This window comes from Rutidosis leptorrhynchoides, chromosome 3 (genome assembly GCF_046630445.1).
Source record: "Rutidosis leptorrhynchoides isolate AG116_Rl617_1_P2 chromosome 3, CSIRO_AGI_Rlap_v1, whole genome shotgun sequence".
NCBI classification, from domain to species: Eukaryota; Viridiplantae; Streptophyta; class Magnoliopsida; order Asterales; family Asteraceae; genus Rutidosis; species Rutidosis leptorrhynchoides.
Genome location: NC_092335.1, coordinates 374399096 through 374471184, shown reverse-complemented (window position 1 = coordinate 374471184; position 72089 = coordinate 374399096).

The window sequence follows — 72089 nt, the reverse complement described above, 5'->3', positions numbered from 1 at the left end:
AAAACGCGGGATGTTACATTACCTACACCTTAAAATAAATTTCGTCCCGAAATTTAGTTGGAAGTAGTAGTTGTTGTTTCTTCTTCGAAACCTTGCGTTACAAATTCTACGAATAAGTGAGGGTACTTCCTTGGGCATTTCAACAAACTTTGACAGTCGGGATTTTTACATTGGTTTAAAGTTTATCGTTGATATTAAGTTCGTCGAAGAGGATAATAAGTTCTTTTTTCGCAAGACATGCCTTTAAGTTTGATACACAGAATGTAGGGTGAACGGAATTTGTTTGAGTCAGAAGTTCGAAACGGTAAGCAACGGGTACAAAACGCCCCAAGATTTTAAAAGGATCAAAATATCGCGGATTTAGCTTTCTATTTTTTCGACACGGATTACACCTTTTCAAGGCGCGACTTTTAACATTTTTGTGGTTTCCCACATGGAATTCGAAAGGTTTACATCTAACATCAGCATAGCTCCTTTGGCGACTACGGGTCGTCTCGAGCCTTTCTTGGATTTGAAATGATTTTAACGGTTACTCCATGAATGAGTCCAGGTTCGGTGACTTGTGAAATGTCCCGTTCTTATTGATTAAAAACGTTCCATATTAATTGATTTCGTTGCGAGGTTTTGACCTCTATATGAGACGTTTTTCAAAGACTGCATTCATTTTAAAACAAACCATAACCTTTATTTCATCAATAAAGGTTTAAAAAGCTTTACGTAGATTATCAAATAATGATAATCTAAAATATCCTGTTTACACACGACCATTACATAATGGTTTACAATACAAATATGTTACAACAAAATAAGTTTCTTGAATGCAGTTTTTACACAATATCATACAAGCATGGACTCCAAATCTCGTCCTTATTTAAGTATGCGACAGCGGAAGCTCTTAATAATCACCTGAGAATAAACATGCTTAAAACGTCAACAAAAATGTTGGTGAGTTATAGGTTTAACCTATATATATCAAATCATAATAATAGACCACAAGATTTCATATTTCAATACACATCCCATACATAGAGGTAAAAATCATTCATATGGTGAATACCTGGTAACCGACATTAACAAGATGCATATATAAGAATATCCCCATCATTCCGGGACACCCTTCGGATATGATATAAATTTCGAAGTACTAAAGCATCCGGTACTTTGGATGGGGTTTGTTAAGCCCAATAGATCTATCTTTAGGATTCGCGTCAATTAGGGTGTCTGTTCCCTAATTCTTAGATTACCAGACTTAATAAAAAGGGGCATATTCGATTTTGATAATTCAACCATAGAATGTAGTTTCACGTACTTGTGTCTATTTTGTAAATCATTTGTAAAACCTGCATGTATTCTCATCCCAAAAATATTAGATTTTAAAAGTGGGACTATAACTCACTTTCACAGATTTTTACTTCGTCGGGAAGTAAGACTTGGCCACTGGTTGATTCACGAACCTATAACAATATATACATATATATCAAAGTATGTTCAAAATATATTTACAATACTTTTAATATATTTTGATATTTTAAGTTTATTAAGTCAGCTGTCCTCGTTAGTAACCTACAACTAGTTGTCCACAGTTAGATGCACAGAAATAAATCGATAAATATTATCTTGAATCAATCCACGACCCAGTGTATACATATCTCAGTATTGATCACAACTCAAACTATATATATTTTGGAATCAACCTCAACCCTGTATAGCTAACTCCAACATTCACATATAGAGTGTCTATGGTTGTTCCGAAATATATATAGATGTGTCGACATGATAGGTCGAAACATTGTATACGTGTCTATGGTATCTCAAGATTACATAATATACAATACAAGTTGATTAAGTTATGGTTGGAATAGATTTGTTACCAATTTTCACGTAGCTAAAATGAGAAAAATTATCCAATCTTGTTTTACCCATAACTTCTTCATTTTAAATCCGTTTTGAGTGAATCAAATTGCTATGGTTTCATATTGAACTCTATTTTATGAATCTAAACAGAAAAAGTATAGTTTTATAGTCAGAAAAATAAGTTACAAGTTGTTTTTGTAAAGGTAGTCATTTCAGTCGAAAGAACGACGTCTAGATGACCATTTTAGAAAACATACTTCCACTTTGAGTTTAACCATAATTTTTGGATAAAGTTTCATGTTCATAATAAAAATCATTTTCTCAAAATAACAACTTTTAAATCAAAGTTTATCATAGTTTTTAATTAACTAACCCAAAACAGCCCGCGGTGTTACTACGACGGCGTAAATCCGATTTTACGGTGTTTTTCGTGTTTCCAGGTTTTAAATCATTAAGTTAGCATATCATATAGATATAGAACATGTGTTTAGTTGATTTTAAAAGTCAAGTTAGAAGGATTAACTTTTGTTTGCGAACAAGTTTAGAATTAACTAAACTATGTTCTAGTGATTACAAGTTTAAACCTTCGAATAAGATAGCTTTATATGTATGAATCGAATGATGTTATGAACATCATTACTACCTTAAGTTCCTTGGATAAACCTACTGGAAAATAGAAAAATGGATCTAGCTTCAACGGATCCTTGGATGGCTCGAAGTTCTTGAAGCAGAATCATGACACGAAAACAAGTTCAAGTAAGATCATCACTTGAAATAAGATTGTTATAGTTATAGAAATTGAACCAAAGTTTGAATATGATTATTACCTTGTATTAGAATGATAACCTACTGTAAGAAACAAAGATTTCTTGAGGTTGGATGATCACCTTACAAGATTGGAAGTGAGCTAGCAAACTTGAAAGTATTCTTGATTTTATGTAACTAGAACTTGTAGAATATATGAAGAACACTTAGAACTTGAAGATAGAACTTGAGAGAGATCAATTAGATGAAGAAAATTGAAGAATGAAAGTGTTTGTAGGTGTTTTTGGTCGTTGGTGTATGGATTAGATATAAAGGATATGTAATTTTGTTTTCATGTAAATAAGTCATGAATGATTACTCATATTTTTGTAATTTTATGAGATATTTCATGCTAGTTGCCAAATGATGGTTCCCAAATGTGTTAGGTGAATCACATGGGCTGCTAAGAGCTGATCATTGGAGTGTATATACCAATAGTACATACATCTAAAAGCTGTGTATTGTACGCGTACGAATACGGGTGCATACGAGTAGAATTGTTGATGAAACTGAACGAGGATGTAATTGTAAGCATTTTTGTTAAGTAGAAGTATTTTGATAAGTGTCTTGAAGTCTTTCAAAAGTGTATAAATACATATTAAAACACTACATGTATATACATTTTAACTGAGTCGTTAAGTCATCGTTAGTCGTTACATGTAAGTGTTGTTTTGAAACCTTTAAGTTAACGATCTTGTTAAATGTTGTTAACCCAATGTTTATAATATCAAATGAGATTTTAAATTATTATATTATCATGATATTATCATGTATGAATATCTCTTAATATGATATATATACATTAAATGTCTTTACAACGATAATCGTTACATATATGTCTCGTTTAAAAATCATTAAGTTAGTAGTCTTGTTTTTACATATGTAGTTCATTGTTAATATACTTAATGATATGTTTACTTATCATAGTATCATGTTAACTATATATATATCCATATATATGTCAACATATAGTTTTTACAAGTTTTAACGTTCGTGAATCACCGGTCAACTTGGGTGGTCAATTGTCTATATGAAACATATTTCAATTAATCAAGTCTTAACAAGTTTGATTGCTTAACATGTTGAAAACATTTAATCATGTAAATATAAATCTCAATTAATATATATAAACATGGAAAAGTTCGGGTCACTACAGTACCTACCCGTTAAATAAATTTTGTCCCGAAATTTTAAGCTGTTGAAGGTATTGAAAAATCTTCTGGAAATAGATGCGGGTATTTCTTCTTCATCTGATCTTCACGCTCCCAGGTGAACTCGGGTCCTCTACGAGCATTCCATCGAACCTTAACAATTGGTATCTTGTTTTGCTTAAGTCTTTTAACCTCACGATCCATTATTTCGACGGGTTCTTCGATGAATTGAAGTTTTTCGTTGATTTGGATTTCATCTAACGGAATAGTGAGATCTTCTTTAGCAAAACATTTCTTCAAATTCGAGACGTGGAAAGTGTTATGTACAGCCGCGAGTTGTTGAGGTAACTCAAGTCGGTAAGCTACTGGTCCGACACGATCAATAATCTTGAATGGTCCAATATACCTTGGATTTAATTTCCCTCGTTTACCAAATCGAACAACGCCTTTCCAAGGTGCAACTTTAAGCATGACCATCTCTCCAATTTCAAATTCTATATCTTTTCTTTTAATGTCAGCGTAGCTCTTTTGTCGACTTTGGGCGGTTTTCAACCGTTGTTGAATTTGGATGATCTTCTCGGTAGTTTCTTGTATAATCTCCGGACCCGTAATTTGTCTATCCCCCACTTCACTCCAACAAATCGGAGACCTGCACTTTCTACCATAAAGTGCTTCAAACGGCGCCATCTCAATGCTTGAATGGTAGCTGTTGTTGTAGGAAAATTCTGCTAACGGTAGATGTCGATCCCAACTGTTTCCGAAATCAATAACACATGCTCGTAGCATGTCTTCAAGCGTTTGTATCGTCCTTTCACTCTACCCATCAGTTTGTGGATGATAGGCAGTACTCATGTCTAGACGAGTTCCTAATGCTTGCTGTAATGTCTGCCAGAATCTTGAAATAAATCTACCATCCCTATCAGAGATAATAGAGATTGGTATTCCATGTCTGGAGACGACTTCCTTCAAATACAGTCGTGCTAACTTCTCCATCTTGTCATCTTCTCTTATTGGCAGGAAGTGTGCTGATTTGGTGAGACGATCAACTATTACCCAAATAGTATCAAAACCACTTGCAGTCCTTGGCAATTTAGTGATGAAATCCATGGTAATGTTTTCCCATTTCCATTCCGGGATTTCAGGTTGTTGAAGTAGACCTAATGGTTTCTGATGCTCAGCTTTGACCTTAGAACACGTCAAACATTCTCCTACGTATTTAGCAACATCGGCTTTCATACCCGGCCACCAAAAATATTTCTTGAGATCCTTGTACATCTTCCCCGTTCCAGGATGTATTGAGTATCTGGTTTTATGAGCTTCTCTAAGTACCATTTCTCACATATCTCCAAATTTTGGTACCCAAATCCTTTCAGCCCTATACCGGGTTCCGTCTTCCCGAATATTAAGATGCTTCTCCGATCCTTTGGGTATTTCATCCTTTAAATTTCCCTCTTTTAAAACTCCTTGTTGCGCCTCCTTTATTTGAGTAGTAATGTTATTATGAATCATTATATTCATAGATTTTACTCGAATGGGTTCTCTGTCCTTCCTGCTCAAGGCATCGGCTACCACATTTGCCTTCCCCGGGTGGTATCGAATCTCAAAGTCGTAATCATTCAACAATTCAATCCACCTACGCTGCCTCATATTCAGTTGTTTCTGATTAAATATGTGTTGAAGACTTTTGTGGTCGGTATATATAATACTTTTGACCCCATATAAGTAGTGCCTCCAAGTCTTTAATGCAAAAACAACCGCGCCTAATTCCAAATCATGCGTCGTATAATTTTGCTCGTGAATCTTCAATTGTCTAGACGCATAAGCAATCACCTTCGTTCGTTGCATTAATACACAACCGAGACCTTGCTTTGATGCATCACAATAAATCACAAAATCATTATTCCCTTCAGGCAATGACAATATAGGTGCCGTAGTTAGCTTTTTCTTCAATAACTGAAACGCTTTCTCTTGTTCATCCTTCCATTCAAATTTCTTCCCTTTATGCGTTAATGCAGTCAAGGGTTTTGCTATTCTGGAAAAGTCTTGGATGAACCTTCTGTAGTAACCAGCTAGTCCTAAAAACTGGCGTATGTGTTTCGGAGTTTTCGGGGTTTCCCACTTTTCAACAGTTTCTATCTTTGCCGGATCCACCTTAATACCTTCTTTGTTCACTATGTGACCGAGGAATTGAACTTCTTCCAACCAAAATGCACACTTTGAAAACTTAGCGTACAATTCTTCCTTTCTCAATACTTCTAACACCTTTCTCAAATGTTCACCGTGTTCTTGGTCATTCTTTGAGTAAATAAGTATGTCATCAATGAAAACAATGACAAACTTGTCAAGGTATGGTCCACACACTCGGTTCATAAGGTCCATGAACACAGCTGGTGCATTAGTTAAACCAAACGGCATGACCATAAACTCATAATGACCGTAACGTGTTCTGAAAGCAGTCTTTGGAATATCATCTTCTTTCACCCGCATTTGATGATACCCGGAACGTAAGTCAATCTTTGAATAAACAGACGAGCCTTGTAGTTGATCAAATAAGTCGTCGATTCTCGGTAGTGGGTAGCGGTTCTTGATGGTAAGTTTGTTCAACTCTCGGTAGTCGATACACAACCTGAATGTACCATCTTTCTTCTTGACAAACAAAACAGGAGCTCCCCACGGTGATGTGCTTGGTCGAATGAAACCACGCTCTAAAAGTTCTTGTAATTGGCTTTGCAGTTCTTCATCTCGCTGGGTGCGAGTCTGTAAGGAGCACGAGCTATTGGTGCAGCTCCTGGTACAAGATCTATTTGAAATTCAACGGATCGATGTGGGGGTAATCCCGGTAATTCTTTCGAAAATACATCGGGAAATTCTTTTGCAATGGGAACATCATTGATGCTCTTTTCTTCAGTTTGTACTTTCTCGACGTGTGCTAGAATAGCATAGCAACCTTTTCTTATTAGTTTTTGTGCCTTCAAATTACTAATAAGATGTAGCTTCGTGTTGCCCTTTTCTCCGTACACCATTAAGGGTTTTCCTTTTTCTCGTATAATGCGAATTGCATTTTTGTAACAAACGATCTCTGCTTTCACTTCTTTCAACCAGTCCATACCGATTATCACATCAAAACTCCCTAACTCTACTGGTATCAAATCAATCTTAAATGTTTCGCTAACCAGTTTAATTTCTCGATTCCGACATATATTATCTGCTGAAATTAATTTACCATTTGCTAATTCGAGTAAAAATTTACTATCCAAAGGCGTCAATGGACAACTTAATTTAGCACAAAAATCTCTACTCATATAGCTTCTATCCGCACCCGAATCAAATAAAACGTAAGCAGATTTATTGTCAATAAGAAACGTACCCGTAACAAGCTCTGGGTCTTTCTGTGCCTCTGCCGCATTAATATTGAAAGCTCTTCCGCGGCCTTGTCCATTCGTGTTCTCCTGGTTCGGGCAATTTCTAATAATGTGGCCCGGTTTTCCACATTTATAACAAACTACATTGGCATAACTTGCTCCGACACTACTTGCTCCGCCATTACTCGTTCCGACACCATTTGTTCCTTTCGTTCTATTAACCCCTGGTCCGTAGACCTCACACTTCGCCGCGCTATGACCATTTCTTTTACACTTGTTGCAAAATTTGGTGCAGAACCCCGAGTGATACTTTTAACACCTTTGGCATAGCTGCTTCTGATTGTTGTTGTTGTTGTTGCGGTTATTATTGTTGTTGGGATGATTGTTGTAGTTGTTGTTGTTGTTGGGCCGTTTGTTGTAGTTGCGATTGATGTTGCGATTGTTGGGATAATTGTTACGATTATTGTTGTAATTGCTGTTGTTGTTGTATTGGTGATTCTTATCACCGTTTTCCTCCCACTTTCTTTTGACTTGCTTCACATTGGCCTCTTCAACAGTCTGTTCTTTAATTCTTTCTTCAATCTGGTTCACTAGTTTGTGAGCCATTCTACATGCCTGTTGTATGGAGGCGGGCTCGTGTGAACTTATATCTTCTTGGATTCTTTCCGGTAATCCTTTCACAAACGCGTCGATCTTCTCTTCCTCATCTTCGAATGCTCTCGGACATAATAGGCACAATTCTGTGAATCGTCTTTCGTACGTGGTAATATCAAATCCTTGGGTTCGTAACCCTCTAAGTTCTGTCTTGAGCTTATTGACCTCTGTTCTGGGACGGTACTTCTCGTTCATCAAGTGCTTGAATGCTGACCACGGTAGTGCGTACGCATCGTCTTGTCCCACTTGCTCTAGATAGGTATTCCACCATGTTAACGCAGAACCTGTGAAGGTATGCGTAGCGTACTTCACTTTGTCCTCTTCAGTACACTTACTTATGGCAAACACCGATTCGACCTTCTCGGTCCACCGTTTCAATCCGATCGGTCCTTCGGTTCCATCAAATTCCAAAGGTTTGCAAGCAGTGAATTCTTTGTAGGTGCATCCTACACGATTTCCTGTACTGCTAGATCCAAGGTTATTGTTGGTATGTAGCGCAGCCTGTACTGCGGCTATGTTTGAAGCTAGAAAAGTACGGAATTCCTCTTCATTCATATTCACGGTGTGTCGAGTAGTCGGTGCCATTTCCTTCAAAATAGTCAAATGGAACAAGTTAATCATACAGAATATTAAGAGTAGTTAATAGTATTTCGTAGCATAATATGAACTCATTTATAAAAGCTTTTTCTTCATATTAGCATTTTATAAGTTTAAATTCGGGTAGTACCTACCCGTTAAGTTCATACTTAGTAGCTAATATACAATTCAACTACTACAATTCTATATGAAAAACTGATTATAATAATATTTGGCGTTCAAACTTTTACACAATATTTTACAAACTTACAATACCGCTTATTTTACATATAGCATGAAATATAGCACACAATAAATTTGATACAAGATGGTTGTGAAGATAATTCTAGCTAGTACACAAGTCGTTCAGCAAAGGCTATAAAGACACGTAATTCATACGTCCAGAAACAAGTCATGCATTCTGGTTTTACTAGGATTACTTCCCATCCTTGGTCTTGTGGAACATAACCGTTATGGCCGTTGATAAGACAGCGTGTTGTAACGTCGTCAAAGGGACGAGGGTTACGTAATGTCCAACAGTCCCGTAACAATCTAAAAACCTCATTTCTTACCCCAATTACCGACTCCGTCACTTGTGGGAACGTTTTGTTTAATAGTTGTAGCCCGATGTTCTTGTTCTCACTTTGGTGAGAAGCGAACATTACTAATCCGTAAGCATAACATGCTTCTTTATGTTGCATGTTAGCCGCTTTTTCTAAATCATGAAGTCCAATATTCGGATATATTGAGTCAAAATAATTTCTTAACCCATTGCGTAAAATAGCATTTGGGTTCCCCGCAATATATGCGTCAAAGTAAACACATCGTAACTTATGGATTTCCCAATGTGATATCCCCCATCTTTCGAACGAAAGCCTTTTATAAACCAAGGCATTCTTGGAACGTTCTTCGAATGTCTTACAAACTGATCTCGCCTTAAATAGTTGTGCCGAAGAATTCTGACCGACTCTAGACAAGATTTCATCAATCATGTCTCCGGGTAGGTCTCTTAAAATATTGGGTTGTCTATCCATTTTGTGTTTTTATACTGTAAAATAGACAAGAGTTAGATTCATAAAAAAAAATACTTATTAATACAAGCAATTTTTACATATATCATAAAGCATAAGCACACTATATTACATATATTACACCACACGAATACAACTATCTTATTCCGACTCGCTTGTTTCTTCTTCTTCGGTTTTGGTTCGTTTTGCCAAGTTTCTAGGGATATATGATGTTCCCCTAATACGAGCCGTTATTTTCCACATTAGTTTAGAAAAACCTGGTGGTTTAGAGGTTCCCGGGTCATTGTTACAACTTAAGGACTTCGGGGGTTGACGATACATATAAAGTTCATCGGGGTTGGAATTAGATTTCTCTATTTTTATGCCCTTTCCCTTATTATTTTCTTTTGCCTTTTTAAATTCAGTTGGGGTAATTTCTATTACATCATCGGAATTCTCTTCGGAATCCGATTCATCGGAGAATTGATAATCCTCCCAATATTTTGCTTCCTTGGCGGAAACACCATTGACCATAATTAGCCTTGGTCGGTTGGTTGAGGATTTTCTTTTACTTAACCGTTTTATTATTTCTCCCACCGGTTCTATTTCTTCATCTGGTTCCGATTCTTCTTCCGGTTCCGATTCTTCTTCTGGTTCCGACTCTTCTTCCGGTTCCTCTTCGGGAACTTGTGAATCAGTCCACGAATCATTCCAATTTACATTTGACTCTTCATTATTATTAGGTGAGTCAATGGGACTTGTTCTAGAGGTAGACATCTATCACATAATATCAAACGCGTTAAGAGATTAATATATCACATAATATTCACATGTTAAAAATATATAGTTTCCAACAAAATTTGTTAAGCAATCATTTTTTCAAGTAAACACGGTCGAAGTCCAGACTCACTAATGCATCCTAACAAACTCGATAAGACACACTAATGCAAAATTCTGGTTCTCTAAGACCAACGCTCGGATACCAACTGAAATGTCCCGTTCTTATTGATTAAAAACGTTCCATATTAATTGATTTCCTTGCGAGGTTTTGTCCTCTATATGAGACGTTTTTCAAAGACTGCATTCATTTTAAAACAAACCATAACCTTTATTTCATCAATAAAGGTTTAAAAAGCTTTACGTAGATTATCAAATAATGATAATCTAAAATATCCTGTTTACACACGACCATTACATAATGGTTTACAATACAAATATGTTACAACAAAATAAGTTTCTTGAATGCAGTTTTTACACAATATCATACAAGCATGGACTCCAAATCTCGTCCTTATTTAAGTATGCGACAGCGGAAGCTCTTAATAATCACCTGAGAATAAACATGCTTAAAACCTCAACAAAAATGTTGGTGAGTTATAGGTTTAACCTATATATATCAAATCATAATAATAGACCACAAGATTTCATATTTCAATACACATCCCATACATAGAGGTAAAAATCATTCATATGGTGAATACCTGGTAACCGACATTAACAAGATGCATATATAAGAATATCCCCATCATTCCGGGACACCCTTCGGATATGATATAAATTTCGAAGTACTAAAGCATCCGGTACTTTGGATGGGGTTTGTTAAGCCCAATAGATCTATCTTTAGGATTCGCGTCAATTAGGGTGTCTGTTCCCTAATTCTTAGATTACCAGACTTAATAAAAAGGGGCATATTCGATTTTGATAATTCAACCATAGAATGTAGTTTCACGTACTTGTGTCTATTTTTTAAATCATTTATAAAACCTGCATGTATTCTCATCCCAAAAATATTAGATTTTAAAAGTGGGACTATAACTCACTTTCACAGATTTTTTACTTCGTCGGGAAGTAAGACTTGGCCACTGGTTGATTCACAAACCTATAACAATATATACATATATATCAAAGTATGTTCAAAATATATTTACAATACTTTTAATATATTTTGATATTTTAAGTTTATTAAGTCAGCTGTCCTCGTTAGTAACCTACAACTAGTTGTCCACAGTTAGATGCACAGAAATAAATCGATAAATATTATCTTGAATCAATCCACGACCCAGTGTATACGTATCTCAGTATTGATCACAAGTCAAACTATATATATTTTGGAATCAACCTCAACCCTGTATAGCTAACTCCAACATTCACATATAGAGTGTCTATGGTTGTTCCGAAATATATATAGATGTGTCGACATGATAGGTCAAAACATTGTATACGTGTCTATGGTATCTCAAGATTACATAATATACAATACAAGTTGATTAAGTTATGGTTGGAATAGATTTGTTACCAATTTTCACGTAGCTAAAATGAGAAAAATTATCCAATCTTGTTTTACCCATAACTTCTTCATTTTAAATCCGTTTTGAGTGAATCAAATTGCTATGGTTTCATATTGAACTCTATTTTATGAATCTAAACAGAAAAAGTATAGTTTTATAGTCGGAAAAATAAGTTACAAGTCATTTTTGTAAAGGTAGTCATTTCAGTCGAAAGAACGACGTCTAGATGACCATTTTAGAAAACATACTTCCACTTTGAGTTTAACCATAATTTTTGGATAAAGTTTCATGTTCATAATAAAAATCATTTTCTCAGAATAACAACTTTTAAATCAAATTTTATCATAGTTTTTAATTAACTAACCCAAAACAGCCCGCGGTGTTACTACGACGGCGTAAATCCGGTTTTACGGTGTTTTTCGTGTTTCCAGGTTTTAAATCATTAAGTTAGCATATCATATAGATATAGAACATGTGTTTAGTTGATTTTAAAAGTCAAGTTAGAAGGATTAACTTTTGTTTGCGAACAAGTTTAGAATTAACTAAACTATGTTCTAGTGATTACAAGTTTAAACCTTCGAATAAGATAGCTTTATATGTATGAATCGAATGATGTTATGAACATCATTACTACCTTAAGTTCCTTGGATAAACCTACTGGAAAAGAGAAAAATGGATCTAGCTTCAACGGGTCCTTGGATGGCTCGAAGTTCTTGAAGCAGAATCATGACACGAAAACAAGTTCAAGTAAGATCATCACTTGAAATAAGATTGTTATAGTTATAGAAATTGAACCAAAGTTTGAATATGATTATTACCTTGTATTAGAATGATAACCTACTGTAAGAAACAAAGATTTCTTGAGGTTGGATGATCACCTTAAAAGATTGGAAGTGAGCTAGCAAACTTGAAAGTATTCTTGATTTTATGTAACTAGAACTTGTAGAATATATGAAGAACACTTAGAACTTGAAGATAGAACTTGAGAGAGATCAATTAGATGAAGAAAATTGAAGAATGAAAGTGTTTGTAGGTGTTTTTGGTCGTTGGTGTATGGATTAGATATAAAGGATATGTAATTTTGTTTTCATGTAAATAAGTCATGAATGATTACTCATATTTTTGTAATTTTATGAGATATTTCATGCTAGTTGCCAAATGATGGTTCCCACATGTATTAGGTGACTCACATGGGCTTCTAAGAGCTGATCATTGGAGTGTATATACCAATAGTACATACATCTAAAAGCTGTGTATTATACGCGTACGAATACGGGTGCATACGAGTAGAATTGTTGATGAAACTGAACGAGGATGTAATTGTAAGCATTTTTGTTAAGTAGAAGTATTTTGATAAGTGTCTTGAAGTCTTTCAAAAGTGTATAAATACATATTAAAACACTACATGTATATACATTTTAACTGAGTCGTTAAGTCATCGTTAGTCGTTACATGTAAGTGTTGTTTTGAAACCTTTAGGTTAACGATCTTGTTAAATGTTGTTAACCCAATGTTTATAATATAAAATGAGATTTTAAATTATTATATTATCATGATATTATCATGTATGAATATCTCTTAATATGATATATACATTAAATGTCTTTACAACGATAATCGTTACATATATGTCTCGTTTAAAAATCATTAAGTTAGTAGTCTTGTTTTTACATATGTAGTTCATTGTTAATATACTTAATGATATGTTTACTTGTCATAGTATCATGTTAACTATATATATATCCATATATATGTCAACATATAGTTTTTACAAGTTTTAACGTTCGTGAATCACCGGTCAACTTGGGTGGTCAATTGTCTATATGAAACATATTTCAATTAATCAAGTCTTAACAAGTTTGATTGCTTAACATGTTGGAAACATTTAATCATGTAAATATAAATCTCAATTAATATATATAAACATGGAAAAGTTCGGGTCACTACAACTTGATTATCATTTACTTGGTTCAACAAAAGGAGAATGACGTTTCCGGTCATATAAGATTTCAAAAGGTGTGACGTTAAGACTTGAATGATAACCATCATTGTAAGAGAATTTGGTTAAAGGTAAAAACTTTTCTCAAGTAAATTTGAAATTGATAATGCAAACTCGTATTATGGTTTCCAAGGTTTGAATCATGTGTTTGCTTGGTCCGTCAGTTTGTGGATGATACGCGGTACTCATGTTTAAACGTGGTCCCGAGGCTTTTTGTAAGGCACTCCGAAATCTAGAAGTGAAATGAGAATCTCGATCTGAAACGAGGTACATTTCTTTAAGGTATATTTGAAAAAGTTTGTTAGGACTTGAAAACGTTTGTTGTAAAAAGTTTCTGTTTCTCAAGAATTTTGCGCCGCAGAAGATTTATCGGTTTCTAAAAACGTTCGTTAGGACTATTCACCCTCGAGGCGAATACTAGTATAACGTGAGGAGTCTCTCCCTCCATTGAGAATTTAGAATAAAGATTTTCTTATACGAAAGTGTGAGTGTAAGGCGAGAGAAGTTTCCGCCTCGATGTGAGCATACCAAGCATTTTGTAGTTCGTCGATAAAATTGTGCGAAAACGAGATAGTATACACGTATAGCATATGATTGAAGTCGAAGGAATTTGTCATTTATTCGGAAGCATAAGTATGTTTCGATAATAATCGACGATGTATCCCGAGTATGGTTGTTATCAGTATTCTCGGAGTTGTCAGATGTTCAAACAAGAAAAATGAAGTCATGTACATGGCACATGGTGGTGATTAGGTTGATCGAGTCCAGTCACCATCACGAGTCATTAGAACTTTGGTATGACTTACCATAATATAACCACGTTGATCGAGTGTCGTTATATTATGCTAACTCATACCTCCATTCCCACATCACCCCATAAATTCAAGTTCGTGTAATCGTGAAAATTTAAAATAAACAAAGTGTAACGACGTCTCTAACGTGACTCATATTGAATCGAAAGAATTAGTGCAACTCTAAAGAAGCGTTCCCCAAGGGAAGTGTATAAATGATTGTTCATGTCAATGCGGTTCAAGTCAAACAATAATGCATCTAGGTACTAAAAGAGTAATGCATCATGATAACGAATAGTACGCAACCGTAGTGATAAGTAGTGATGACGATACTCACCTAGAGTAGTGATGGTAGTAACACGAAAAAGTAGATAGTAAGAAACACCGGTGGGAAACTGATAGTAAGTTGAAACGGTGGCGAATAACAATCCGGGAGACAGAGTTCCCGAACTAGTGTGACTAATGAAGTCATTGTCATCCTTACGCGTATGAATCTTGAATTTACGTGTGTTACGAGAAAGCGGCAGAATACGGATTCGATAAAAGCTTGGTACCAGTAAGAAGTTTACCTAAGAATGATTCAAGTATAATGCACAAGTAGTCAAGTAAGTGCTATCTATAGCAAATGTATGTCAGAATGCAATGGCTAACTATCCGGTTGTAGTCTAGATTCACTAATGCGTCCTAACGACTCTGTCAGACACACTAATGCACATCCTAGATCCCTACAACCAACGCTCTGATACCATCTGTGGCGACTCGACAAAATCTTCATTGACGGCGCCGCTAACTTAGGTCCCGTTACGTGGTCGTAGTCCCTATATGAGACTCATTTGACCAAAATTATGTCGCGTTCTTTTGAAACGTATCATGCTTGCAAAGTTTAGTTAACAAAACCGTTCGACAACAATTTTAAGTTTGCAAAAGTATAAATTATAAATGAGATAACTTGCGACATAATTAGTTTAAAATCACGGTTGCTATAAATAGCGTAAGTATGTAAACGATATGTTTGAATCCAAAGGTGCTATCCCTAGCGTATGTATGTATGTATGCTTGACCCCAAGCAAGAAATCAGATTGTATGCATGTATGCTTGACTCCAAGCAAGTATGAGTGTACGCGGAAGCATGTATCAAATAGCCAAGTATGAACCTGAGAAACATATAGAAAACTGTCAACGAAAAATGTTGGTGAAATCATAGGTGTTTTAGTAAACGTTGTATTTGAACCACAAGATTTAGTATAAGATGATTATCAAAATCATTTGCATTCCAAAGTTGTTGTTTGTATCCCGGGCATTCAAGCATCCAAAAAGTTCGTTTTAAGTCTATCAAACCCTAACCAAAATCCACAAAAATCAATATTCATGTTTTTGAAGTTTTCTTAATCAACCTATGCATCAAAACGAAGCTAGTGATACTAGTAACACAATTAAAACATGAACTTTAACAAATTAAAAACATTAACTCATCCAAAATGCAAGATTAAGCAAACCCATTTCAAATGTTCAAACTAGTTACTCAAAATAACAAATCGAGCAAATAAATCATATATTCATGTTATACACGAGCCATACACACTAACTAACACCATTTCAAGTATATAAAACGAATTTAGAGAAATTTAGTGTTTTAGAAATGTTACCCAAACTTGATGAAATTGGTACCAAAATGTAGAGGATGAAGAGAGGATCACGAATATGTAATTTGTTTTGATGTTTGCTTCTTGATTCGGTTTTGGATGATGAATCTTTGTTGAGAGGATTTGAGAGAAATGGTGAAAGTGTTAAGGAAAAGAAAAAGAAAAATGGTGGATAATGAGTGGTGGTAAGGAAACCTTGGCTAGTTGACCTAGTCAAGAGTTTAGTCTCTTGGCAAGTTTAGTCCCTCAAGTTTGTAGTCGGGTGCGGGAATTAACTGAACGAATATTTTAAAAATGCTCGAGTAACCGAGTGATGTTATAATTAAACAGCGGGAATATTATGAACGGTAGTCAACGGAAACTACGAATTTAAATAATGAAAGATATTTATTAAAAAAAAGACAGTGTTAAAAATAAATTTAACGGAAAAACGCGGGATGTTACAGAAATTACCTCGACCCAATTTAATAAAGCGAAAGAAAATAATAAGGGAAAAGGTATAAAAATAGAGAAACTCGATTCCAACCCCGATGAACTTTATATGTATCGGCAACATCCGTATTTTCTAAAATGTAACAATGACCCGGGAACCTCTAAACCACCAGGTTTTTCTAAACCATTGTGGAAAACGACGGCTCGTATTAGAGGAACATCATATATCCCTAAAAAATTAGGAAAACGAACCAAGTCCGAAGAAGAAGAAGAAACCAGTGATTCAGATTAGAGGGTTGTAATCATGTTGTCTATTATATGTATTGTAGTGTGCTTGTACTTTTATGTTCTATGTATAAATTTCTTGTATTGTTTGTTAATTATCTTTTACGAATCTAATCCTTGTCTATTTTACAGTATAAAAACAAAATGGACGTTAAGGGTAGACAACCGAATATTTTAGAAGACCTGCCAGAGGATATGATTGAGGAAATCTTGTCTAGAGTCGGTCAGAATTCATCAGCACATTTAGTTATGGCGAAATTAACTTGTCAAACATTTGAAAGACTTTCCAGAAATGCCTTAGTTTATAAAAGGCTTTCCTTTGATAGGTGGGGTATATCACATTGGGGAGATCGTAAGTTATGCCGTGTTTTCTTTAAAGCGTTAAATGTGGGGAACCCAAATGAAATTTTACGCTACGGGTTAAGAACCTATTTTGACTCAACATATCCCAATATAGGATTTTGTGAATTAGAAAGAGCTTCTAACATGCAACATAAAGAAGTATGTTATGCTTACGGGTTAGTGATGTCCGCTTCTTACCAAAGTGAGAAAAAGAACATCGGATTGCAACTTTTAAATAAAACCTTCCCACAAGTGACGGATTCAGTAGTTGGGGTGAGAAACAAGGTTTTTAGATTATTACGGGGCTGTTGGACATTACGAAACCCTCGTCCTTTTGACGACATTACAACATGCTGCCTAGCCAATGGTCATAACGGTTACTTTCCACAAGACCAAGGATGGAAAGTCGTCTTAGTAAAACCTGAATGCATGACTTGTTTCTGGACTTATGAATTACGTGTCTTCATTTCCTTTGCTGAACAACTTGCATATTAACTAGATTTATCTTCAAAACTGTCCTGTATTAAAGTGTACTATATTTCATGTTATGTAGTGACCCAAAAAATTTCGACTAAATTAAAACCAAACTCTCAATACGATTTAATATTTTTGACACGATAAGCAAAGTCTGTTAGGTTGAGTCTCAAAAATTTTGAACTGTTACATATATTCAATTGACCTTCGACTGTCCTCGACGAATCACGAACAACTATTTGTAAATAGATACATGTATATATATATATATATATATATATATATATATATATATATATATATATATATATATATATATATATATATATATATAATTTGAAATATTAATTGAAATAATATATGAGTTAATTGTTGGAAATAAATATGTAAAATAATATGCGATATAATGAAAACTGTTATTACAAATGTATATATATATATGTATGTATGTAAATATGTATATAAATACTACTTGTAAATATATAAAATAATATTAAATCTATTTGTTTAAAATATATATAATATATATTTATGTGATAAAACTTGTTATTTAAAACTGATTATATTTAGAGAGAGAGAGAGAGAGAGAGTAAATGGAAAATGAATGATTTCGAGCTTAATTAGTAAACGTCTGTAACACTCGGTTGATGTTTTGTTAATTTTAATATAGATGTTGTACATGTTCATGAAGGATTGAAATAAAAGTTGGACTGTAAATTGATTACGAAGATTTTAGATTTGTCAAAAATATTTTTACCTTTTTAAGATTAAATATTAGCACTCCGTACATATAAATTGGAACATAAAATAAATAATTATTGAACCTTTTTGATCAGGTTTCAAACAGTTAATGAGTGAAATAATTAATTATATTTAATCTAAAAGTTTGGGATTTTTAGGAACACTTTTATATTCCAACTGTTTAGCAATGAACCACGTTATAGCACAGTCCATGAAAACTGTCGGTACATAAATACAATTAATCAGGTGGCTTCCCTATTACAAATTTGATATTTTTCTTTATTACTATTTTTGATTCCATTTTAGTGAATTCAATTCACCTTTCACTATCTATCTAATATCTATATCTATATCTATTCTACTATGTGTATATATATATATATATATATATATATATATATATATATATATATATATATATATATATATATATATATATATATATATATATATATATATATATATATGCATACTTACCACCTGCATATATTAAAACACAAGTTGATCATTTTGTTACTCGATCAAGCACAAATCACAACCCACCAACCATCCTTCCTTCTTTGCTTTGTGTGTTTCAACTTAATATATTTTTTTTTGTTGTTGTGCGACCCTCTCCACAAGATCATCTTGTATGGAACCCATATCAAACCCCAAGCACAAAAACCACTTCGGTTTGCTGCTACTATTCGAAGACCACCACCTACAAAACACCACAATCCTTTTTAATCTCCTATAATACTCGACACAACTCCGGTGACTTTATCAACTCCGGCAAAGGTAGAAACGATAATGATGAGATCAACCCTTTCACTTTTTCTTCTACTTGAATCACCATCAACCATTATAAACCCATGAAAAACCCACTTTTATTTCTTTTATGTTTTCATTGAAACCACAAAATAACTATCACAACCGGGACACATGATCAGCTTCACCTCCATCACCCACATGTTTCTGTTTCTTGTCGAGAAATACCATAACCATCACCATCTTGTTGGACACTATCATCAACCTCACATAATATGCTTCTGTTTCCTTCCTGTTTAAAAACTGAAGAACATCACCCCTTTTAAACTGATATACCGCTGTTCGACTACTACTATTACCATTATAAATTTCTGTTTCTGATTGTGTACTCACAACCACGGAAATAAGATAAAATGATAAAAAGATCACGTGTACAATTGTCGTCTTCTATTTCTATTTAAAATCAACGATGATGAGTGATGTTAAACTTTGTATATTAATAGTGTGGTCGTCGCTGTTACGCCGGTGGTGTCCCTCCTTCTTTTGTTGAACCAAAACACAAACCTCACAAGTAACGGACTAAAGCAATTACACCCAAAAACCCTCGACCGGATTATATTAAATGGGGTATTGGGCTTGCGGATCCAATTTACAAATCAGTGGGCTTCTGCTTTGGATATATTTTTTTTAAACGGACTTGCAACGTAATTGGGCTGACACAAGCACAAATGGGATAGTAAAATAGATATATGAGTTATAGATATATTATATGTGGTATTTAAGACAGAAGCGTATAGGTAGACGAATGGTTAGGTTGTGGTGTTGTTAAACGAGAGGTCGTGGGTTCGAGTCCGGGCAAGGGCAGTTTATTTTTGAAGCTTTTCCTTTAAGGTAGTATTTATATTTATTATTATTATCATTATCATTTTTTATAAAAAGTATCATTAATATTAAGAACCATCATTTTTATTAAAAATCATCATCATTATTATTATTAATTCTATCATTTTTTATTATTGTTATCATTAAATATGATTTTTTTTTATTAATATTATTGTTATCATTATTACTAGTATTTTCATTATTATAAGTATCATTATTTTCAAATTATCATTATTATTATTACTACAAATAAAATAACTAGTATTATATTTAAAAATTAATATTCTCATTATGAAACTTAAATATTATTATTATCAACACTGTTTTAGTATTATTAAAATCATTATTTTAACAAACCATAAGTTATTTATATAGAATATATCAAATATATATATATATATATATATATATATATATATATATATATATATATATATATATATATATATATATATATATATATATATGATAACTATATAAATATTACATTACTATTTTAAATAAGTAATATATATTTAATACATACAAATGGGTTTGATTATTATTACATGTTAATTATATGTGTTAATATATATACATAAATGATATAGGTTCGTGAATCCGAGGTCAACCCTACATTTGTTCAATGTCGTCATATGTATTTTTACTACAAAATACAATAGGTGAGTTCATTTGATTCCCTTTTACTCTTTACATTTTTGGGACTGAGAATACATGCGTTATTTTTATAACTGCTTTATTAAATGCTTTTGAAATATATTTTGAACTGCGAATACATGAAATTCTTTTATAAATGTTTGACGAGATAGACACAAGCAAAACATTCCTCGAATGAATTATTATACAGACAGAAGTTCTGCGGATTATTATTGAATTATGTGGACATGATAATTGCCACCATTGAATTATGTGGACATGATGATTGCCACCATTGAATTATGTGGACATGATAATTGCCACCATTGAATTATGTGGACATGATAATTTCCACCAATTGATATGAATGTTATGTATCGAAAGAATGATTTTATACACAGGTTATGTGTATGTTATTTTTGTGCACGAGATATGTGTACGGTTACTAAGATTTATGAAAAAGGATTTCGTACACGAGAAATGTGTACTGTATTTAAAAGATATCGCATGTACATTACAGGTGGGTATAGGATTCGGGATCATTTGTACCATGCAGCATTTTAATCTTGTGGTCTATCAAAATGATGAATTTTATTATTTACGATAAACTTATGAGCTCACCAACCTTTTGGTTGACACTTTAAAGCATGTTTATTCTCAGGTATGAAAGAAACCTTCCGCTGTGCATTTTCTCATATTACATGGAGTCATTTAGGGCATACAGAGGTCAGAACCTCACAATGGGACCAGCTATTGAAGACTTCGTCCAGATGGATTAGGACGGGTCACTACAGCTGGTATCAGAGCGGTGGTCTTAGCAAACCAGGTCTTGTATTAGTGTGTCTAACTGATAGTCGTTAGGATGCATTAGTGACTCTGGACTTCAACCGTGTCTGCATGTCAAAAGTTTTGTTTATCATTTTTGTCGGAAATCATCTGCTTATCATCCTTAGAAAATTACCTGCTCATTATTCTTAGTCTAGACACGTTTTACTGCATTGACTGCATGAATAGTGTATAGACAAAATTCAAATCTTAGCGTATCTGAAAATTCATATCTTAGCATATCTGTTACTGTAGACCTTGCCTGATATCTCTCGTAAACCTCTCCGTAATTTAAGGGATCCTGGTACTATATATATCTATGCATATTATGCATTGAGAATACATCCAACTATCAATTACTGTCACTAAAATCTTCATACCAAAAAATATTTTCTATGATCGCGTAAGATGGCCTCTACGAATCGACCAATTTCCTCTGACTCTGAAGACAGCGTGACAGGAGCACACCAACCAATCAACTACCATGATTACTGGAGAAAATGGGGGTGGGTTCGCGACATACTCACCCTATGGAGAAGGGAAGAAGGTACTCCATATCATGAATCGAATCTACCACCTAACCTTGGAGTACTCGACCCGCTCACCGGCGAACCTGTTCGCAACACCGTTTATACCCTTTTTGCCAGAATATTTTGTCTTGAGACTACCATTAACGGAACTAGAGAAGATATCCGATCTCTACCTCACACATATAACCAACCAGGGTTAGTAGAAGAAGTTAAAGAACTCCGAGCTCGAGTGTTAACTTTAGAGAGCACGGTACACAATTTGCAAACACCAGCAGTATCACCAACACTAGTAACATCACTAACCTTAGCACCAACAGCACTAGTACCACCAACAACAACATCTGCATCACCAGCTTCAACATCTCATTCTGTACCTCGAGTATAATCATCGTTCTACATGACGTTCTACATCATTTATCTTCGTTCGACATGATGATTATGTAATCTCTAATGTTTTAGAGATTATATATTCTTGTTCAAACGGTAAATCAAATGAGTTTAATATCATATTGACTCATTAAATCGATGATTACATCTGAATAAAATATATATGTATATATATTTTCATAAAGATTGTAATTAAAAATTCTTTCGTACAAACTGTAAATGGTGAAAATATTTTAACGGGTAGGTAATACCCGAGGAATATTTAGATCTAACATTAATAAGTTACACTGTACATTCTTCGAATCTAATTCAACGGTCATTTACTATCCTACTTACATCCACCGATATACGTATCTGTTCACCGCAGAATAACCATTTTCATTCAATTTCGTATTTGGATTTTGACTTATCAGAATCTGACAAGTGGCATAATGAAGAAAACATTTTACAAAATAAAATTTGTTAGAAACAAACAAATTAACTATGACAAAAATTTTGTTAAGAATTCACGCTAACAAAAATCCTAGCTAACTGTTCCTAGCTAACTGTTAATTCCTTATTACATTTTAATTATCGCAATTTATTTCATCACAATTTATTTCATCCCAATTTAATTCTCGCAATTTTATTTATTGTCATTTAATTTCTGTTATTTACTTTACGCACTTTATTTATCGTCATTTAATTCCTGCTATTTATTTTACGCACATTAAATATCGGGACACGTATACAAGGTTTTGACATATCATATCGATGCATCTATATATATTATTTGGAATAACCATAGACACTCTATATGCAGTAATGATCGAGTTCTCTATACAGGGTTGAGGTTGATTCTACAATAATATATATAGTTTAAGTTGTGATCGAGTCTGAGATGTGTACACGGGTCACGATACATATTAATTAATTCGAATACTATATATTAAACTATATATGAATGATTGGACTGTTAACTGTGGACTAACGACTGTGGACTAATAACATTGGACAATTAAAATGAATTAAAATATTGATTTTAACATATGAAACTAAACATATCTTCAAGTTTGCCACTTGATTTCATCTTAAACCTCATTTGTATCTTGACAATTATAATCTGTGTTTAAACATTTTATGATTCTTGAAAACACCTCAATCGAGAGGATGAACCAACCGCACTTCATCTACGGAAGAAAAGATTGATGCATATAGTTATGCACCTGTAAACACTCGGAACCTGGATAAATGCTTAACATGTATCTGTGCTAGCTCCTTTGGCATTTATTACCAAAAACAACTTTTCAATTCCTTTTTCAAAGTAGCAAATTTTGTTACAGCTCCAGCAAGTCAACTTCGACTTTTTGTTCGAAACAACCTTATTATCACTTTGAATAATATGCATGCTCTTTTATTTCTACCAGAGAACCTTTTATATTCCACCATATTGCCAGCAGATGTACCAGCAACCTCATTGCTCCTTGGCTTAAAACTCTCCGACAAATCACTATATTTATCTATTGAAGTCTTATCATGTACTCATCCGCATCTTGTAACAAGAATTGTCATACCAATTACCAGGAATCATCAAATCTGTATTGTTAATCTCGTAACGTTTCCACATCAACAGTTATATGTGTTCATATAACATTTATCTCTTAGAACTATGATCTTCCATTCTGAAATTCTGAAAAGCACCCAGTCTGCGAATTAATACTATGAATTTAAAAAAAAAAAAGTTGAATGAAGCAACAAAAACTGTAAACGACCTCAACAGCCAAAAGTTGATGATAAAGAATTGTATGTTGACAAAGCTCAGAAAAAGTTTGAAACTGAAAAACTGATTGAGCAAACTACGAAGGAGTCTCTCAACAAATCACAAGGACTAAACTTGTACATTAAGAGTCCTGATGATTCTGTTTCTGATGAAATCTTTAGTGAATACCTTGCTTCTGACTCCAAACTCTTGCGGACAAATTTTCTTCACCATCCTTCGATATTAGAAATTCCAAGATATCATCGTATCTTTCATTATAAATATCCTCCATATTTCTGAAGATATGTTCATAACTATTCTTATCTGAAATCATTAATCTCTTCGTGCTATCAGTGTTATATCATATAGAAACTGTTAGTTTATATATTCTGTAAACTTTCGAGCTTAAAATATGAATGTTATTGAAGTAATGTTGAGAACTGATGCATGAGTTAGTATAATATAATGACATTTGATCAACGTGATTATATTACAGTAAGTCATGCTGAGTTTCTAAATGGAGCGTGATGATTCCCAGATCATAACATTATCATGTGCCATGTTACACGACTCCTACATTCTGTCTAATCTCTAAACATATCAAGAACATAATTTCTTGATAGTTCTATCTTTTTTCTTGAATTCTGATAATTTAACAATCAAGATCGTGCTATTATAATCTCTCTTAGAACATTTGTCATGTTCATTTAAAACTTCATACCTACGAATTCTGGACCATTATTAGCTTGACTTAAAGCCGGGAAGAGAAAACAAAAGGGATGGAACTTCAAAATATAAAGGAAACGAAGAGGGTGGATTTATAGTGAAATATTCGATAGAGCAATCGAAATAGATTATCACATTTAACCAAAGAGGTTCCTATCTCCCTTGACTACCGAAGAATCAAATCTTATAAAGATTTCAAAGATTTTCTTTAAATCCCTTGAATTCTGGAATTCAACCGTGACTACATCAAAAGTTAAGACGAATCTCTATTTACTTCATTTCACTATTTTATGATAGCTTCACTCGTACGCTTCACCTAATCGAATCGATTTATCTATATTAGTCAATAATGATAAAACTCCATTTATCAACTCATATTTGTCATGAAAACATTTTTATTGTCAGTCATGACCACCCCAATCAAATTTCGGGACGAAATTTCTTTAACGAGGTACTGTAGTGACCCGAAAAATTTCGACTAAATTTAAACCAAACTCTCAATACGATTTAATATTTTTGACACGATAAGCAAAGTCTGTTAGGTTGAGTCTCAAAAATTTTGAACTGTTACTTATATTCAATTGACCTTCGACTGTCCTCGACGATTCACGAACAACTATTTATAATTAGATACATGTATATTTAAATATATATATATATATATATATATATATATATATATATATATATATATATATATATATATATATATAAAATAATAATTTGAAATATTAATTAAAATAATATATGAGTTAATTGTTGGAAATAAATATGTAAAATAATATGCGATATAATGAAAACTGTTATTACAAATGTATATATATATGTATGTATATAAATATGTATATAAATATGTATATAAATACTACTTGTAAATATATAAAATAATATTAAATCTATTTGTTTAAAATATATATAATATATATTTATGTGATAAAACTTGTTATTTAAAACTGATTATATTTGGAGAGAGAGAGAGAGAGAGAGAGTAAATGGAAAATGAATGATTTCGAGCTTAATTAGTAAACGTCTGTAACACTCGGTTGATGTTTTGTTAATTTTAATATAGATATTGTACATGTTCATGAAGGATTGAAATAAAAGTTGGACTGTAAATTGATTACGAAGATTTTAGATTTGTCAAAAATATTTTTACCTTTTTAAGATTAAATATTACCACTCCGTACATATAAATTGGAACAGAAAATAAATAATTATTGAACCTTTTTGATCAGGTTTCAAATGTAGCGACCCGACCAAAACCGTTAGTGACGGCGTCGTCTACGTAGGTCCCGTTGCGTGGTCGTAGTCCCTATATGAGACTCGTTTGACCAAAATTATGTCGCATTCATTTGAAAAGTACAAGACTTACAAAGTTTAGTTTAACAACGGATCGACAACAAGTTTAAGTTTACAAAAGTCATAAAATATAAATGAAAGAACTCGCGACATAATTAGTTTAAAAATCACAGTTGCTATAAATAGCGTAAGTATGTAGACAAAAGTTTGAATCCAAAAGTGCTATCCCTAGCGTATGCATGCATGGTTGACTCCAATCAAGTAATCAAAGAGTGCGGAAGCGTGTAACAAATAGCCATGTATAAACCTGAGAAAACATAGAAGAATCTGTCAACGCAAAAACGTTGGTGAAATCATAGGTTTAAGTAAGTATGTGAGTAAAAGTAAGGTAAGTCGAACCACAAGATTTGCAAAGTTGAAATAATAGTAGTACATTCTAAAAGTTAATATTCACGAGCACTCAATTATCAAAGCTTAACATTCCGTCCGTTGAACCCCGTAATAGTAGTGTTAGAACATACACTGTTTCCCGAAAATATATTTCACCCGTAGACGGTAGCGAACCGTCCGAAGTGAGGGTTTGTCAAACCCATATGGCCATATAACATAAGTTCTTGCTTACACCATCTGATGTAACTAATGATAATCGAATTGAGGATTTGTGTTCAAACTCGTATGTAGAATGTTTGTTTTCCCGTTCTTGTGTTCACTTAGTTCAAAAGAATCGTTTATGTTTTCTCATCCCAAAAGTAAGTTCAAAAGAGTAAAAAGTGGGACTATGATCTCACCTTGTATGCACGAACCAAAAAGTACTTCGACAAGTAAACGTGCAAGAGACAATGCTAGTCTTGACCTAAACAAATAGGTTGTGTCAATAACGATAGTCACGAAGGGTCAAAGATGTTCAATTAGTCCTATGGCTCGTTACGACTCGATTAATATAGCACGTGGATCAATTTGTCAAGTTTCATGCACGATACAAGTAATTAAGCACGTTAGAACGATCGTATAATTGTTTGGTTAAGTTTGACTAAAAGTCAAACTTGGTCAAAGTCAAGGTCAACGGGGTCGGGTCGGGTATCCGACAATTTTCCCATGATGAGAAATCATTTATGAGCAGAATGGCCAAGTTTCATGTTAATCGGAGTTACGGTTAAGCGGGAAACATTTTGTGAAAGGAAAAATAAAAACTAAAATGAGCTGGGCATATGCGCGGCGCGCAAAGGGTTGCGCGGCGCGCACCCAAGTGTAAATCCTGGTCAGAACTTAACCACGAAGGCAAACATCTGGGATTTCTAATTTTGCGCGGCGCGCAGGTATGTGCGCGGCGCGCACTACCTGGGAAACATGTTGTTTGCAGAAAATTGGTCTAAGCCACGACCCAAAACACAATTTAACACATTTCATGCACCGAAAATATTTAAAACGCATATCATATATCATTAGAAAGGTAATTTGACAAGGAAGATAACTAAATGCATTTACTCAATCAAAACCAAACAAACTCATATCAAAATCACCATTAATGCTCACATTTATTACTTCCAAGTTCATAAATGCAATTTAATGATTCGGAAATTTAATACACCCATTTAATACGCCGTTGTGTAGATAATCACGCATACAATGTATCTAAACACTTACAAACAACATTACATGTCATTCAAAGCATTACAAAACCATTTCAAGTTCATGAAACCCTAACCCATATTCACCAAATTTCATAATCAAGTTTATGAACTAATCCATGTCAACCTACATACCAATTTGAAGCTAGTGATGTTAGGAACACAATTAAAACATCAAATTTTAACATCTAACAACATATGATCATCCTAAATTCAAGAACAACGCACCAAAATTCAAGTTCATGCTAGTTACACTAAAACAACGAGATCGAGCATATAAATTACACACACGACATCACAATGAGCCATAGACACTAACTAACACCATTTCAAGTCAAAAACACGAATTTATAGAAATCTAGAGTTTTTAGAAAGTTACCCAAAATCGGTGTGGTTAGTATCAAATCGTAGAGAATGATGAGAGGATCAAGAATATGTAGTCGGATTTGTTGTGAGCTTCCAAGATTGAATTTAGATGATGAATGAATGGAATGGGTTTATGTGTGTGTTCTTGAGATGGAGAGAAAAGAGATGAGGGAGATGATGGAATGAATGAATGGTGGAAAAATGGGTTGACTAGTTGACCTAGTCAACTAGTTTGCCCATTTGGCAACTCCGGTCCCTCGAGTTTCAAAGCGGGTGCGGAATTAACCAACGAATATTTTAAAACGCTCGAGTAAACGGGTGATGTCAAAATTAAATAGCGGGAATATAATGAACGTTACTCACGGAAACTATTAATTTAAATACGAAAGATTATGTTTAAAAAAAAAACGGTGTTAAAATTAAATTTAACGGAAAAACGCGGGATGTTACATTATCCACGCCTCAAAAGAAATTTCGTCCCGAAATTTAGTTGGAAGTAGTAGTTGTTGAATCTTCCTCGAGATCTTGTGTTGCCAATTCTATAAAAGAGTGAAGGTACGTCCTTGGGCATTTCAACGAATTTTGACGGTCGGGATTTTAGGTTGTTTTAAGGTTTGGTTTCACGATTCATGGTTTCAACCGGTCCTCCTAGGAAGTGAAGTTTATCGTCGATAGTAAGCTCATCAAAGAAGATAACAAGTTCTTGTTTCGCAAAACACGTCTTTAAGTTGATTCATCGAATGTAGGATAAACGGAGACTCAAAATGAGTCGGAAAATCTAAACGGCTAGCAACGGGTCCAAAACGCCCCAAGATTTCAAAAGGGTTAAAATATCACGGATTTAGCTTTCTATGTTTCCCAAAACGGGTTACACCTCCTCAAAGTGCGACTTTTAACGTGACGCGGTTTCCCATGGAATTCGAAAGGTTTACGTGTAACATCGGCATAGCTCCTGGTGATCACGAGTCGCGTTGGGTCTTGCTTGAATATGAATAAATTTTCTCAGTTGCTCATGAATAAACTCGGCCCCGGTGAATTGATCATCGTTTACTTGGTTTCGACAAAAAGGAGGATGACGTTTCCGGTCACATGTGGTTTCAAAAGGTGTGACGTTAAAACTCGAATGAAGATCATTGTAGTACGAGGATTTAGCTAAAGGAAAATACTTTTCTCAAGTAAATTTGAAGTTAGTAATACAAATTCGTATTACGGTTTCCAAGGTTTGAATCATATGTTTGTTTGGTCCGTCGGTTTGTGGATGATACGCGGTACCCATGTTTAAACGTGGTCCCGAGGCTTTTTGTGAGGCACTCCGAAGTCTAGAAATGAAACGAGGATCTCGATCCGAAACAAAGTACATTCCGTAAGGTATATTTGAACAAGTTTGTTAGGACAAGTTTCTCAAGAAAATTCGCGTCGCGGAAGATTTATCGGTTTCCAAATACGTTCGTCGGGGCAAGTTCTCATCGGTTTCTAAAAAAAAAATGTTCGTCGGGACTATTCACCCTCGAGGTGAATACTAGTATAACGTGGAGAGTCTCTCCCTCCATTGAGAGTTTAGAGTAAAGATTTCCTGAACCGGAAGTACGAGTGTGATGAGAGAGAAGTTTCCGCCTCGGTGCGAGCATAACGAGTAATTCGTAATTAGTCAATAAGACTGTGCGAGGACGAGATAGTATACACGTGTAACATACGGTTGAAGTCGAGAGGAATCGGTAATTCATTCGGAAGCATAAGTATAGTTCAACAAAAGTCGAAGGGGTGTCCCCGGTATGGTTGTTATCAATATTCTCGGAGTTTTCGGATGTCCAAACATGAAAAGATGAAGTCATGTACATGGCACATGGTGGCGTTTAGGTTGATCGAGTCTAACCACCATCACGTGTCACTAGAACTTTGGTATGTCTCACCGTAATATAACTACGTTGATCGAGTGTAGTTATATTACGCTAACTCATACCTCCATTCCCACATCGCTCCATAGATTTAAGTTCGTGTCATCGCGAAAGTCTAAAATGAACAAAATGTAACGACGTCTCAAACGTGACTCGTATTAAATCGAAAGAGTTTCTACAACTCTAAAGAAGCGTTTCCCCGTGGGAAGTGTATAAATGATTGTTCACGTCAAATCGGTTCGATTCAAACAATAATGTATTTAGGTACGAAAAGAGTAACGAGTCATGATAACGAGTAGTACGCAACCGTAGCAATAAACAGTGATGACGATACTCATCTAGAGTAGTGATGGTGACTTTACAATACTCATGAATAGTAAGATGAGACGGGGTGAATAACAACCATGGAGTCAGAGTTCCCGAACCAAGGTGGCAGAATACGAGCTCGTATGATGAAGGTTGGGTACCATTAAAATTTTCCTATGAATGATTCAAGTATAATGCACAGGTAGTCAAGTAAGTGCTATCTATAGCAAATGTATGTCAGAATGCAATGTCTACTATCCGGTTGTAGTCTAGACTCACTAATGCGTCCTAACGACTCTGTCAGACACACTAATGCACGCCCTAGTTCCCTACAACCAACGCTCTGATACCACTTGTAGCGACCCGACCAAAACCGTTAGTGACGGCGTCGTCTACGTAGGTCCCGTTGCGTGGTCGTAGTCCCTATATGAGACTCGTTTGACCAAAATTATGTCGCATTCATTTGAAAAGTACAAGACTTACAAAGTTTAGTTTAACAACGGATCGACAACAAGTTTAAGTTTACAAAAGTCATAAAATATAAATGAAAGAACTCGCGACATAATTAGTTTAAAAATCACAGTTTCTATAAATAGCGTAAGTATGTAGACAAAAGTTTGAATCCAAAAGTGCTATCCCTAGCGTATGCATGCATGGTTGACTCCAATCAAGTAATCAAAGAGTGCGGAAGCGTGTAACAAATAGCCATGTATAAACCTGAGAAAACATAGAAGAATCTGTCAACGCAAAAACGTTGGTGAAATCATAGGTTTAAGTAAGTATGTGAGTAAAAGTAAGGTAAGTCGAACCACAAGATTTGCAAAGTTGAAATAATAGTAGTACATTCTAAAAGTTAATATTCACGAGCACTCAATTATCAAAGCTTAACATTCCGTCCGTTGAACCCCGTAATAGTAGTGTTAGAACATACACTGTTTCCCGAAAATATATTTCACCCGTAGACGGTAGCGAACCGTCCGAAGTGAGGGTTTGTCAAACCCATATGGCCATATAACATAAGTTCTCGCTTACACCATCTGAAGATATGTTCATAACTATTCTTATCTGAAATCATTAATCTCTTCGTGCTATCAGTGTTACATCATATAGAAACTGTTAGTTTATATATTCTGTAAACTTTCGAGCTTAAAATATGAATGTTATTGAAGTAATGTTGAGAACTGATGCATGAGTTAGTATAATATAATGACATTTGATCAACGTGATTATATTACAGTAAGTCATGCTGAGTTTCTAAATGGAGCGTGATGATTCCCAGATCATAACATTATCATGTGCCATGTTACACGACTCCTACATTCTGTCTAATCTCTAAACATATCAAGAACATAATTTCTTGATAGTTCTATCTTTTTTCTTGAATTCTGATAATTCAACAATCAAGATCGTGCTATTATAATCTCTCTTAGAACATTTGTCATGTTCATTTAAAACTTCATACCTACGAATTCTGGACCATTATTAGCTTGACTTAAAGCCGGGAAGAGAAAACAAAAGGGATGGAACTTCAAAATATAAAGGAAACGAAGAGGGTGGATTTATAGTGAAATATTCGATAGAGCAATCGAAATAGATTATCACATTTAACCAAAGAGGTTCCTATCTCCCTTGACTACCGAAGAATCAAATCTTATAAAGATTTCAAAGATTTTCTTTAAATCCCTTGAATTCTGGAATTCAACCGTGACTACATCAAAAGTTAAGACGAATCTCTATTTACTTCATTTCACTATTTTATGATAGCTTCACTCGTACGCTTCACCTAATCGAATCGATTTATCTATATTAGTCAATAATGATAAAACTCCATTTATCAACTCATATTTGTCATGAAAACATTTTTATTGTCAGTCATGACCACCCCAATCAAATTTCGGGACGAAATTTCTTTAACGAGGTACTGTAGTGACCCGAAAAATTTCGACTAAATTTAAACCAAACTCTCAATACGATTTAATATTTTTGACACGATAAGCAAAGTCTGTTAGGTTGAGTCTCAAAAATTTTGAACTGTTACTTATATTCAATTGACCTTCGACTGTCCTCGACGATTCACGAACAACTATTTATAATTAGATACATGTATATTTAAATATATATATATATATATATATATATATATATATATATATATATATATATATATATATATATATATATATATATATATATATATATATATAAAATAATAATTTGAAATATTAATTAAAATAATATATGAGTTAATTGTTGGAAATAAATATGTAAAATAATATGCGATATAATGAAAACTGTTATTACAAATGTATATATATATGTATGTATATAAATATGTATATAAATACTACTTGTAAATATATAAAATAATATTAAATCTATTTGTTTAAAATATATATAATATATATTTATGTGATAAAACTTGTTATTTAAAACTGATTATATTTGGAGAGAGAGAGAGAGAGAGAGAGAGTAAATGGAAAATGAATGATTTCGAGCTTAATTAGTAAACGTCTGTAACACTCGGTTGATGTTTTGTTAATTTTAATATAGATATTGTACATGTTCATGAAGGATTGAAATAAAAGTTGGACTGTAAATTGATTACGAAGATTTTAGATTTGTCAAAAATATTTTTACCTTTTTAAGATTAAATATTACCACTCCGTACATATAAATTGGAACAGAAAATAAATAATTATTGAACCTTTTTGATCAGGTTTCAAACAGTTAATGAGTGAAATAATTAATTATATTTAATCTAAAAGTTTGGAATTTTTAGGAACACTTTTATATTCCAATTGTTTTGCAATGAACCACGTTATAGCACAGTCCATGAAAACTGTCGGTACATAAATACAATTAATCAGGTGGCTTCACTATTACAAATTTGATATTTTTCTTTATTACTATTTTTGATTCCATTTTAGTGAATTCAATTCACCTTTCACTATCTATCTAATATCTATATCTATTCTATTATATATATATATATATATATATATATATATATATATATATATATATATATATATATATATATATATATATATATATATATATATATATATATATATATATATATATACCTACCACCTGCATATATTAAAACACAAGTTGATCATTTTGTTACTAGATCAAGCACAAATCACAACCCACCAACCATCCTTCCTTCTTTGCTTTGTGTGTTTCAACTTAATATTTTTTTTTGTTATTGTGCTACCCTCTCAACAACATCATCTTGAATGGAACCCATATCAAACCCCAAGCACAAAAACCACTTCGGTTTGCTGCTACTATTCGAAGACCACCACCTACAAAACACCACAATCCTTTTTAATCTCCTATAATACTCGACACAACTCCGGTGACTTTATCAACTCCGGCAAAGGTAGAAACGATAATGATGAGATCAACCCTTTCACTTTTTCTTCTACTTGAATCACCATCAACCATTATAAACCCATGAAAAACCCACTTTTATTTCTTTTATGTTTTCATTGAAACCACAAAACAACTATCATAACCGGGACAGATGAGCACCTTCACCTCCATCACCCACATGTTTCTGTTTCTTGTCGAGAAATACCATAACCATCACCATCTTGTTGGACACTATCATCAACCTCACATAATATGCTTCTGTTTCCTTCCTGTTTAAAAATCGAAGAACATCACCCCTTTTAAACTGATATACCGCTGTTTGACTACTACTATTACCATTGTAAATTTCTGTTTCTGATCGTGTACTCACAACCACGGAAATATGATAAAATGATAAAAAGATCACGTGTACAATTGTCGTCTCCTGTTTCTATTTAAAATCAATGATGATGAGTGATGTTAAACTTTGTATATTAATAGTGTGGCCATCGCCGTTACGCCGGTGGTGTCCCTCCTTCTTTTGTCGAACCAAAACACAAACCTCACAAGTAACGGACTAAAGAAATTACACCCAAAAACCCTCGACCAGATTATATTAAATGGGATATTGGGCTTGCGGATCCAATTTACAAATCAGTGGGCTTCTGCTTTGGATATATTTTTTTTAAACGGACTTGCAATGTAATTGGGCTGACACAAGCACAAATGGGATAGTAAAATAGATATACGAGTTATAGATATATTATATGTGGTATTTAAGACAGAAGCGTATAGGTAGACGAATGGTTAGGTTGTGGTGTTGTTAAACGAGAGGTCGTGGGTTCGAGTCCGGGCAAGGGCAGTTTATTTTTGAAGCTTTTCCTTTAAGGTAGTATTTATATTTATTATTATTATCATTATCATTTTTTATAAAAAGTATCATTAATATTAAGAATCATCATTTTTATTAAAAATCATCATCATTATTATTATTATTAATTCTATCATTTTTTATTATTGTTATCATTAAATATGATTTTTTTTATTAATATTATTGTTATCATTATTACTAGTATTTTCATTATTATAAGTATCATTATTTTCAAATTATCATTATTATTATTACTACAAATAAAATAACTAGTATTATATTCAAAAATTAATATTGTCATTACGAAACCTAAATATTATTATTATCAACACTGTTTTAGTATTATTAAAATCATTATTTTAACAAACCACAAGTTATTTATATAGAATATATCAAATATATATATATATATATGATAACTATATAAATATTACATTACTATTTTAAATAAGTAATATATATTTAATACATACAAATGGGTTTGATTATTATTACATGTTAATTATATGTGTTAATATATATACATAAATGATATAGGTTCGTGAATCCGAGGTCAACCCTACATTTATTCAATGTCGTCATATGTATTTTTACTACAAAATACAATAGGTGAGTTCATTTGATTCCCTTTTACTCTTTACATTTTTGGGACTGAGAATACATGCGTTGTTTTTATAACTGCTTTATTAAATGCTTTTGAAATATATTTTGAACTGCGAATACATGAAATGCTTTTATAAATGTTTGACGAGATAGACAAAAGCAAAACATTCCTTGAATGAATTATTATGCAGACAGAAGTTCTGCGGATTATTATTGAATTACGTGGACATGATAATTGCCACCATTGAATTATGTGGACATGATAATTGCCACCATTGAATTATGTGGACATGATAATTGCCACCATTGAATTATGTGGACATGATAATTGCCACCAATTGATATGAATGTTATGTATCGAAAGAATGATTTTATACACAGGTTATGTGTATGTTATTTTTTTGCACGAGATATGTGTACGGTTACTAAGATTTATGAAAAAGGATTTCGTACACGAGAAATGTGTACTGTATTTAAAAGATATCGCTTGTACATTACAGGTGGGTATAGGAATCGGGCCCATTTTTACCATGCAGCATTTAAATCTTGTGGTCTATCAAAATGACGAATTTTATTGTTTACGATAAACTTATGAGCTCACCAACCTTTTGGTTGACACTTTAAAGCATGTTTATTATCAGGTATGAAAGAAACCTTCCGCTGTGCATTTTCTCATATTACATGGAGTCATTTAGGGCATATAGAGGTCAGAACCTCGCAATGGGACCAGCTGTTGAAGACTTCGTCCAGATGGATTAGGACGGTTCACTACAAGTTATATGTAATATAGCGAAGTTGTAAGTTTGAAGAATATTGGTATGTGATATATTATTATAATCAGTTTTTCATATGGAATTGTAGTAGTTGAATTGTATATTAGCTACTAAGTATGAACTTAACGGGTAGGTAGTACCCGAATTTAAACTTATAAAACGCTAATATGAAGAAAAAGCTTTTATAAATGAGTTCATATTATGCTACGAAATACTATTGACTACTCTTAAAATTCTATATGATTAACTATTTTGGCTATTTATGAAGGAAATGGCACCGGCGACTCGTCAGAATTTGAACATGAGCGAGGAAGACTTTCGTATTTTCCTTGCAGCAAACATAGCTGCAGTACAGGCTGCGATGCAAAATAACAATAACTCCGGATCTAGCAGTGTAACTAATTCCACAAGAAATTGTGTAGGATGCTTCTACAAAGAATTCACTGCCTGCAAACCTTTGAAATTTGATGGAACTGAAGGACCAATTAGATTTAAACGGTGGACCGAGAAAGTCGAGTTTGCCATAAGTAAGTGTACTTAAGAGGACAAAGTTAAGTACGCTACGCATACCTTCACAGGTACTGTGTTAACTTGGTGGAACACTTATCTTGAACAGGTAGGACAAAATGCTGCTTAAGCACTACCGTGGTCGGCATTCAAGCAATTGATGAACGAGCAGTACCGTCCTAGAAACGAAGTCAATAAGCTCAAGGTAGATCTTAGAGAGTTACGAACTCAAGGGTTCGACATTACCACATATGAACGATGATTCACAGAGTTATGCCTATTATGTCCAGGAACGTTCGAAGATGAAGAAGAGAAGATCGACGCGTTTATAAAAGGGTTACCAGTAAGGATTCAAGAAGATGTGAGTTCACACGAGCCCGCTTCCATACAAAAGGCAAGTCGAATGGCTCATAAACTCATAAATCAGATTGAGGGAAGAATTAAAGAGCAGGCGGCTGAAGAAGCCAACACGAAACAGCTCAAGAGAAAGTGGGAAGAAACCAATGACAAGGGTCACCAATACAACAACAATAACAATTACAACCACAACCGCAACAACAATCGCAACAATAACCGCAATCCTAACAATAGCTACAATAAACGTCCCAACAACAACAACAACAACTACAACAACCGTTCCAACAACAATAATAATCCCAACAACAACCTCAATAACAACAACGGCAACAAAAACCAAAAATGCCAAAGGTGTGAAGAGTACCACCAGAATGGGTTCTGCATGACATTTTGCACCAAGTGTAAAAGAACTGGCTATGGTGCGAAAAAGTGTGAGGTCTACGGACCAAAGTTTAACAGAACTAAAGGAACAAATAGTGGCGAAACAAGTAATTCCGCCTTTGTTTGTTATGGATGTGGAAAACCGGGCCACATTAGAAGTAATTTCCCGAATCAGGGGAATACTAATGGACAGGGCCGCAGAAGAGTTTTCAATATTAATATGGCAGAAGCGCGGGAAGACCCGGAGCTTGTTACGGGTACGTTTCTTATTGATAATAAATCTGCTTATGTTTTATTTGATTCGGGTGCGGATAGAAGCTATATGAGTAGAGATTTTGTGCTAAGTTAAGTTGTCCATTGACGCCTTTGGATAGTAAATTTTTACTCGAATTAACAAACGGTAAATTAATTTCAGCAGATAATATATGTCGGGATAGAGAAATTAAACTGGGTGATGAAACGTTTAAGATTGATTTAATACCAGTCGAGTTAGGGAGTTTTGATGTAATAATTGGTATGGATTGGTTGAAAAAGGTGAGAGCAGAGGTCGTTTATTACAAAAATGCGATTCACATTATGCGTGAAAAGGGAAAACCTGTAATGGTGTACGGAGAAAAGAACAACGCGAAGTTAAATCTTATTAGTAGTTTGAAGGTGCAAAAACTAATTAGAAAAGGTTGTTACGTCATTCTAGCACACATCGAGGAAGTTAAACCTGAAGAAAAGAACATCAGTGATGTTCCCGTCGCAAAAGAATTTTCTGATGTATTTTCGAAAGAATTACCGGGATTACCCCCACATCGATCCGTTGAATTTCAAATAGACCTTGTAACAGGAGCTGCACCAATAGCTCGTGCTCCATACAGACTCGCACCTAGCGAAATGAAAGAATTACAAAGTCAGTTACAGGAACTTTTAGAGCGTGGTTTCATTCGACCAAGTACATCGCCATGGGGAGCTCCTGTTCTGTTTGTCAAGAAGAAAGATGGTACATTCAGGTTGTGTATCGACTACCGAGAGTTAAACAAACTTATCATCAAGAACCGCTACCCACTAGCGAGAATCGACGACTTATTTGATCAACTACAAGGCTCGTCGGTCTATTCGAAGATTGATTTATGTTCTGGGTATCATCAAATGCGGGTGAAGGAGGATGATATTCCAAAGATTGCTTTTAGGGCGTGTTACGGTCATTACGAGTTTATGGTTATGCCGTTTAGGTTAACTACCGCACCAGCAGTGTTCATAGACCTCATGAACCGAGTGTGTGGGCCATATCTTGAAAATTTTGTCATTATTTTCATCGATGACATACTTATTTACTCGAAGAATGATCAAGAGCACGAAGAACATTTGAGAAAAGTGCTAGAGTTGCTGAGAAAAGAAAAACTGTACGCTAAGTTTTCAAAGTGTGCATTTTGGTTGGAAGAAGTTCAATTCCTCGGTCACATAGTGAACAAAGAATGTATTCAGGTGGAACTAGCAAAGATTGAAACCGTTAAAAAGTGGGAAACCCCGAAAACTCCGAAACACATACGCCAGTTTTTAGGACTAGCTGGTTACTACAGAAGGTTCATCCAAGACTTTTCCAGAATAACAAAACCCTTGACTGCATTGACGCATAAAGGGAAGAAATTTGAATGGAAAGATGAACAAGAGAAAGCGTTTCAATTGTTAAAGAAAAAGTTAACTACGGCACCTATATTGTCATTACCTGAAGGGAGTGATGATTTTGTGATATATTGTGACGCCTCAAAGCAAAGTCTCGATTGTATATTAATGCAACGAATGAAAGTAATTGCTTATGCGCCTAGACAATTGAAGATTCACGAACAGAATTATACGATGCATGATTTAGAATTAAGCGCGGTTGTTTTTGCATTAAAGACTTGGAGGCACTACTTATATGTGGTCAAAAGTATTATATATACCGATCACAAAAGTCTTCAACACATATTTAATCAGAAACAACTGAACATGAGGCAGCGCAGGTGGATTAAATTGTTGAATGATTACGACTTTGAGATTCGTTACCACCCAGGGATGAAAAATGTGGTAGCCGACGCCTTGAGCAGAAAGGACAGAGAACCCATTCGTGTAAAATCTATGAATATAATAATTCACACTAACCTTACTACTCAAATAAAGGAGGCTCAACAAGGAGTTTTAAAAGAGGGAAACTTAAAGGATGAAATACCCAAAGGATCGGAGAAGCATCTTAATATTCGGGAAGACGGAACCCGGTATAGGGCTGAAAGAATTTGGGTACCAAAATTTGGAGATATGAGAGAAATGGTACTTAGAGAAGCTCATAAAACCAGATACTCAATACATCCTGGAATGGGGAAGATGTACAAGGATCTCAAGAAACATTTTTGGTGGCCGGGTATGAAAGCCGATGTTGCTAAATACGTAGGAGAATATTTGACGTGTTCTAAGGTCAAAGCTGAGCATCAGAAACCATCAGGTCTACTTCAACAACCCGAAATCCCGGAATGGAAATGGGAAAACATTACCATGGATTTTATCACTAAATTGCCAAGGACTGCAAGTGGTTTTGATACTATTTGGGTAATAGTTGATCGTCTCACCAAATCAGCACACTTCCTGCCAATAAGAGAAGATGACAAGATGGAGAAGTTAGCACGACTGTATTTGAAGGAAGTCGTCACCAGACATGGAATACCAATCTCTATTATCTCTGATAGGGATGGCAGATTTATTTCAAGATTCTAGCAGACATTACAGCAAGCATTAGGAACTCGTCTAGACATGAGTACTGCCTATCATCCACAAACTGATGGGCAGAGCGAAAGGACGATACAAACACTTAGAGACATGCTACGAGCATGTGTTATTGATTTCGGAAACAGCTGGGATTGACATCTACCGTTAGCAGAATTTTCCTACAACAACAGCTACCATTCAAGCATTGAGATGGCGCCGTTTGAAGCACTTTATGGTAGAAAGTGCATGTCTCCGATTTGTTGGAGTGAAGTGGGGGATAGACAGATTACGGGTCCGGAGATAATACAAGAAACTACCGAGAAGATTATCCAAATTCAACAACGGTTAAAAACCGCACAAAGTCGACAAAAGAGCTACGCCGACATTAAAAGAAAAGATATTGAAATGTCCCGTTCTTATTGATTAAAAACGTTCCATATTAATTGATTTCGTTGCGAGGTTTTGACCTCTATATGAGACGTTTTTCAAAGACTGCATTCATTTTTAAAACAAACCATAACCTTTATTTCATAGATAAAGGTTTTAAAAAGCTTTACGTAGATTATCAAATAATGATAATCTAAAATATCCTGTTTACACACGACCATTACATAATGGTTTACAATACAAATATGTTACAACAAAATAAGTTTCTTGAATGCAGTTTTTACACAATATCATACAAGCATGGACTCCAAATCTCGTCCTTATTTAAGTATGCGACAGCGGAAGCTCTTAATAATCACCTGAGAATAAACATGCTTAAAACGTCAACAAAAATGTTGGTGAGTTATAGGTTTAACCTATATATATCAAATCATAATAATAGACCACAAGATTTCATATTTCAATACACATCCCATACATAGAGATAAAATCATTCATATGGTGAACACCTGGTAACCGACATTAACAAGATGCATATATAAGAATATCCCCATCATTTCGGGACACCCTTCGGATATGATATAAATTTCAAAGTACTAAAGCATCCGGGACTTTGGATGGGGTTTGTTAGGCCCAATAGATCTATCTTTAGGATTCGCGTCAATTAGGGTGTCTGTTCCCTAATTCTTAGATTACTAGACTTAATAAAAAGGGGCATATTCGATTTCGATAATTCAACCATAGAATGTAGTTTCACGTACTTGTGTCTATTTTGTAAATCATTTATAAAACCTGCATGTATTCTCATCCCAAAAATATTAGATTTTAAAAGTGGGACTATAACTCACTTTTACAGATTTTTACTTCGTCGGGAAGTAAGACTTGGCCACTGGTTGATTCACGAACCTATAACAATATATACATATATATCAAAGTATGTTCAAAATATATTTACAACACTTTTAATATATTTTGATGTTTTAATTTCATTAAGTCAGCTGTCCTCGTTAGTAACCTACAACTAGTTGTCCACAGTTAGATGTACAGAAATAAATCGATAAATATTATCTTGAATCAATCCACGACCCAGTGTATACGTATCTTAGTATTGATCACAACTCAAACTATATATATTTTGGAATCAACCTCAACCCTGTATAGCTAACTCCAACATTCACATATAGAGTGTCTATGGTTGTTCCGAAATATATATAGATGTGTCGACATGATAGGTCAAAACATTGTATACGTGTCTATGGTATCTCAAGATTACATAATATACAATACAAGTTGATTAAGTTATGGTTGGAATAGATTTGTTACCAATTTTCACGTAGCTAAAATGAGAAAAATTATCCAATCTTGTTTTACCCATAACTTCTTCATTTTAAATCCGTTTTGAGTGAATAAAATTGCTATGGTTTCATATTGAACTCTATTTTATGAATCTAAACAGAAAAAGTATAGGTTTATAGTCGGAAAAATAAGTTACAAGTCGTTTTTGTAAAGGTAGTCATTTCAGTCGAAAGAACGACGTCTAGATGACCATTTTAGAAAACATACTTCCACTTTGAGTTTAACCATAATTTTTGGATATAGTTTCATGTTCATAATAAAAATCATTTTCTTAGAATAACAACTTTTAAATCAAAGTTTATCATAGTTTTTAATTAACTAACCCAAAACAGCCCGCGGTGTTACTACGACGGCGTAAATCCGGTTTTACGGTGTTTTTCGTGTTTTCAGGTTTTAAATCATTAAGTTAGTATATCATATAGATATAGAACATGTGTTTAGTTGATTTTAAAATTCAAGTTAGAAGGATTAACTTTTGTTTGCGAACAAGTTTAGGATTAACTAAACTATGTTCTAGTGATTACAAGTTTAAACCTTCGAATAAGATAGCTTTATATGTATGAATCGAATGATGTTATGAACATCATTACTACCTTAAGTTCCTTGGATAAACCTACTGGAAAAGAGAAAAATGGATCTAGCTTCAACGGATCCTTGGATGGCTCGAAGTTCTTGAAGCAGAATCATGACACGAAAACAAGTTCAAGTAAGATCATCACTTGAAATAAGATTGTTATAGTTATAGAAATTGAACTAAATTTTGAATATGATTATTACCTTGTATTAGAATAATAACCTACTGTAAGAAACAAAGATTTCTTGAGGTTGGATGATCACCTTACAAGATTGGAAGTGAGCTAGCAAACTTGAAAGTATTCTTGATTTTATGTAACTAGAACTTGTAGAATATATGAAGAACACTTAGAACTTGAAGATAGAACTTGAGAGAGATCAATTAGATGAAGAAAATTGAAGGATGAAAGTGTTTGTAGGTGTTTTTGGTCGTTGGTGTATGGATTAGATATAAAGGATATGTAATTTTGTTTTCATGTAAATAAGTCATGAATGATTACTCATATTTTTGTAATTTTATGAGATATTTCATGCTAGTTGCCAAATGATGGTTCCCACATGTGTTAAGTGACTCACATGGGCTGCTAAGAGCTGATCATTGGAGTGTATATACTAATAGTACATACATCTAAAAGCTGTGTATTGTACGAGTACGAATACGGGTGTATACGAGTAGAATTGTTGATGAAACTGAACGAGGATGTAATTTTAAACATTTTTGTTAAGTAGAAGTATTTTGATAAGTGTATTGAAGTCTTTCAAAAGTGTATAAATACATATTAAAACACTACATGTATATACATTTTAACTGAGTCGTTAAGTCATCGTTAGTCGTTACATGTAAGTGTTGTTTTGAAACCTTTAGGTTAACGATCTTGTTAAATGTTGTTAACCCAATGTTTATAATATCAAATTAGATTTTAAATTATTATATTATCATGATATTATCATGTATGAATATCTCTTAATATGATATATATACATTTAATGTCTTTACAACGATAATCGATACATATATGTATCGTTTAAAAATCATTAAGTTAGTAGTCTTGTTTTTACATATGTAGTTCATTGTTAATATACTTAATGATATATTTACTTATCATAGTATCATGTTAACTATATATATATATATCCATATATATGTCATCATATAGTTTTTACAAGTTTTAACGTTCGTGAATCACCGGTCAACTTGGGTGGTCAATTGTCTATATGAAACATATTTCAGTTAATCAAGTCTTAACAAGTTTGATTGCTTAACATGTTGGAAACATTTAATCATGTAAATATTAATCTCAATTAATATATATAAACATGGAAAAGTTCGGGTCACTACAGTACCTACCCGTTAAATAAATTTCGTCCCGAAATTTTAAGCTGTTGAAGGTGTTGATGAATCTTCTGGAAATAGATGTGGGTATTTCTTCTTCATCTGATCTTCACGCTCTGAGGTGAACTCGGGTCCTCTACGAGCATTCCATTGAACCTTAACAATTGGTATCTTGTTTTGCTTAAGTCTTTTAACCTCACGATCCATTATTTCGACGGGTTCTTCGATGAATTGAAGTTTTTCGTTGATTTGGATTTCATCTAACGGAATAGTGAGATCTTCTTTAGCAAAACATTTCTTCAAATTCGAGACGTGAAAAGTGTTATGTACAGCCGCGAGTTGTTGAGGTAACTCAAGTCGGTAAGCTACTGGTCCGACACGATCAATAATCTTGAATGGTCCAATATACCTTGGATTTAATTTCCCTCATTTACCAAATCGAACAACGCCTTCCCAAGGTGCAACTTTAAGCATGACCATATCTCCAATTTCAAATTCTATATCTTTTCTTTTAATGTCAGCGTAGCTCTTTTGTCGACTTTGGGCGGTTTTCAACCGTTGTTGAATTTGGATGATCTTCTCGGTAGTTTCTTGTATAATCTCCGGACCCGTAATCTGTCTATCCCCCACTTCACTCCAACAAATCGGAGACCTGCACTTTCTACCATAAAGTGCTTCAAACGGCGCCATCTCAATGCTTGAATGGTAGCTGTTGTTGTAGGAAAATTCTGCTAACGGTAGATGTCGATCCCAACTGTTTCCGAAATCAATAACACATGCTCGTAGCATGTCTTCAAGCGTTTGTATCGTCCTTTTACTCTGCCCATCAGTTTGTGGATGATAGGCAGTACTCATGTCTAGACGAGTTCCTAATGCTTGTTGTAATGTCTGCCAGAATCTTGAAATAAATCTACCATCCCTATCAGAGATAATAGAGATTGGTATTCCATGTCTGGAGACGACTTCCTTCAAATACAGTCGTGCTAACTTCTCCATCTTGTCATCTTCTCTTATTGGCAGGAAGTGTGCTGATTTGGTGAGACGATCAACTATTATCCAAATAGTATCAAAACCACTTGCAGTCCTTGGCAATTTAGTGATGAAATCCATGGTAATGTTTTCCCATTTCCATTCCAGGATTTCGGGTTGTTGAAGTAGACCTGATGGTTTCTGATGCTCAGCTTTGACCTTAGAACACGTCAAACATTCTCCTACGTATTTAGCAACATCGGCTTTCATACCCGGCCACCAAAAATGTTTCTTGAGATCCTTGTACATCTTCCCCGTTCCAGGATGTATTGAGTATCGGGTTTTATGAGCTTCTCTAAGTACCATTTCTCTCATATCTCCAAGTTTTGGTACCCAAATTCTTTCAGCCCTATACCGGGTTCCGTCTTCCCGAATATTAAGATGCTTCTCCGATCCTTTGGGTATTTCATCCTTTAAATTTTCCTCTTTTAAAACTCCTCGTTGCGCCTCCTTTATTTGTGTAGTAAGGTTATTATGAATCATTATATTCATAGATTTTACTCGAATGGGTTCTCTGTCCTTCCTGCTCAAGGCATCGGCTACCACATTTGCCTTCCCCGGGTGGTAACGAATCTCAAAGTCGTAATCATTGAATAATTCAATCCACCTACGCTGCCTCATATTCAGTTGTTTCTGATTAAATATGTGTTGAAGACTTTTGTGGTCGGTATATATAATACTTTTGACCCCATATAAGTAGTGCCTCCAAGTCTTTAATGCAAAAACAACCGCGCCTAATTCCAAATCATGCGTCGTATAATTTTGCTCGTGAATATTCAATTGTCTAGACGCATATGCAATCACCTTCGTCCGTTGCATTAATACACAACCGAGACCTTGCTTAGATGCGTCACAATAAATCACAAAATCATCATTCCCTTCAGGCAATGAAAATATAGGTGCCGTAGTTAGCTTTTTCTTCAATAATTGAAACGCCTTCTCTTGTTCATCCTTCCATTCAAATTTCTTCCCTTTATGCGTTAATGCAGTCAAGGGTTTTGCTATTTTGGAGAAATCTTGGATGAATCTTCTGTAGTAACCAGCCAATCCTAAAAATTGACGTATATGCTTCGGAGTTTTTGGGGTGTCCCACTTTTCAACGGTTTCGATCTTTTTCGGGTCCACCTGGATACCTTCTTTGTTCACTATGTGACCGAGGAATTGAACTTCTTCCAACCAAAATGCACACTTTGAAAACTTAGCGTACAATTCTTCCTTCCTCAATACTTCTAACACCTTTCTCAAATGTTCACCGTGTTCTTGGTCATTCTTTGAGTAAATAAGTATGTCATCAATGAAAACAATGACAAACTTGTCAAGATATGGCCCACACACTCGATTCATAAGGTCCATGAACACAGCTGGTGCGTTAGTCAATCTAAACGGCATGAGCATAAACTCGTAATGACCGTAACGTGTTCTGAAAGCAGTCTTTGGAATATCATCTTCTTTCACCCGCATTTGATGATACCCGGAACATAAGTCAATCTTTGAATAAATAGACTAGCCTTGTAGTTGATCAAATAAGTCGTCGATTCTCGGTAGTGGATAACGGTTTTTGATGGTAAGTTTGTTCAACTCTCTGTAGTCAATACACAACCTAAATGTACCATCCTTCTTCTTGAAAAATAAAACAGGAGCTCCCCACGGTGATGTGCTTGGTCGAATGAAACCACGCTCTAAAAGTTCTTGTAATTGGCTTTGCAGTTCTTTCATCTCGCTGGGTGCGAGTCTGTAAGGAGCACGAGCTATTGGTGCAGCTCCTGGTACAAGATCTATTTGAAATTCAACGGATCGATGTGGGGGTAATCCCGGTAATTCTTTCGAAAATACATCGGGAAATTCTTTTGCGACGGGAACATCATTGATGCTCTTTTCTTCAGTTTGTACTTTCTCGACGTATGCTAGAACAGCATAGCAACCTTTTCTTATTAGTTTTTGTGCCTTCAAATTACTAATAAGATGTAGCTTCGTGTTGCCCTTTTCTCCGTACACTATTAAGGGTTTTCTTTTTTCTCGTATAATGCGAATTGCGTTTTTGTAACAAACGATCTCTGCTTTCACTTCTTTCAACCAGTCCATACCGATTATCACATCAAAACTCCCTAACTCTACTGGTATCAAATCAATCTTAAATGTTTCGCTAACCAGTTTAATTTCTCGATTCCGACATATATTATCTGCTGAAATTAATTTACCATTTGCTAATTCGAGTAAAAATTTACTATCCAAAGGCATCAATGGACAACTTAATTTAGCACAAAAATCTCTACTCATATAGCTTCTATCCGCACCCGAATCAAATAAAACGTTAGCATATTTATTGTCAATAAGAAACGTACCCGTAACAAGCTCCGGGTCTTCCTGTGCCTCTACCGCATTAATATTGAAAACTCTTCCGCGGCCTTGTCCATTCGTGTTCTCCTGGTTCGGGCAATTTCTAATAATGTGGCCCAGTTTTCCACATTTATAACAAACTACATTGGCATAACTTGCTCCGACACTACTTGCTCCGCCATTACTCGTTCCGACACCATTTGTTCCTTTCATTCTATTAACCCCTGGTCCGTAGACCTCACATTTTGCCGCGCTATGACCATTTCTTTTACACTTGTTGCAAAATTTGGTGCAGAACCCCGAGTGATACTTTTCACACCTTTGGCATAGCTGCTTCTGATTGTTGTTGTTGTTGCAGTTATTATTGTTGTTGGGATGATTATTGTAGTTGCTGTTGTTGTTGTTGTTGTTGCTGTTGGGCCGTTTCTTGTAGTTAATATTGATGTTGCGATTGTTGGGATAATTGTTGCGATTCTTGTTGTAATTGCTGTTGTTGTTGTATTGGTGATTCTTATCACCGTTTGCCTCCCACTTTCTTTTAACTTGCTTCACATTGGCCTCTTCAGCAGTCTGTTCTTTAATTCTTTCTTCAATCTGGTTCACTAGTTTGTGAGCCATTCTACATGCCTGTTGTATGGAGTCGGGCTCGTGTGAACTTATATCTTCTTGCATTCTTTCCGGTAATCCTTTCACAAACGCGTCGATCTTCTCTTCCTCATCTTCGAATGCTCCCGGACACAATAGGCACAATTTTGTGAATCGTCTTTCGTACGTGGTAATATCAAATCCTTGGGTTCGTAACCCTCTAAGTTCTGTCTTGAGCTTATTGACCTCGGTTCTGGGACGGTATTTCTCGTTCATCAAGTGCTTGAATGCTGACCACGGTAGTGCGTACGCATCGTCTTGTCCCACTTGCTCTAGATAGGTATTCCACCATGTTAACGCAGAACCTGTGAAGGTATGCGTAGCGTACTTCACTTTGTCGTCTTCAGTACACTTACTTATGGCAAACACCGATTCGACCTTCTCGGTCCACCATTTCAATCCGATCGGTCCTTCGGTTCCATCAAATTACAAAGGTTTGCAGGCAGTGAATTCTTTGTAGGTGCAACCTACACGATTTCCTGTACTGCTAGATCCAAGGTTATTGTTGGTATGTAGCGCAGCCTGTACTGCGGCTATGTTTGAAGCTAGAAAAGTACGGAATTCCTCTTCATTCATATTCACGGTGTGTCGAGTAGTCGGTGCCATTTCCTTCAAAATAGTCAAATGGAACAAGTTAATCATACAGAATATTAAGAGTAGTTAATAGTATTTCGTAGCATAATATGAACTCATTTATAAAAGCTTTTTCTTCATATTAGCGTTTTATAAGTTTAAATTCGGGTAGTACATACCCGTTAAGTTCATACTTAGTAGCTAATATACAATTCAACTACTACAATTCTATATGAAAAACTGATTATAATAATATTTCGCGTTCAAACTTTTACACAATATTTTACAAACTTACAATACCGCTTATTTTACATATAGCATGAAATATAGCACACAATAAATTTGATACAAGATGGTTGTGAAGATAATTCTAGCTAGTACACAAGTCGTTCAGCAAAGGCAATAAAGACACGTAATTCATACGTCCAGAAACAAGTCATGCATTCTGGTTTTACTAGGATTACTTCCCATCCTTGGTCTTGTGGAACATAACCGTTATGGCCGTTGATAAGACATCGTGTTGTAACGTCGTCAAAGGGACGAGGGTTACGTAATGTCCAACAGTCCCGTAACAATCTAAAAACCTCATTTCTTACCCCAATTACCGACTCCGTCACTTGTGGGAACGTTTTGTTTAATAGTTGTAGCCCGATGTTCTTGTTCTCACTTTGGTGAGAAGCGAACATTACTAATCCGTAAGCATAACATGCTTCTTTATGTTGCATGTTAGCCGCTTTTTCTAAATCACGAAGTCCAATATTCAGATATATTGAGTCAAAATAATTTCTTAACCCATTGCGTAAAATAGCATTTGGGTTCCCCGCAATATATGCGTCAAAGTAAACACATCGTAACTTATGGATTTCCCAATGTGATATCCCCCATCTTTCGAACGAAAGCCTTTTATAAACCAAGGCATTCTTGGAACGTTCTTCGAATGTCTTACAAACTGATCTCGCCTTAAATAGTTGTGCCGAAGAATTCTGACCGACTCTAGACAAGATTTCATCAATCATGTCTCCGGGTAGGTCTCTTAAAATATTGGGTTGTCTATCCATTTTGTGTTTTTATACTGTAAAATAGACAAGAGTTAGATTCATAAAAAAAATACATATTAATACAAGCAATTTTTACATATATCATAAAGCATAAGCACACTATATTACATATATTACACCACACGAATACAACTATCTTATTCCGACTCGCTTGTTTCTTTTTCTTCGGTTTTGGTTCGTTTTGCCAAGTTTCTAGGGATATATGATGTTCCCCTAATACGAGCCGTCGTTTTCCACATTGGTTTAGAAAAACCTGGTGGTTTAGAGGTTCCCGGGTCATTGTTACAACTTAAGGACTTCGGGGGGTTGATGATACATATAAAGTTCATCGGAGTTGTTCTAGAGGTAGACATCTATCACATAATATCAAACGCGTTAAGAGATTAATATATCACATAATATTCACATGTTAAAAATATATAGTTTCAAACAAAATTTGTTAAGCAATCATTTTTCAAGTAAACACGGTCGAAGTCTAGACTCACTAATGCATCCTAACAAACTCGATAAGACACACTAATGCAAAATTCTGGTTCTCTAAGACCAACGCTCGGATACCAACTGAAATGTCCCGTTCTTATTGATTAAAAAAGTTCCATATTAATTGATTTCGTTGCGAGGTTTTGACCTCTATATGAGACGTTTTTCAAAGACTGCATTCATTTTTAAAACAAACCATAACCTTTATTTCATAGATAAAGGTTTTAAAAAGCTTTACGTAGATTATCAAATAATGATAATCTAAAATATCCTGTTTACACACGACCATTACATAATGGTTTACAATACAAATACGTTACAACAAAATAAGTTTCTTGAATGCAGTTTTTACACAATATCATACAAGCATGGACTCCAAATCTTGTCCTTATTTAAGTATGCGACAGCGGAAGCTCTTAATAATCACCTGAGAATAAACATGCTTAAAACGTTAACAAAAATGTGGGTGAGTTATAGGTTTAACCTATATATATCAAATCATAATAATAGACCATAAGATTTCATATTTCAATACACATCCCATACATAGAGATAAAAATCATTCATATGGTGAACACCTGGTAACCGAAATTAACAAGATGCATATATAAGAATATCCCCATCATTCCGGGACACCCTTCGGATATGATATAAATTTCGAAGTACTAAAGCATCCAGTACTTTGGATGGAGTTTGTTAGGCCCAATAGATCTATCTTTAGGATTCGCGTCAATTAGGGTGTCTATTCCCTAATTCTTAGATTACCAGACTTAATAAAAAGGGGCATATTCGATTTCGATAATTCAACCATAGAATGTAGTTTCACGTACTTGTGTCTATTTTATAAATCATTTATAAAACCTGCATGTATTCTCATCTCAAAAATATTAGATTTTAAAAGTGGGACTATAACTCACTTTCACAGATTTTTACTTCGTCGGGAAGTAAGACTTGGCCACTGGTTGATTCATGAACCTATAACAATATATACATATATATCAAAGTATGTTCAAAATATATTTACAACACTTTTAATATATTTTGATGTTTTAAGTTCATTAAGTCAGCTGTCCTCGTTAGTAACCTGCAACTAGTTGTCCACAGTTAGATGTACAGAAATAAATCGATAAATATTATCTTGAATCAATCCACGACCCAGTGTATACGTATCTTAGTATTGATCACAACTCAAACTATATATATTTTGGAATCAACCTCAACCCTGTATAGCTAACTCCAACATTCACATATAGAGTGTCTATGGTTGTTCCGAAATATATATAGATGTGTCGACATGATAGGTCAAAACATTGTATACGTGTCTATGGTATCTCAAGATTACATAATATACAATACAAGTTGATTAAGTTATGGTTGGAATAGATTTGTTACCAATTTTCACGTAGCTAAAATGAGAAAAATTATCCAATCTTGTTTTACCCATAACTTCTTCATTTTAAATCCGTTTTGAGTGAATCAAATTGCTATGGTTTCATATTGAACTCTATTTTATGAATCTAAACAGAAAAAGTATAGGTTTATAGTCGGAAAAAATAAGTTACAAGTCATTTTTGTAAAGGTAGTCATTTCAGTCGAAAGAACGACGTCTAGATGACCATTTTAGAAAACATACTTCCACTTTGAGTTTAACCATAATTTTTGGATATAGTTTCATGTTCATAATAAAAATCATTTTCTCAGAATAACAACTTTTAAATCAAAGTTTATCATAGTTTTTAATTAACTAACCCAAAACAGCCCGCGGTGTTACTACGACGGCGTAAATCCGGTTTTACGGTGTTTTTCGTGTTTTCAGGTTTTAAATCATTAAGTTAGCATATCATATAGATATAGAACATGTGTTTAGTTGATTTTAAAAGTCAAGTTAGAGGGATTAACTTTTGTTTGCGAACAAGTTTAGGATTAACTAAACTATGTTCTAGTGATTACAAGTTTAAACCTTCGAATAAGATAGCTTTATATGTATGAATCGAATGATGTTATGAACATCATTACTACCTTAAGTTCCTTGGATAAACCTACTGGAAAAGAGAAAAATGGATCTAGCTTCAACGGATCCTTGGATGGCTCGAAGTTCTTGAAGTAGAATCATGACACGAAAACAAGTTCAAGTAAGATCATCACTTGAAATAAGATTGTTATAGTTATAGAAATTGAACCAAAGTTTGAATATCATTATTACCTTGTATTAGAATAATAACCTACTGTAAGAAACAAAGATTTCTTGAGGTTGGATGATCACCTTACAAGATTGGAAGTGAGCTAGCAAACTTGAAAGTATTCTTGATTTTATGTAACTAGAACTTGTAGAATATATGAAGAACACTTAGATCTTGAAGATAGAACTTGAGAGAGATCAATTAGATGAAGAAAATTGAAGGATGAAAGTGTTTGTAGGTGTTTTTGGTCATTGGTGTATGGATTAGATATAAAGGATATGTAATTTTGTTTTCATGTAAATAAGTCATGAATGATTACTCATATTTTTGTAATTTTATGAGATATTTCATGCTAGTTGCCAAATGATGGTTCCCACATGTGTTAGGTGACTCACATGGGCTGCTAAGAGCTGATCATTGGAGTGTATATACCAATAGTACATACATCTAAAAGCTGTGTATTGTACGAGTACGAATACGGGTGTATACGAGTAGAATTGTTGATGAAACTGAACGAGGATGTAATTGTAAGCATTTTTGTTAAGTAGAAGTATTTTGATAAGTGTATTGAAGTCTTTCAAAAGTGTATAAATACATATTAAAACACTACATGTATATACATTTTAACTGAGTCGTTAAGTCATCGTTAGTCGTTACATGTAAGTGTTGTTTTGAAACCTTTAGGTTAACGATCTTGTTAAATGTTGTTAACCCAATGTTTATAAAATCAAATTAGATTTTAAATTATTATATTATCATGATATTATCATGTATGAATATCTCTTAATATGATATATATACATTAAATGTCTTTACAACGATAATCGTTACATATATGTCTCGTTTAAAAATCATTAAGTTAGTAGTCTTGTTTTTACATATGTAGTTCATTGTTAATATACTTAATGATATGTTTACTTATCATAGTATCATGTTAACTATATATATATCCATATATATGTCATCATATAGTTTTTACAAGTTTTAACGTTCGTGAATCACCGGTCAACTTGGGTGGTCAATTGTCTATATGAAACATATTTCAATTAATCAAGTCTTAACAAGTTTGATTGCTTAACATGTTGGAAACATTTAATCATGTAAATATCAATCTCAATTAATATATATAAACATGGAAAAGTTCGGGTCACTACAGATATAGAGTTTGAAATTGGAGAGATGGTCATGCTTAAAGTTGCACCTTGGAAAGGCGTTGTTTGATTTGGTAAATGAGAGAAATTAAATCCCAGGTATATTGGACCATTCAAGATTATTGATCGTGTCGGACCAGTAGCTTACCGACTTGAATTACCTCAACAACTCGTGGCTGTACATAACACTTTCCACGTCTCGAACTTGAAGAAATGTTTTGCTAAAGAAGATCTCACTATTCCGTTGGACAAAATCTAAATCAACGAAAAACTTCAATTCATCGAAGAACCCGTCGAAATAATGGATCGTGAGGTTAAAAGACTTAAACAAAACAAGATACCAATTGTTAAGGTTCGATGGAATGCTCGTAGAGGACCCGAGTTCACCTGGGAATGAGAAGATCAGATGAAGAAGAAATACCCGCACTTATTTCCAGAAGATACGTCAACACCTTCAACTGCTTAAAATTTGGGGACGAAATTTATTTAACGGGTAGGTACTGTAGTGACCCGAACTTTTCCATGTTTATATATATTAAATAAAATTGTTATTTACATGATTAAGTGTTTTCAACATGTTAAGAAATCAAACTTGTTAAGGCTTGATTAATTGAAATAGGTTTCATATAGACAATTGACCACCCAAGTTGACCGGTGATTCACGAACGTTAAAACTTGTAAAAACTATATGATGACATATATATGATTATATATATATAATTAACATGATATTATGATAAGTAAGTATCTCATTAGATATTTTAACAATGAGTTATATACATAAAACTGAGTTTATTGAATTAAGAAACTCGAAACGATATATATAACGATTATCGTTATAACAACGTCTTACTAAATACATATGAATCATATTAAGATATTGATACACTATGTTTAATCATGATAAATGATAAGTAAACATGTCATTAAGTGTATTAACAATGAACTACATATGTAAAAACAAGACTACTAACTTAATGATTTCGAAACGAGTCATATATGTAACGATTATCGTTGTAACAACATTTAACTGTATATATATCATACTAAGATATATTAATATATCATAATATCATGATAATGTAATAATTTAACATCTCTTTAGATATAATAAACAATGGGTTAACAACATTAAACAAGATCATTAACCTAAAGGTTTCAAAACAACATTTACATGTAACGACTAATGATGACTTAACGACTCAGTTAAAATGTATATACATGTAGTGTTTTAATATGTATTCATACACTTTTGAAAGACTTCAAGACACTTATCAAAATAATTCTACTTAACAAAAATGCTTAAAATTACATCCTCGTTCAGTTTCATCAACAATTCTACTCGTATGCACTCGTATTCGTACTTGTACAATACACAGCTTTTAGATGTATGTACTATTGGTATATACATCCAATGATCAGCTCTTAGCAGCCCATGTGAGTCACCTAACATATGTGGGAACTATCATTTGGCAACTAGCATGAAATATATCTCATAAAATTACAAAAACATTAGTAATCATTCATGACTTATTTACAAGTAAACAAAATTACACATCCTTTATATCTAATCCATATACCAACGACCAGAAACACCTACAAACACTTTCATTCTTCAATTTTATTCATCTAATTGATATCTCTCAAGTTCTATCTTCAAGTTCTAAGTGTTCTTCATCCGGTTCCGATTCTTCTTCCGGTTTCGATTCTTCTTCCGGTTCTGACTCTTCTTCCGGTTCCTCTTCGGCAACTTGTGAATCAGTCCACGAATCATTCCAATTTACATTTGACTCTTCATTATTATTAGGTGAGTCAATGGGACTTGTTCTAGAGGTAGACATCTATCACATAATATCAAACGCGTTAAGAGATTAATATATCACATAATATTCACATGTTAAAAATATATAGTTTTCAACAAAATTTGTTAAGCAATCATTTTTCAAGTAAACACGGTCGAAGTCTAGACTCACCAATGCATCCTAACAAAATCGATAAGACACACTAATGCAAAATTCTGGTTCTCTAAGACCAACGCTCGGATACCAACTGAAATGTCCCGTTCTTATTGATTAAAAACGTTCCATATTAATTGATTTCGTTGCGAGGTTTTGACCTCTATATGAGACGTTTTTCAAAGACTGCATTCATTTTTAAAACAAACCATAACCTTTATTTCATAGATAAAGGTTTTAAAAAACTTTACGTAGATTATCAAATAATGATAATCTAAAATATCCTGTTTACACACGACCATTACATAATGGTTTACAATACAAATATGTTACAACAAAATAAGTTTCTTGAATGCAGTTTTTACACAATATCATACAAGCATGGACTCCAAATCTCGTCCTTATTTAAGTATGCGACAACGGAAGCTCTTAATAATCACCTGAGAATAAACATGCTTAAAACGTCAACAAAAATGTTGGTGAGTTATAGGTTTAACCTATATATATCAAATCATAATAATAGACTACAAGATTTCATATTTCAATACACATCCCATACATAGAGATAAAAATCATTCATATGGTGAACACCTGGTAACCAAAATTAACAAGATGCATATATAAGAATATCCCAATCATTCCGGGACACCCTTCGGATATGATATAAATTTCGAAGTACTAAAGCATCCGGTACTTTGGATGGGGTTTGTTAGGCCCAATAGATCTATCTTTAGGATTCGCGTCAATTAGGGTGTCTGTTCCATAATTCTTAGATTACCAAACTTAATAAAAAGGGCATATTCGATTTCGATAATTCAACCATAGAATGTAGTTTCACGTACTTGTGTCTATTTTGTAAATCATTTATAAAACCTGCATGTATTCTCATCTCAAAAATATTAGATTTTAAAAGTGGGACTATAACTCACTTTCACAGATTTTTACTTCGTCGGGAAGTAAGACTTGGCCACTGGTTGATTCACGAACCTATAACAATATATACATATATATCAAAGTATGTTCAAAATATATTTACAACACTTTTAATATATTTTGATGTTTTAAGTTCATTAAGTCAGCTGTCCTCGTTAGTAACCTACAACTACTTGTCCACAGTTTGATGTACAGAAATGAATCGATAAATATTATCTTGAATCAATCCACGACCCAGTGTATACGTATCTCAGTATTGATCACAACTCAAACTATATATATTTTGGAATCAACCTCAACCCTGTATAGCTAACTCCAACATTCACATATAGAGTGTCTATGGTTGTTCCGAAATATATATAGATTTGTCGACATGATAGGTCGAAACATTGTATACGTGTCTATGGTATCTCAAGATTACATAATATACAATACAAGTTGATTAAGTTATGGTTGGAATTTGTTACCAATTTTCACGTAGCTAAAATGAGAAAAATTATCCAATCTTGTTTTACCCATAACTTCTTCATTTTAAATCCGTTTTGAGTGAATAAAATTGCTATGGTTTCATATTGAACTCTATTTTATGAATCTAAACAGAAAAAGTATAGGTTTATAGTCGGAAAAATTAGTTACAAGTCGTTTTTGTAAAGGTAGTCATTTCAGTCGAAAGAACGACGTCTAGATGACCATTTTAGAAAACATACTTCCACTTTGAGTTTAACCATAATTTTTGGATATAGTTTCATGTTCATAATAAAAATAATTTTCTCAGAATAACAACTTTTAAATCAAAGTTTATCATAGTTTTTAATTAACTAACCCAAAACAGCCCGCGGTGTTACTACGACGGCGTAAATCCGGTTTTACGGTGTTTTTCGTGTTTTCAGGTTTTAAATCATTAAGTTAGCATATCATATAGATATGGAACATGTGTTTAGTTGATTTTAAAAGTCAAGTTAGAAGGATTAACTTTTGTTTGCGAACAAGTTTAGGATTAACTAAACTATGTTCTAGTGATTACAAGTTTAAAACTTCGAATAAGATAGCTTTATATGTATGAATCGAATAATGTTATGAACATCATTACTACCTTAAGTTCCTTGGATAAACCTACTGGAAAAGAGAAAAATGGATCTAGCTTCAACGAATCCTTGGATGGCTCGAAGTTCTTGAAGCAGAATCATGACACGAAAACAAGTTCAAGTAAGATCATCACTTGAAATAAAATTGTTATAGTTATAGAAATTGAACCAAAGTTTGAATATGATTATTACCTTGTATTAGAATAATAACCTACTGTAAGAAACAAAGATTTCTTGAGGTTGGATGATCACCTTACAAGATTGGAAGTGAGCTAGTAAACTTGAAAGTATTCTTGATTTTATGTAACTAGAACTTATAGAATATATGAAGAACACTTAGAACTTGAAGATAGAACTTGAGAGAGATCAATTAGATGAAGAAAATTGAAGGATGAAAGTGTTTGTATGTGTTTTTGGTCGTTGGTGTATGGATTAGATATAAAGGATATGTAATTTTGTTTTCATGTAAATAAGTCATGAATGATTACTCATATTTTTGTAATTTTATGAGATATTTCATGCTAGTTGCCAAATCATGGTTCCCACATGTGTTAGGTGACTCACATGGGCTTCTAAGAGCTGATCATTGGAGTGTATATACCAATAGTACATACATCTAAAAGCTGTGTATTGTACGAGTACGAATACGGGTGTATACGAGTAGAATTGTTGATGAAACTGAACGAGGATGTAATTGTAAGCATTTTTGTTAAGTAGAAGTATTTTGATAAGTGTATTGAAGTCTTTCAAAAGTGTATAAATACATATTAAAACACTACATGTATATACATTTTAACTGAGTCGTTAAGTCATCGTTAGTCGTTACATGTAAGTGTTGTTTTGAAACCTTTAGGTTAACGATCTTGTTAAATGTTGTTAACCCAATGTTTATAATATCAAATTAGATTTTAAATTATTATATTATCATGATATTATCATGTATGAATATCTCTTAATATGATATATATACATTAAATGTCTTTACAACGATAATCGTTACATATATGTCTCGTTTAAAAATCATTAAGTTAGTAGTCTTGTTTTTACATATGTAGTTCATTGTTAATATACTTAATGATATGTTTACTTATCATAGTATCATGTTAACTATATATATATCCATATATATGTCATCATATAGTTTTTACAAGTTTTAACGTTCGTGAATCACCGGTCAACTTGGGTGGTCAATTGTCTATATGAAACATATTTCAATTAATCAAGTCTTAACAAGTTTGATTGCTTAACATGTTGGAAACATTTAATCATGTAAATATCAATCTCAATTAATATATATAAACATGGAAAAGTTCGGGTCACTACAGATATAGAGTTTGAAATTGGAGAGATGGTCATGCTTAAAGTTGCACCTTGGAAAGGTGTTGTTCGATTTGGTAAACTAGAGAAATTAAATCCCAGGTATATTGGACCATTCAAGATTATTGATCGTGTCGGACCAGTAGCTTACCGACTTGAATTACCTCAACAACTCGTGGCTGTACATAACACTTTCCACGTCTCAAATTTGAAGAAATGTTTTGCTAAAGAAGATCTCACTATTCCGTTGGACAAAATCTAAATCAACGAAAAACTTCAATTCATCGAAGAACCCGTCGAAATAATGGATCGTGAGGTTAAAAGACTTAAACAAAACAAGATACCAATTGTTAAGGTTCGATGGAATGCTCGTAGAGGACCCGAGTTCACCTGGGAATGAGAAGATCAGATGAAGAAGAAATACCCGCACTTATTTCCAGAAGATACGTCAACACCTTCAACTGCTTAAAATTTGGGGACGAAATTTATTTAACGGGTAGGTACTGTAGTGACCCGAACTTTTCCATGTTTATATATATTAAATAAAATTTTTATTTACATGATTAAGTGTTTTCAACATGTTAAGAAATCAAACTTGTTAAGTCTTGATTAATTGAAATAGGTTTCATATAGACAATTGACCACCCAAGTTGACCGGTGATTCACGAACGTTAAAACTTGTAAAAACTATATGATGACATATATATGATTATATATATATAATTAACATGATATTATGATAAGTAAGTATCTCATTAGATATTTTAACAATGAGTTATATACATAAAACTGAGTTTATTGAATTAAGAAACTCGAAACGATATATATAACGATTATCGTTATAACAACGTCTTACTAAATACATATGAATCATATTAAGATATTGATACACTATGTTTAATCATGATAAATGATAAGTAAACATGTCATTAAGTGTATTAACAATGAACTACATATGTAAAAACAAGACTACTAACTTAATGATTTCGAAACGAGTCATATATGTAACGATTATCGTTGTAACAACATTTAACTGTATATATATCATACTAAGATATATTAATATATCATAATATCATGATAATGTAATAATTTAACATCTCTTTAGATATACTAAACAATGGGTTAACAACATTAAACAAGATCGTTAACCTAAAGGTTTCAAAACAACATTTACATGTAACGACTAACGTTGACTTAACGACTCAGTTAAAATGTATATACATGTAGTGTTTTAATATGTATTCATACACTTTTGAGAGACTTCAAGACACTTATCAAAATACTTCTACTTAACAAAAATGCTTAAAATTACATCCTCGTTCAGTTTCATCAACAATTCTACTCGTATGCACTCGTATTCGTACTTGTACAATACACAGCTTTTAGATGTATGTACTATTGGTATATACATCCAATGATCAGCTCTTAGCAGCCCATGTAAGTCACCTAACACATGTGGGAACTATCATTTGGCAACTAGCATGAAATATATCTCATAAAATTACAAAAACATTAGTAATCATTCATGACTTATTTACAAGTAAACAAAATTACACATCCTTTATATCTAATCCATATACCAACGACCAGAAACACCTACAAACACTTTAATTCTTCAATTTTATTCATCTAATTGATCTCTCTCAAGTTCTATCTTCAAGTTCTAAGTGTTCTTCATAAATTCTATAAGTTCTAGTTTCATAAAATCAAGAATACTTCCAAGTTTGCTAGCTTACTTCCAATCTTATAAAGTGATCATCCAATCTCAATAAATCTTTCTTATTTACAGTAAGATATCTTTCTAATACAAGGTAATACTCGTATTCAAACTTTGATTCAATTTCTATAACTATAACAATCTTATTTCGAGTGGAAATCTTACTTGAACTTGTTTTCGTGTCATGATTCTGCTTCAAGAACTTTCAAGCCATCCAAGGATCCTTTGAAGCTAGATCTATTTTTTTCATTTCCAGTAGGTTTACCTACTAAAATTAAGGTAGTAATGATGTTCATAACATCATTCGATTCATATATATAAAACTACCTTATTCGAAGGTTTAAACTTGTAATCACTAGAACATAGTTTAGTTAATTCTAAACTTGTTCGCAAATAAAAGTTAATCCTTCTAAATTGACTTTTAAAATCAACTACACACATGTTGTATATCTATATAATATGCTAACTTAATTATTTAAAACCTGAAAACACAAAAAATACCGTAAAACCGGATATACGCTGTCGTAGTAACACCGCGGGCTGTTTTGGGTTAGTTAATTAAAAACTATGATAAACTTTGATTTAAAAGTTGTTCTTCTGGGAAAATGATTTTTCTTATAAACATGAAACTATATCCAAAAATCATGGTTAAACTCAAAGTGGAAGTATGTTTTCCAAAATGGTCATCTAGACGTCGTTCTTTCGACTGAAATAACTACCTTTACAAAAACGACTTGTAACATGTATTTCTGACTAAAAACCTATATTTTTTATGTTTAGATTCATAAAATAGAGTTCAATATGAAACCATAACAATTTGATTCACTCAAAACGGATTTAAAACGAAGAAGTTATGGGTAAAACAAGATTGGATATTTTTTTGATTGTTGTAGCTATGGGAAATATTGTACCAATTCTATACAAATCATATCCTAGCTAACTTATATTATATTATACATGTATTCTAATATATTATGTAATCTTGGGATACCATAGACACGTATGCAAATGTTTTGACATATCATATCGACCCATGTATATATATTATTTGGAACAACCATAGACACTCTATATGCAGTAATGTTGGAGTTAGCTATACAGGGTTGAGGTTGATTCCAAAAATATATATACTTTGAGTTGTGATCTAGCCTGAGACGTGTATACACTGGGTCGTGGATTGATCCAAGATAATATATATCGATTTATTTCTGTACATCTAATTGTGGACAACTAGTTGTAGGTTACTAACGAGGACAGCTGACTTAATAAACTTAAAACATTAAAACGTATTAAAAATGTTGTAAATATATTTTTAACATACTTTGATATATATGTACATATTTGTTATAGGTTCGTGAATCGACCAGTGGCCAAGTCTTACTTCCCGACGAAGTAAAAATCTGTGAAAGTGAGTTATAGTCCCACTTTTAAAATCTAATATTTTGGGATGAGAATACATGCAAATTTTATAAATGTTTTACGAAATAGACACAAGTAAATGAAACTACGTTATATGGGTAAATGATCGAAGCCAAATATGCCCCTTTTTAGCTTGGTAGCCTAAGAATTTGGGAACAGACCCCCATATTGACGCGAATCCTAAAGATAGATCTATTGGGCCCAACAAGCCCCATTCTGGAATTTGGAATGCTTTAGTGCTTCGAAATTATCATGTCCAATGGGTGTCTCGGAATGATGGGGATATTCTATATGCATCTTGTTAATATCGGTTACCAGGTGTTCACCATATGAATGAATTTTATCTCTATGTATGGGATGTATATTGAAATATGAAATCTTGTGTTCTATTATTATGATTTGATAATATATAGGTTAAACCTATAACTCACCAACATTTTTGTTGACGTTTTAAGCATGCTTATTCTCAGGTGATTATTAAGAGCTTCCGCTGTTGCATACTAAAATAAGGACAAGATTTGGAGTCCATGCTTGTATGATATTGTGTAAAAACTGCATTCAAGAAACTTATTTTTGATGTAATATATTCTTAATGTAAACCATTATGTAATGGTCGTGTGTAAACGGTATATTTTAGATTATCATTATTTGATAATCTATGTTATGCTTTTTAAACCTTTATCGATAAAATAAAGGTTATGGTTGTTTTAAAAATGAATGCAGTCTTTGAAAAATGTCTCATATAGAGGTCAAAACCTCGCGACGAAATCAATTAATATGGAACGTTTATAATCAATATGAACGGGACATTTCACTTGATACTGGAGCAACTGATCATATTACACCTATGTCAAAATGTCTTAGTAATTCTAAATCTTTGTTCTGGAAACCAAAGATTAAATTACCAAATGGAGATTCATTTGTTATATCTCATATTAGGACTGTTAAGCTTGATAATGGAATGGGATTAAAAGATGTATTGGTAGTGCCTGATTTCAAATTTAGTCTTCTTTAAGTACCAAAATTGACTAAGGACAAATCTTGTGCTGTTATTTTCTTCTCACAATTTTGTGTAATTCAGGACTTGATGACAAGGAAAGTCATGGGACTGGGTAAAAGAAAGAATGATCTCTACTATCTGGTTAATGTGCCTCTTCATCAAGTTGACAAAAGGCTAACCAACTTGATAGCAGAGTCTTTCAATGATAGCAGTTTATTTTCAATAATAAAAGGAGCTTCTGTAAACTTTAGTGCTCTTGTTAACTCTTACAGTTTATGGCATCAAAGGTTAGGTCATGTGTCTAAGTCAAAGCTTAAACATATACCTTGTGTTTCAGATTCTATTAATGAACATAGTATGGATCTTTGTTTGACTTGTCCTATGGCAAAATTTTTCAAACTTCCTTATCAATATAGTACATCTCAATGCAAAGAAGCATTTGGTCTTGTACATATAGATATATGGGGGCCATATAAAGTTCTTGCTGAAGGAAAATATAGATACTTTCTAACCATTGTTGATGACTATAGTAGAGCAACATGGATATACCTTTTAGCTCACAAAAGTGAATGCTTTTTTGTGTTTAAATCCTTTATGAAATTTGTAAAAACACAATTTCATGCTCATATAAAAGTTGTGAGATCAGATAATGCACTAGAATTTGTAAAAGGTCAACTTGGTGAATATTTGGCAAAGAAAGGTGTGGTACATCAAACCTCATGCCCTGACAGGCCACATCAAAATGGCAGGGTAGAAAGGAAACATAGGCACATTTTAGATACTGCTAGAGCTTTGAGACTTCATGCTAATCTACCTTTGAAATTTTGGGGAGATTGTGTTACCACTGCAACCTATTTGATAAATAGGTTTCCTGCTCCTTTATTAAACAATAAACTCTCTATGAGATGTTATTGCACAAATCTCCCACATATGATCACTTAAAGGTTTTTGGGTGTTTAGCAATGGCAAGTAATCCAACAAGAAGTACATATAAGCTTGGTGAAAGAGGGGTTCCATGTGTTTTTTTAGGGTATCCTGCACACCAAAAAGGTTACAAGCTTTATAATTTGCAAAATCATACTACATTTATCTCGAGAGATGTGCTTTTCTATGAAGATAAATTTCCTTTTTCAAATAATAACTGCAAATCATATTCATCTCCTTCCTATAATATGTTTTCAACACACCCATCTGTCTTTGATGATCCCACCACCAACACCACAGATACCTCTCAATCTGCCAATACTGAAACAATCTCTCAAGTTCCATTAAGAAGATTACAGAGACATGTTATTCCTTCCACATGGGATAATGATTATATTATGCAACATGTGCCTGTTGCAAATCAAGTTTCTTCTCCTAACTTGGATCTACAATTCAAATCTTACATCACTGCTTTAATGGCTAATGCTGATCCAGCACACTTTTATGAAGCTATTAATGACCCATGGTGGAGGTCAGCCATGGATGCAGAATTAGCTGCTTTAGAGGCTAATAATACATGGGAAATTACAACTCTGCCAGAAGGTAAGAAAGCTATAAGCTGTCACTGGATATTCAAAACCAAACTCAAAGCAGATGGTTCAATTGAAAGAAAAAAGGCAAGGCTTGTTGTTGATGGAAATAGGCAAATGAAAGGAGTTGATTATGCAGAAAATTTTGCCCCTGCTGCCACGATGGTGACTATAAGGTCTTTATTAGCTGTAGCTGCAATGTATAATTGGGAATTATGTCAAATGGATGTCTCAAATGCATTTCTGCATGGTGATCTTTTACAAGAGGTTTACATGAAATTGCCATTGGGATATAATGGTAAGGGAGATCCTATCTCAAATGTCAAACAAAATCAAAGTGATCAAGTTTGCAGGCTAAAGAAATCACTGTATGGGCTCAAACAGGCACCTAGACAGTGGTTTACTAAGTTGTCAACTGCCCTATTATCTTTTGGATTTGAACAATCAAAAGCTGATTATTCATTATTCACTAAAAAGGATAATGCACAATTCACAGCAGTCTTGGTCTATGTTAATGACTTGTTGATTACTGGAAATAGTGCAAGTCATATTGCCAATCTGAAAAGTCAATTGCAGTCAACATTTCATATGAAAGATCTAGGAATGGTGAGCTATTACTTGGGTTTAGAAGTATCTAAAACCACTCAAGGGATTTTTGTTTCTCAAAAGAAGTATGCTATGGATTTGTTAAGGGAAGCAGGTGTTATAAATCTCAAACCATATAAATCGCCTTTAGATCAAAATGTAAAACTCAATGCTGATCTTGGAACACCTTTATCAGATCCAGAAGTATACAGGAGGTTAATTGGGAATCTGATCTACTTAACCATTACTAGGCCTGATATATGTTATAGTGTTCAGCTATTAAGTCAATTTATGCAGAATCCCACTTCAGTTCATATGCAGTCTATTAAACATGTACTCAGGTATATTCTTAATGTAGCAGATCAAGGGATTTTATTGGCTAAGTCTTCTGCATTTCAACTAAAGGCATACTGTGATTCAGATTGGGCAAGTTGTCCAATTACTAGAAGGTCTACTACTGGTTATTGTGTTCTTTTAGGAGATTCTCCAATCTCATGGAAGTCAAAGAAGCAAGCTGATGTGCCACGCTTTTCTGCAGAAGCAGAATACCGAGCTATGGATATTTCATGTTGTGAAGTTACTTGGCTTATTGAATTACTCAAAGATCTGGGATTGAAAGACTTAGGTCCTATTGAACTTCATTGTGATAATCAAGCAGCAAATCATATAGCTGCTAATCCTGTTTTTCATGCTCGTACAAAACATATTGAGGTGGATTGTCATTTTGTTCGTGATCAATTAAAGTCTGGATCCATACAAACTAAATATGTTCCAACAAAAAAGCAATTGCCTGATGTGTTCACCAAGATTGTATCTGTTGAACAGCATAATACTCTACTGCACAATTTAGGAGTTTCAAGATTATCTAACTCCAAACTTGAGGGGGAGTGTACAAGTCACCAAAGTCAACGGAAGTAAAGATATCAAGTGCAGGGATCTGTTTTGTAAATAATGTTTTCTTTAGAAGTTCAGGTAGCTTTTGTAATTTTGGAAACTTATTCTGTTAGACCTGTTTTGTAAATAGGGCACTTTTTCAGCTTTAGTGACACTTTTTTCTTCAATTCTTTAATCTTCGTGCTTCGACTTCACATTTATTTATTTAAACAATTACAACTTAAAAATAGAATAATTACAACTAAAAACTTTACATATTTGGATGATATTGCGACTAAATATATGTTCGTTTGGAGCAATATCAGAACCACTTGAGTATACGCATTATGGTCTGTTAGAGGTAGGGAAAGAATAACCACGTAGCACAGATACTGTACAAGGAGGGCCTTGATTGCATAATTGATAACCCGAAAATTTGTTATACATATAGACACCCTGGACACTTAAGGAAAAAGTTCTCAAATAGGAAAAACTTTGGACTTACTTGAGGTAGAGCAATCGTTATCTAAGCTATGGAGACTCACATGGATCCTGATTTTAGTTAGGGTACATTTCGTCACAACGTTTTATTGTCTCAAAGTTGTTTAATACTAGAACGATAGAAACCTTATATCTAAGAACCTTAGTGTTATATGAAAGGACCCGTTCATATACATTATAAACGATTCACAATAGTTGATTACATTGCGAGGTATTTGACCTCTATATGATACATTTTACAAACATTGCATTCATTTTTAAAAGACAATCTTTCTTTACATCAAAAATTGATAGGCATGCATACCATTTCATAATATCCACTATCCAACTATAAATTGATTTAATAATAATCTTTGATGAACTCAATGACTCGAATGCAACGTTCTTCGAAATATGCTATGAAAGACTCCAAGTAATATCTTTAAAATGAGCAAATGCACAGCGGAAGATTTCTTTAACACCTGAGAATAAACATGCTTTAAAGTGTCAACCAAAAGGTTGGTGTGTTCATTAGTTTATCAAAATCATTTATTTCCATCATTTTAATAGACCACAAGAATTTCATTTCCAGTTCTCATAAATATACGTCCCATGCATAGAGACAAAAATAATCATTCATATGGTGAACACCTGGTAACCGACATTAACTAGATACATATAAGAGTATCCCCTATCATTCCGGGATCCTCCTTCGGACATGATATAAATTTCGAAGTACTAAAGCATCTGGTACTTTGGATGGGGTTTGTTAGGCCCAAAAGATCTATCTTTAGGATTCGCGTCAATTAGGGTGTCTGTTCCCTAATTCTTAGATTACCAGACTAAAAAAGGGGCATATTCGGTTTAATAATTCAACCATAGAATGTAGTTTCGACTACTTGTGTCTATTTCGTAAAACAGTTATAAAAGCAGCGCATGTATTCTCAGTCCCAAAAATATATATTGCAAAAGCATTTAAAAAAGGAATAATGAAACTCACCATACTGTATTTCGTAGTAAAAATACATATAACGTCATTGAACAAGTGCAAGGTTGGCCTCGGATTCACGAACCTAAATTAATTATATATATTTATGTGTTGGTCAATATTTGTCTAACAAATTAGGTCAAGTCATAGTGTACCACAATCCTAATGCTCGAGACTAATATGCAAAAGTCAACAAAAGTAAATTTGATTCAAAATAATTTCCAAAAATCTATACATGATTAATATATAGTTTAAATATCGTTGTTTTATATTTTTAAATATTTTTAAAAGATTTATTAGAGTAAATAATATAATTTATTTATTAATAAATAAAATTTTATATTAAATTTATATAATAAAATATACTTTTATATATATTAAGTAATAAAATTTATAGGGTTCATTTAATATCATAAAGATAATATGATATGTATTATTAAAGTAAGTTATTACACGTAGTAAAATATGTTTGTATCACATATTTATTTGATAAAATAATATCTATAATGATAGTAAGTAAAAGTTGTATTATTTTGTAATAATAATTATTATTATAAAAATATCAATATTTATAATTACTAAGATGACATTAGATAAAATGATAATTCTAATTATGATAACTTTAATATTTACGATAATTTTTAATATTATCTTTAAAATAATAATTCTATTTAAAATAATAATAATAATGATATTTTATAGTAACAATGACATTTCTATTAAAATGATAATTTTTGTTAAAATGATAGTTTTAATACTAACGATACTTTTAATAATAATAGTAATGATAAAAATAATAAGAACGATAATTTTATCTAAATCAATATCTTATAATATTTTAATTTCATCATGATACTCTTACCCATTATTTCCTAATCGTTTCGTTTAATAGCTTTTAATCGTATTTTATATCGTGTTCATAATAATGATAATAATAGTAATCAAAATAATTAGGTGTTACAAATATTTGTTTTAATTACACTAATATTAATAATGATAGTTACTATAATATTATTAACGATAATACTAATAATTATCTTAATGATAATATAGTAATAATAATAATAACAATAACAATAACCATTTTTAAATAATGATATATATACTAATAATGATAATAATAATAATAATAATAATAATAATAATACCAATAATAATAATAATAATAATAATAATAATAATAATAATAATAATAATAATAATAATAATAATAATAATAATAATAATAATAATAATAATTGGATAATAATAATAATACTAATTATAACTTTAACGATAATAACGATAGTAATAATAAAAAAATAACAATTTTTAATGATAAATCCCTTTTATTGATAAAGATAATAATAATGATAATAATAAGATAAAACTAGAACGACGATAAAAACGACGATAATAATAATTATTTTTAATAAAAATATAAAAAATTCAATTGATTATAACTTCTAATCCGTTCATCGAAACCATTCGATATCTAAAGGAAAAGTTCTTAATTTTTCGCTAGCTTTCCAAGGACATGCATATCTTATACCTTATCTCAACCGCAAGTGTAACTAATTCAACATTCAATCTAACCTGTCTAAGGGCAATATCAAAAGTACAAGCATGCATAATCCTAAATACTTGAGCAATAGTCAGGGATACACTATTAGTATATAAAAGTTAAATTATGAGTACTCACGTATCAATATTGAGATTCAATATTGCAGGAAAGGTACGTAGACGCAACGGAAATGATAAACACTATATTGACCTCACGAGCATACCCATGAACCATACTCAATCACCTCCATAGCTATAACCCATAATTTCCTTAATCCTATCCCACTCGAAAAACAATTTCGAAATCACTCGGACAGCACTCCGTCGTAATATTTTATGTATACTAATAATATCTTGAAATAATACGGAGTAAATATATATATATATGTAAATCGATTGAGAGAGTTTAGAGAAAAATATTTTCAAGTTTCTATGAAATAATGAAACCTATTGAATTCTATTTATAATAGATTTTTGAATTATTAAAGTGAATTATTAAAATATGAATTATTAAAGTGAATTATTAAAGTATGAATTATTAAAGTGAATTATTAAAATGAATTATTAAAGTATGAATTATTAAAGTGAATTATTAAAGTATGAATTATTATAGTGAATTATTAAAGTTAAAGTAAAGTAAAAATAAAGTAAATGTAAAGTTTAAGTATAGTAAAAGTATAAAACTATGTACGTATAATACGCGTATAAATATATATAATATTAATTTAAATCGTTATATATATAAAATAAAATATAAATATCGTTATTTTTATCATACTAGTTAAGTAATGAGTTGTCAAAAGTGGTTCTAGATATTTATAAAAGTTATATACGTTTTAATAATAAAGTTCTTTTTAAACTGAAAACGTTTTTGTACGTTTGAAACTAAATAGATCAATCGAGTCTTTATGAGATTCAATTTTCCACTATCCTTTGTCTAGTTCTCAATGATTGACAATTTGTTCTTATTTATAAATCACTTTACCATTTTCCGAATATTGTTAAAATGGAAAGATTTCTCAAATCAACGTGGGCCTTTCAACAGAGACTTGTAATCATAATTCAATATATCTGATAATTCAATCATTTGATCTTATCTTCTAATTCCATTGATAAACATTTTGAAACAGATACAATCATATAAAGTATTTAATCTAATATTTTGTTTAAGTTTCAAGTTATAATATATATACACATATACATATATAATCATATTCGTTTAATGGTTCGTGAATCGTTGGAACTTGGTCGAGGTTGAATGAATGTATGAACATAGTTTAAAATTCTTCAAATTTAACTTAACAAATATTGCTTATCGTGTCGGAAACATATAAAGATTAAAGTTTAAATTTGGTTGGAAATTTCCGGGTTGTCACAGTACCTACCCGTTAAAGAAATTTCGTCCTGAAATTTGAGTGGAAAGGTCGTGAATGATAATAAGTATGTTTTCATGATGCATACGGGCTAAAAATTAGAGTTTTATCATCAGCGAATAATTTGGATAAACAATTCATTTATATGAAGAGTACGAATGAAGCTAACATAGAAGAGTGAAATGAGTAAGTGTAGATTCATCTTATCATTTGACGTAGATATGATTGATTCCCAGATTTCAAGGGATTTGAAGAAAATCTTCTTAATAAGATTTGACTCTCCAGTAATCAAGGGAATTAGGATCCGCTTTAAATGCGATCGTCCATTTTAATTGTTCTGTCGGAGATTTTCTTATAAATTCACCTCCTTCGTTTCCTTAAAACTCACACCTTCTGTTGATGCATTTTATGCAAGTCCCTAGACATCTACCCACGTCCATTGCAGGTACAACAGTTTATAGGCCACCATGATTGCTCGTTATTATCCTATCCGTGTTTGTATGTGGTTACAGGAACTGCAGGAACGAGATTTAGATGTTTGACTATGTTAGACTTAGTTAGACGTACGAGTGAAGCCTCGCTAGTATGGCTGACAGGCTCATACGCACGGTTGATGCTGAGCTAAGTCACAATTACAACCTAAATGAGAAGACACGAGTGAGTGATCACCAGTACGGCTGATGAAGCCAACTCGTACGTGTGATGAATGAATCGTATGGGTGAGTCAACATCAGGGGTATATAAAGTCTTATGTTCTTCATTTTAGGTTAAGCCTCTCATTTGTTACACACACTCAGATCTAGTGAGCTCCTCCAATTTTCTCTCAGTCCAAATCACCCAGGTGGTGAATAATAGCTCTAGGTGTTGATCTAATCACACTTGATTTAGTTGTGGTTTGACTAAATTAATCAAAAAAAATTAACCTATTCACTAGAGGGTTTGATTCATTTATTCCGCCATTGTATGAGTTAAATCTGTTGATTTCTAAGTTCCTAGTCATGTTTCATCACCGTCTATTCTTTCCCCCTCAACTCATATTTTAAAGTATTCATCAATATGCTCCATCCAGTTCTGATTCTCGATATACTTCTAACTTTCATATCGGTCATTCTTCTTTTTCATCTACCGCCGGAAGAATCTTTTTACTTCTACTATACTCTTGGGTTTATAGTGTTTCTAGTTCTCCCGTGTCTTTATATTGCTATATGCATCGATATATATGGTTTATAATTTCTGGTTTATCGTTGGGCTTTATATGTTCCCTTATATTTCAAAGTCTCTGCTTCTGTCTTCTATAATCATTATCATTCACAGTTAATGCTCTCTTTTATTTGCTGCAATTTATACCCCAATTTTTATTTCGGAGTTTTGTCCTTTTATTTCTTCTTCTTGCGATTAAGCACCGCTTGTAATGGTCCAGAATTCACAGATATGAATTTTGAAATTTACATTGTTAATGTTCTAGGAAGGAAATTGTGATGGCACGATCTTAACTTGTCAAATTACTAGAATACCTTGGAAAAGGCCGAATCATCAAGAAATATTTTCTTGATATTTTAGAGGTTAAATAGAATACAAGAGTCGTATAACATGGCACATGATGATATTATGATATGTAAATCATCACGTTCCATTTAGAAACTCAGCATGACTTACTGTAATATAATCACGTTGATCAAGTGTCATTATATTATACTAATTCATGTTTCAGTTCCCAACACTACTTCAAAATATTCCTATTTTAAACTTGAATGTTTCAGAATTTAGAAACTAAAATAGTTTCTTTTATGATGTAATACAGATAGTGCGAAGAGGTAAATGATTTCAAATAAGAAAAATTAAGAAAATATCTTCAGAAATATGGAGGTTATTTATAATGAAAGATATGATGATATTTTAGAATTTCTAATATCAGAGGATGATGAAGAATATTGTCCGCAGGGGTTTAGAGTCAGGAGCAAGGTATTCGTTAATGACTTCAGCAGGTACTGAATCATTTGGATCCTTTGAAGTCAGGTTCAGTCTTTGTAATTTGTCCAAAGCCTCCTTCCTACTTTGCTCAATCCGTTTTCCAGTTCCAAAACTTCTCTTTTTCTGCGCTTTGCCAGCACACTTCATCATTATCATTCAGCTTTTACCGTTTAAAGTCGTTTTTAGTTTTTGCTGCTTCATCAACATTTTTCCCGTTTTCGGAGAACCAATTCTTAGTTCGGAGTGTTTTTCAGAAACTTCACATTCAAATTAAGTCCAGAA